The sequence below is a fragment of the Salvelinus namaycush genome, chromosome 35, assembly GCF_016432855.1.
Source record: "Salvelinus namaycush isolate Seneca chromosome 35, SaNama_1.0, whole genome shotgun sequence".
Classification (NCBI taxonomy): Eukaryota; Metazoa; Chordata; class Actinopteri; order Salmoniformes; family Salmonidae; genus Salvelinus; species Salvelinus namaycush.
In genome coordinates this window covers 9,320,425-9,392,513 of record NC_052341.1, presented here as the reverse complement: position 1 = coordinate 9,392,513, position 72,089 = coordinate 9,320,425, and the positions used below count along the sequence as shown (strand labels likewise).

General features: G+C 41.3%; 1 protein-coding gene across 1 annotated transcript; it reads left to right on the top strand.

Moving 5' to 3' along the window:
• The first annotated feature begins 24,331 nt into the window (after window positions 1-24,331).
• On the top strand, window positions 24,332-69,893 carry LOC120030032 (collagen alpha-1(XXI) chain-like). The gene is made up of 30 exons (XM_038975349.1): window positions 24,332-24,491; window positions 28,277-28,407; window positions 28,626-29,186; window positions 30,333-30,498; window positions 36,108-36,336; window positions 38,818-38,991; window positions 39,820-39,897; window positions 40,617-40,625; window positions 42,285-42,374; window positions 43,632-43,694; window positions 52,238-52,291; window positions 52,386-52,439; window positions 52,636-52,689; window positions 53,297-53,350; window positions 53,778-53,831; window positions 53,924-53,977; window positions 54,819-54,872; window positions 57,663-57,707; window positions 58,524-58,577; window positions 58,786-58,839; window positions 61,115-61,168; window positions 61,469-61,540; window positions 62,423-62,458; window positions 64,701-64,745; window positions 65,270-65,302; window positions 65,412-65,558; window positions 65,734-65,788; window positions 65,873-66,067; window positions 66,890-66,967; window positions 67,714-69,893. Exons 2-30 carry the CDS (start codon window positions 28,308-28,310, stop codon window positions 67,902-67,904), a joined length of 2,907 nt encoding a protein of 968 aa, XP_038831277.1. The 5' UTR covers window positions 24,332-24,491; window positions 28,277-28,307; the 3' UTR covers window positions 67,905-69,893.
• The last annotated feature ends 2,196 nt before the right edge of the window (window positions 69,894-72,089 follow it).

Sequence of the window (72,089 nt, the reverse complement as noted above, 5' to 3'; positions counted from 1 at the left end):
TAACCGCTAGGCTACCTGCACACAATGTCTCGTAATGCTGTGTCTAGTTATTCTACCAAATGAGCACTGTGTGAGAGAGATTGTTTTGTCCTGGGCAGCTTACTACCTAACCTATCAGTAGCTTGTGTATGTATTACAGAACATGTCCCTTGATGCTCTGTCTGTGATCTAGGTTGGAGACGCGGGTGCACAGGGTCCCCACGGTGGCCGGGGGAAGCGTGGGCCAGGGGGCGAGCCTGGACGCACAGGCCCAGTCGGAACAAAGGGGGTCCGTGGCGATGGAGGACCAGTCGGATTTCAGGGGCCGCCAGGGCCACCGGTAAGTACAGAGACGGCCATGTCCACCACGATCTGAAATGGTCAAGTAACTTACTTTGTTTTGGGCGAGTGCCATATAAACGTTTGAAATCGAAGTAGGCCTATTTATTGACTGTCTGGGTCTGAAATGGAAAAAAGGACGAAGTCAGTATTATCTTTACTCAGCTGTGACTCACATAGTAAAACACATAAAGTCACACATGCAGTGGATGACTCATCAACGCCTAGTCGTTAGAGAGACTGGAACCTGCTTTCAATTGTGTTGTATAAAGAACAATACTACTGGCTCCCATCAGTGTGCATGTTACTGTAGCACTGACTGATCCATTAAAACAAGCCACCATATTTCCAACCTGCATCACAACAATATGCCAGCTACCAGAGGAGGCTGGTGGGAGGAGCTATAGGAGGATGGGCTCATTGTAATGGCTGGAATGGAATTAAACATGAGGTTTCCATATGTTTGATGTGTTTGATATTGTTCCATTTATTCCATTTCAGCCATTACAATGAGCCTGTCCTCCTATAGCTCCTCCCACCAGCCTCCTCTGCCAGCTACGTATCTTCTGTTTTCTTTGATAAAAGACATTTCACAGATACCCCACCCTAACCTCATCAAAGCTGTTCTGACAGACTTAGTCATTGTAGCGATTGGCATATTTAGAATATAATATTTGATTAGGATCTCCATTAGCTGTTGCCAAGGCAGCAGCTACTCTTCCTGGGGTCCACACAGAGATAAAACATTACATTAAACAAAACATTGTGCATTATACAAATTTATATTGCTCCATTACTGCATTACAATACTACATTACATTACTAAGAATAATGTGTTGGTGTGTGTAGAATGTGTGTGTGTGTGTGTGTGTGTGTGTGTGTGTGTGTGTGTGTGTGTGTGTGTGTGTGTGTGTGTGTGTGTGTGTGTGTGTGTGTGTGTGTGTGTGTGTGTGTGTGTGTCTCTTCACAGTCTGCGTTGTGTTTTGAGGTTGTTTTATCTGTTTTTAAAATAATGTTACTGTTAGCTTGAGTTACCTGAGGTGGGAGAGAGTTCCATGTAGTCATGGTTCTATGTAGTACTGTGTGTTTCCTTGCCTCTGTTCTGGACTTGGAGACTGTGAAGAGACCTCTGGTGGCATGTCTTGTGGGGTATGTATGAGTGTCTGAGCTGGGTGTTAACCGATTGAACAGACAGTTCGGTACTTTTAACACGTCAATACCTCTCACAAAGACCAGTAGTGATGCAGTCAATCTCTCCTCTACTTTGAGTCGGGGGAGATTGATGTACATGTTGTTAGACCATGTGTGGTATCAATGTGGTGTCGAGAATTCTTGTAAATGGTTTCTCATTAGTGTTGGTTTTTTTGTGACTCGCAGCAAGGGTTGCATTTTGTATGGCTGTAAATCTATAATGAGCCTAAACGAAATATTGTTGGCTGTGTTTTCTCACTGTTCATTACAGACACCCACCCATTTCCTCACAGAGCCCTGCATGCTGCTGGTTGTGCCAGCCTTGCCCAGTCTTTCCTGTTCTGTCATATTCCTTATCGGGTTGTCGTTGTCCCAAGTGATGGATGCAGTCATGATTTGTTTCCGCAGGGCCCAACCCTCTCCGCACAACACGTGATTGAGGTCTGCAAAAGAGTGGTGCTGGAACAGATGTCCACCTTTGCTAACTCGGTGAAGAGGACGTGTGCCGCCGTGTGCCCACTCTACGGAGACGTCCCCTTGGGTGCCCCCGGTCCCTCTGGACAAAAGGGACCCCCGGGACCTCCAGTGAGTGTCATATGTTAGGGGGTTACTATGCTGTCAGTGTGTGTGTGTGTGTGTGTGTGTGTGTGTGTGTGTGTGTGTGTGTGTGTGTGTGTGTGTGTGTGTGTGTGTGTGTGTGTGTGTGTGTGTGTGTGTGTGCGTGCGTGTGTGTGCGTGTGAAACCCAAAAAAGTCAATGCCTGGAATATTTCTTGTGCGATTTTTAATGATTAAAAATCCTCTAACATCTGAACATAGACACTGTCTGTAGGAATCCATGAATATTAATTAATAGGTCATTTTGCTCAGGAACACTGTTGAAGTGCACACTCCATACGTTATTATGTTTCTGTGTCTCCCCGGGCCAAGTAAAATGCTTACATATTGGAAGCACTTGGAGTGAGAGAGCTGAAATATTTGGCAGTATAGGTTGGAATGAAAACATTCAGACTTTCCATGTTCCCGTGAAGACAAATAAGAAGTCGCAGAAGAGGCACTTGCTCTGTGTTGATCGGTTCTTGGAGGGATTCACCAGCATCCCTGGAGTGGAAAGCCTTTTCCACAATTATTAAGCATTAAGACAGACTCTGTTCATGTTTCCTATACTAACATTTTCAAACCACAGAGTCTTTCAAGTTCATAAAGACACAACTGTCTAAAAATACTCCTGTCAAGCCCCATGTTTTGGCCTGCGATAACCTTATCATGTAAATATCTCATATTTTATCTCTGTCAAAGCTCACCTCACTTAAGAGTCTTTTGGTTGTTGTGTTTCTAGGGTGGTGATGGTATTGCCGGTGTGAATGGAGAGATCGGACAACCAGGATTCTATGGGGAGGTAGGAGACGCAGGCCAACAAGGACAGCCAGGTGAGAAATACTGTACAAATGAATGACTGCCAGAACGAAATTGATCTCAGCATTCCTTTGATGCAATATCTGAAAATGTATGTCTATATATAAGCCATTGCTGTTCACCATGACAGTATGTTTAGATTAGTCGTTTCTATGACATGCAACAATACATATTTTTTGAAAAGTACACATAACTGGTTCTCATTTTGCCTACAAATATGCAAAGAAATACCATGACAACCAAAAGTTGAATGGAGCAGACGTAACATAGATAAACAGTCATATATAGAGAGAGAGTTGGGCCAATACGATTTCTGTCTTAACCTCCCGAGAGCGCCACTTTCTCCTCCTTAGCCATTGCTAAGCAATAATTGACACTTCCTGTGCTGTTTATTTCTCATAGTTTTCTAAACCTATGAAGATGTCCAGTAAAAACAGAATGTTTGTTGACACGACAACACAGTTCAGTGTATGCCTAATGCTAATCAATAAAAATGTCTGTGGGTCATTTCATAGGGAACTATCAGAGGCATTATTGTATTGTTACATCACCAACATTTCAAGAATAAAGGTGCTAACATGGCAGCTGTTCTAAAACCTGACCCAACTCTGTCTATATATATGGCTCTGAACTTAACTAAGTATGTCATTGTGTATGTTCTCGTGGGGAATTATAATGTATTGCTTTAGGGCCTAGCATGACTTCACACTTATGGTACATTCCCCAAGCCAAACTAATGAATATTTACAAGGCATTTTTATACATCTATCCGGTGATGATCTCAGTAACACACATGGTCCTTAATCAACATGAACTGCTTGTTCCTGTGTACCAGCTTAGTCCCAGGGGCATGCACTGTCAGGGCTGGTACATATCATGTGTTTTCCTGTTGTCCTTCATGCTGTGAAAACATTGTGTCTGGTTCCTAGGGGATCAAGGAGATGAAGGAGATAAGGGAGCAGAGGGCCATGGCCTACCTGGCTACATCGGAGACCAGGGACCAAAGGGTAACGCAACATTTCATTCTGCATCCTTTTTATTGTCTGAATAATGGTTTACAGCATAGCAAAGGAAATCCAACAACAGCTTTGATGGGCCCAGTTCTATTGTAATCATTATATAACAACAGATGCCGGTTTCTTGGTAAGCAGATGTTGCAACATTTCATTTATTTACAATGAAAAGTAGATGGGAAGTCAATATAAAGTCTACTGCAAACTCTCAAAGCCGTGTAGTAGTTCGTAGGCACAGTCATTCTTTACCCACTGAAAATGAATTTCCACTTCTTTATCCACCAGGCCAACGTGGAAGACCTGGCAGAGCCTTCAATGGCACACCAGGACGAGAGGGTGAGAGAGGCCATGTAGGCCGGCCTGGACTGAGAGGTCACCCAGGACTACGAGGAGTCCCAGGCGTGTGTCAGACCACTGGGTGCGCTCTGCTAAACAACGACACAACCAACGGATCACCTCAGAATGCACCCCAGAGGTTGAGAAGACACCCATAGAGGCAAAGAGGAAACTTTTGACCAAGCTGCGTGGATGTATTATGAAAGGGAGAGAGGAGGAGAGGGGGAGAGGTGGATTAGGGAGATGTGGATTGGGAGAGAGAAGAGATTTTTTATTGATAAATGTATTCAAATCAAAGTCTAAATAAATGCTTCAATGTAAATATGCATCCAATCTCCACCCTGAATGACTGAGATACCCATTTGACTTTCTCTAAACAAATCTGTTGTAGAAACTTGTACTGTTGGCCTTAAAACAACACTCCATTCTCATGGTTCATTTGAAAAAGACACCAATAGCTACAGTATTATTTTTGTTAAAAATTCTGAAAGTTTATTTGACAAATTTTATTTAAACTGATCCTAGTTGTCTTCAAATATCACTGTTCTTTATAATAAAAGTCCAAAAAAGATTGCTAACTTGTTTTACTACAACATTTGCTCCACTGTTTATTTTTTATTACCATATATTATTGAGCTGTGTAGAATATAAAATCAAGCGTACAATTCATAATTAAACAAATTGTTCAGCAAAGTGTTTATCACAATTCTGTCGAGGCATGCTACATACCTAAATCCGAAACAATCAAAACCTCCCTGAATAGGCTTACATGATACTTGCATAATAATTACCTAAAACATTAACATTTATTCCACCTCAGTTGACGACAGCCTCTGGCATCAGTTACACCATTGCTTAGGGCCACTATATGGCCAATATGCTGTAACCCAAAAGTTGCCGTTATTGCTAGCAGTTCCTGTTAGCCAACAGTTACTCTTTTGGCTTGCAGCTATTACTAGCCAATGGTTACTATTATGGCTAGCAGCATGCTGTTAAAGCCAACTGTCTTTAATAACAGTTCGTGTCAGACAGTGAAACATCAGTTGCCATGAGCTGACATTAACTGTGAAATGATTATGTTATTTGATTATTATGACAATGTATGCCTTGTTTCTAGAGGGTTTAGGTGTTATCCAGAAGGCATAATGCTGTTTCGTTATGAAGTAACCAACAAAATGACCTATTGTAGTGGGAAAATCTGGAGCATAAATGTGAACCATAGAGAACAGTACACATTGTGTGCCTATTTTATTTATCTTCAGGCCTGGACAGCTATCGCTGCGTGCAGTATTCTATATCTGGTAGATTGAGACTTTTATCTTGTTTAATTAATGAGTTCCATGCATTTTATTTTCATTCTGTAATGAAAGATTTTTCACTGCCTGTATGTTTCACAAGATGTTTGCTTGTATACCTTAAGTGGAAACATATGGTTATGATTGTAGACAAACACGGAAACTAATCATAACTTTCACAACATCAACAGGTCTGTTTTCACATTTGAGAATTCATCAACAATTGTGTTTGATGTGCTTCTGTTGGGAAATCTGTCTTTCACTCATATGCAAAATACAATCAAAATACAGTAGCAAGAAAAAGTATATGAACCCTTTGGAATTATCTGGATTTCTGCATACATTTTATATAAAATTTTATCTGATCTTCATCTAAGTCACAACAATAGACAAACACAGTGTGCTTAAACTAATAACACACAAGTTATTGTATTTTTCTTGTCTATATTGAATACATCATTTAAACATTCACAGTGTAGGTTGGAAAAGATTGGAGATTTTGGTTAGAGCTGCCCTGTCACATAAAAAACACACACAAAATTTGAATTTGCTATTCACAAGAAGCATTGCCTGATGTGAACCATGCCTCGAACAAAAGAGATCTCAGAAGACCTAAGATTAAGAATTGTTGCCTTGCATAAAGCTGGAAAGGTTACAAAATTATCTGTAAAAGTCAGTCCACGGTAAGACAAATTGTCTATAAATTGAGAAATTTCAGCAATGTTGCTACTCTCCCTAGGAGTGGCCGTCCTGCAAAGACGACTGCAAGAGCAAAGTGCAGAATGTTCAATGAGGTTAAGAAGAATCCTAAGTGTCAGCTAAAGACTTACAGAAATCTCTGGAAGATGCTAACATCTCTGTTGACGAGTCTACAATACGTAAAACACTAAACAACAATGGTGTTCATGGGAGGACACTGTGGAACAAGCCACTGCTGTCCAAAAACGTCTGAAGGTTGCAAAAGAGCACCTGGATGTTCCACAGTGCTACTGGCAAAATATTCTGTGGACAGATGAAACTGAAATTGTGTTTTTTAGAAGGAACACCCAACACTATGTGTGGAGAAAGAAAGGCACAGCACACCAACATCAAAACCTCATCCCAACTATAAACTATGAATTCCCAAGTTTATCAAGACATTTTGCAGGAGAATGCAAGGCTATCTGTCTGCCAATTGAAGCTCAACAGAAGTTAGGTGATCAACAGGACAACAACCCAAAATACAAAAGTAAATCAACAACAGAATGGCTTGAACAGAAGAAAATACACCTTCTAGAGTGGCCCAGTCAGTCCTGACCTCAACCCCATTGAGATGCTGTGGCATGACCTCAAGAGAGCAGTTCACACCAGACATCCCAAGATTATTGTGGAACTGAAACAGTTTTGGAAAGAAGAATGTTCCAAATTCCTCCAGGCCGTTGTGCAGGTCTGATACGCAACTACAGAAAACGTTTGGTTGAGGTTATTGCTGCCAAAGGAGGGTCAACCTGTACTTTTTCCAACCTGCACTGTGAATGTTTACACAGTGTGTTAAAAAAGACATGAAAAATGGTTTGTGTGTTATTAGTTTAAGCAGACTGTGTGTGTCTATTGTTGTGACTTAGATGAAGATCAGATAACATTTTATGAACAATTTATGCAGAACTCCAGGTAATTCTAAAGGGTTCACATACTTTTTCATCCCACTGTATATAGAAAAATATATGGCAGCTAGAAATCGAAACTGGATGGTCTTCAGCGATAGATGGGAGGGGTTGAGGGTAGCTGAAGGCTGGAACTAAAAACAAACAAAAGATAACTAATGTAAAATATACTGTCCGTAAAATGTATATAGTATGTATAAGCTGGAAGCAGAAGCATAAGTGTTGTTGTCTATTAGTTTACTCCAATTAGGGGAGGGCTGGCAGGGTTAGGGGAAAATAATAAAGAAGGAATACATATTTTAAAATATATATATATTTAAAATAATATATATACTGTATTTACAAAATATATATATACAAATATTGGAAATTATATACAAATATATTGTTAGAAGCCACAATCTATCTGCAATATTAAAGCTGATCTACCCACTAAAAAACGAACAAAACAAAACAATCATTCTTCTTCTTCTCTTTCCTGAGTGTAAGTTAACATGAGCATGGGTTACCAGTGGTGGAAAAAGTATCCAATTGTCATACTTGAGTAAAAGTAAAGATACCTTAATAGAAAATAACTCAAAGTGAAAGCCACCCAGGAAAATACTACTTGAGTAAAAGTCTTAAAGTATTTGGTTTTACTTAAAGTATCAAAAGTAAATGTATTTGCTAAAATATACTTAAGTAAAACTATAAATCATTTCAAATTCCTTATATTAAGCAAAACAGTCGGCACCATTTTCAAGTTTATTTTATTTACTGATAGCCAGGGGCACACTCCAACACTCAGTCATCATTTACAGATAGCTAGGGGCACACTCCAACACTCAGTCATCATTTACAGATAGCCAGGGACACACTCCAACACTCAGACATCATTTACAGATAGCTAGGGGCACACTCCAACACTCAGTCATCATTTACAGATAGCCAGGGACACACTCCAACACTCAGACATTATTACAGATAGCCAGGGGAACACTCCAACACTCAGACATTATTACAGATAGCCAGGGGAACACTCCAACACTCAGACATTATTACAGATAGCCAGGGACACACTCCAACACTCAGTCATCATTTACAGATAGCTAGGGGCACACTCCAACACTCAGTCATCATTTACAGATAGCCAGGGACACACTCCAACACTCAGACATCATTTACAGATAGCTAGGGACACACTCCAACACTCAGACATCATTTACAGATAGCCAGGGGCACACTCCAACACTCAGACATCATTTACAGATAGCCAGGGGCACACTCCAACACTCAGACATCATTTACAGATAGCCAGGGACACACTCCAACACTCAGACATCATTTACAGATAGCCAGGGGCACACTCCAACACTCAGTCATTATTACAGATAGCCAGGGGCACACTCCAACACTCAGCCATCATTTACAGATAGCTAGGGGCACACTCCAACACTCAGACATCATTTACAGATAGCCAGGGGCACACTCCAACACTCAGTCATCATTTACAGATAGCCAGGGGCACACTCCAACACTCAGACATCATTTACAGATAGCCAGGGACACACTCCAACACTCAGACATCATTTACAGATAGCCAGGGGCACACTCCAACACTCAGTCATTATTACAGATAGCCAGGGGCACACTCCAACACTCAGCCATCATTTACAGATAGCTAGGGGCACACTCCAACACTCAGACATCATTTACAGATAGCCAGGGGCACACTCCAACACTCAGTCATCATTTACAGATAGCTAGGGGCACACTCCAACACTCAGACATCATTTACAGATAGCTAGGGGCAATCTCCAACACTCAGACATCATTTACAGATAGCTAGGGGCACACTCCAACACTCAGACATCATTTACAGATAGCTAGGGGCACACTCCAACACTCAGACATCATTTACAGATAGCCAGGGACACACTCCAACACTCAGACATCATTTACAGATAGCTAGGGGCACACTCCAACACTCAGTCATCATTTACAGATAGCTAGGGGCACACTCCAACACTCAGACATCATTTACAGATAGCTAGGGGCACACTCCAACACTCAGACATCATTTACAGATAGCTAGGGGCACACTCCAACACTCAGACATCATTTACAGATAGCTAGGGGCACACTCCAACACTCAGTCATCATTTACAGATAGCTAGGGGCACACTCCAACACTCAGACATTATTTACAGATAGCTAGGGGCACACTCCAACACAGACATTATTTACAGATAGCTAGGGGCACACTCCAACACTCAGACATCATTTACAGATAGCCAGGGACACACTCCAACACTCAGTCATCATTTACAGATAGCTAGGGGCACACTCCAACACTCAGACATCATTTACAGATAGCCAGGGACACACTCCAACACTCAGACATCATTTACAGATAGCTAGGGGCACACTCCAACACTCAGACATCATTTACAGATAGCTAGGGGCACACTCCAACACTCAGACATCATTTACAGATAGCTAGGGGCACACTCCAACACTCAGACATCATTTACAGATAGCCAGGGACACACTCCAACACTCAGTCATCATTTACAGATAGCTAGGGGCACACTCCAACACTCAGACATCATTTACAGATAGCCAGGGACACACTCCAACACTCAGTCATCATTTACAGATAGCTAGGGGCACACTCCAACACTCAGACATCATTTACAGATAGCTAGGGGCACACTCCAACACTCAGACATCATTTACAGATAGCTAGGGGCACACTCCAACACTCAGACATCATTTACAGATAGCCAGGGACACACTCCAACACTCAGTCATCATTTACAGATAGCTAGGGGCACACTCCAACACTCAGACATCATTTACAGATAGCTAGGGGCACACTCCAACACTCAGACATCATTTACAGATAGCTAGGGGCACACTCCAACACTCAGACATCATTTACAGATAGCCAGGGACACACTCCAACACTCAGTCATCATTTACAGATAGCTAGGGGCACACTCCAACACTCAGACATCATTTACAGATAGCTAGGGGCACACTCCAACACTCAGACATCATTTACAGATAGCTAGGGGCACACTCCAACACTCAGACATCATTTACAGATAGCTAGGGGCACACTCCAACACTCAGACATCATTTACAGATAGCCAGGGGCACACTCCAACACTCAGACATCATTTACAGATAGCTAGGGGCACACTCCAACACTCAGTCATCATTTACAGATAGCTAGGGGCACACTCCAACACTCAGTCATCATTTACAGATAGCTAGGGGCACACTCCAACACTCAGTCATCATTTACAGATAGCTAGGGGCACACTCCAACACTCAGACATCATTTACAGATAGCTAGGGGCACACTCCAACACTCAGTCATCATTTACAGATAGCTAGGGGCACACTCCAACACTCAGTCATCATTTACAGATAGCTAGGGGCACACTCCAACACTCAGACATCATTTACAGATAGCTAGGGGCACACTCCAACACTCAGACATCATTGACAGATAGCTAGGGGCACACTCCAACACTCAGACATCATTTACAGATAGCTAGGGGCACACTCCAACACTCAGACATCATTTACAGATAGCTAGGGGCACACTCCAACACTCAGACATCATTTACAGATAGCTAGGGGCACACTCCAACACTCAGACATCATTTACAGATAGCTAGGGGCACACTCCAACACTCAGACATCATTTACAAACGAAGCATGTGTGTTTAGTGAATCCGCCAGATCAGAGGCTGTAGGGATGACCAGGGATGTTCTATTGAGAAGTGTGTGAATTGGACCATTTTCCTGTCCTTGCTAAGCATTCAAAATGTATGGAGTAAAAAGCACATTCTTTAGGAATGTAGTGAAGTAAAAGTATAAGTTGTCAAAAATATAAATAGTAAATTACAGATACCCCAAAAAACTACTTAAGCAGTACATTCAAGCATTTTTACTTAAGAATTTTACTCCACTGTGGGTTGCTATTACTATGCACTATTCTCTGTTACAAATACCAGGCCCAGTGAATGGAGACAGAAACAGGTCCTCTGGGGGACCACATAAGGATCTCTTCTGTCTCCATGTACTTCTTTACAGTGTGTTTCCTGGCTCTTGTCTGTGGGTTTTTCCTTCCATATGAGAGACCCACCTAGGTGGCCATCCTATTCTCCCATCCTCTTGATGACACCTCGGCTGTGGATGCAGGCCTGCAGCCTCCCGGGCCTGCAGCCTCCCGGCCTGCATCTTTCTCTTCTGTAGTGTTCCTTCAGTTCAGAGGATGTTCTGTTCTGTCCTGGCCAATTCTCTCCATGGAAAGTCTTGTTATTATTCCACTCCGGAGTCTCTCCGTCAGCCTGATCACTCGCCTCAGCAACGCATCACACGAATCTTTGTGGCCAACCGCACAAGTGATCATGTTAATTGCCGTTTATTGCATGGAATTATAAACCACTACCGCTCCACCGATGCACAGTGCCAACAGAAAGAAGCTGGTTTGCTATGGTAAGGTTCAAAGTGAGGGTAGTGAAATAAAGTTTTAAAGGGAGGGAGTGTAACGTCTGGAGAGTGATGGGTGTGGAGTCAGACGCAGAGAGCAGAAGGTAGACGGGAAAAACGCTTTAATGTCCTTTCGGCTAGTAACCAGTTAACATCATGGGTGAAGCCCAAAACACAGGTGCAACAAACCCAAAACCATAGTTACTAAAAAACCCGGACAGCGAAAACCCAAAAGAACACAAACACCACATACGTCAAAATAACAACAAGCCCGCACAAACACCAGCGGGCTAAACGAACTTAAATAACACCCATCCCAAAACCCCAACAAGGAACAGGTGAAAACAATTAGACAAAAACAAACGAAAAGGAAAAAGGGATCGGTGGCAGCTAGTAGACCGGTGACGACGACCGCCGAGCGCCACCCGAACAGGAAGGGGAGCCACCTTCGGTGGTATTCGTGACAGGGAGATGCTTTATTTCGACCTCAGTTAACCACGAAGAACCGTTGGAATGGGCTCCGTGGATCTTACATTAACAAGCCAACAGAACAAAATTAACCTGTGTTATTGTACAAGGACTCCAAAATGTCTGAGGAAAATAATCTGATCTTCTTTTGGGATATTTTCCCCCCTTTTTCGTGATATCCAATTGAGATACAATCTTGTCTCATCGCAGCAACTCCTCAAAGGGCTTGGGAGAAGCAAAGGTCGAGTCATGCGTCCTCCGAAACATGACCCGCCAAACCACACTCCTTAACACCTGCCCGCTTAACCTGGAAGGCAGCAGCACCAATGTGTCGGGGGAAACACCGTTGAACTGACGACCAAAAGGCAGCCTGCAGGCACCCAGCCCGCAAGGAGTCGCTAGAATGCAATGAGCCATGTAAAGCACCCCCGGCCAAACCCTCACGACGCTGGGCCAATTGTGCACCACCCTATAGGACTCCCAGTCACGGCCGGTTGTGACACAGCCTGGGATTAAACCCAGGTCTGTAGTGACACCTCAAGCACTGCGATAAAGCGCTTTAAACCGCTGAGCCACTCGGGAGGCCAAAAATAATATGATCTCATTGATATCATTAATTATACTGAAAATGATCAAAATAAAGAGAGTCGAACACTCCATATATACACAAGCTACCAGGGTAGGCTATTTTGGGGCTTCCCAAGTTTCCTTGAAATGTATAGCTGTGTGTCATCTGCATAGCAGTGAAAGTTGACTTTGTGTTTCCGAATGACATCACCAAGAGGTAGCATATATAGTGAATAGTGGTCCCAGAACGGAACCTTGAGGAACACTGAAACTTACCATTGATTTGTCAGAGGAAATACCATCTACAGAGACAAATTTATATCTTTCCGATAGATAAGATCAAAAACAGGCAAGAACTTTTACAAAGGGGACCATTTACAGTGTTCAATCTCTCCAAAAGAATGTGGTGAGCGAAGGTGTTGAAAGAGGCACTAAGGTCTAGGAGCACGACGACAGATGCAGAGCCTTGGTCTGACACCATTAAAATGTAATTTATCACATTCAAATCAAATCAAATTCTATTTGTCACATGCACCAATTACAACAGGTGTAGACCTTACCTTGAAATGCTTACTTACAAGCCCTTAACAAACAATGCAGTTAAATAAATAGAGTTAAGAAAATATTTACTAAATAAACTAAAGTGAAAAAAATATGTTAGATTTAAAAAATATAATAACTCAAGAAAATTACACAACAATAATGAGGCTATATACAGGGAGTACCGGTACTGAGCCAATGTGCTGGGGTACAGGTTAGTTGAGGTAATTTGTAAAGTGACTATGCATAGACAATTAACAGCGAGATGCAGCAGTGTAAAAACAAAGGGGTGGGGGGTCAAATAAATAGTCCGGGTGGCCATTTGATTAATTGTTCAGCAGTCTTATGGCTTGGGGGTAGAAGCTGTTAAGGAGCCTTTTGGTACCATTTGCAGTGTGATAGCAGAGAGAATAGTCTATGACTTGGTTGACTGGAGTCTTTGACAATTCTTAGGGCCTTCCTCTGACACCGCCTAGAGTATAGGTCCTGGATGACAGGAAGCTTGGCATCAATGATGTACTGGGCTGTACGCGCTACCCTCTGTAGCGCCTTACGGTGAGATGCCAAGCAGTTGCCATACCAGGCGGTGATGCAACCCGTCAGGATGCTCTCGATGGTGCAGCTGTAGAACTTTTTGAGGATCTGGGGACCCATGCCAAACCTTTTCAGCCTCTTGAGGGGGAAAAGGTATGTCGTGCCCTCTTCACAACTGTCTTGGTGTGTTTGGACCATGACAGTTTGTTGGTGATGTGGACACCAAGGAACTTGAAACTCTCGACCCGCTCCACTTCAGCCCCTTCGATGTTAATGGAGGCCTGTTTGGGCCTCCTTTTCCTATAGTCCACGATCAGCTCCTTTGTCTTGCTCACATTGAGGGAGAGGTTGTTGTCCTATCACCACACTGCCAGGTCTCTGTCCTCCTCCCTATAGGCTGTCTCATCGTTGTCGGTGATCTTAGTACTATGATGGGGTCTAAAACCAGACTGGAGAATTTCATATACATTATTTGTCTTCAGGAAGGCAGTGAGTTACTGAGCAACAGCTTTTTTTATTGAGAGGAATGGGAGATTCGATATAGGCCGATAGTAAAAAAAAAAGATCCTTGTCAAGGTTTGTTTTTTTCAGGAGAGGCTTTATAATAGCCACTTTTAGTGAGTTTGGTACACAGGGAGCAATGTATTAAGTTCAACAGGAAGTGTCTCTTGCAGTAGTTTAGTTAGAATAAGTTCCAGTAGACAGCTGGAAGTTTTAGAGGCCATGACTATTTTTGTGAATGTGTCGAAAGATACAGGATAAAAAAACTTGAGTGTCTCTATTGATACAATTTCATGGAAGTTTGTTGCAGACTCAGAACAACTGAGTTTTGAAGAAATACATATATTCAAAGAAGAGTTTGTTTTCTAATGTTCATGATCTTTTCATGGAAGAAGTTCACAAACTCATCACTTCTGAAGTGAAGGCCATCCTCACTTGGGGAATGCTGCTTTTTACACGTCCTCCAGACGTGACACTTTGTATTCAGGTCAAAGATTTCAATCTTGGTTTCATCAGACCAGAGAATCTTGTTTTTCATCGTCTGAGAGGCCTTTAGTTGTCCTTCTGGAAGGTACTCCCATCTCCACAGAGGAACTCTGGAGCGCTGTCAGAGTGAACATCGGGGTCTTGGTCACCTCCCTGACCAATGCACTTATCCCCCGATTGCTCAGTTTGGCCGGGCGGCCAGCTCTAGGAAGACTCTTGGTGGTTCTAAATTTCTTCAATTTATGAATGATGGAGGCCACTGTGTTCTTGGCAACCTTCAAAGCTGCAAACATTTTTTAGGTACCCTTCCCCAGATCTGTGCCTCGACACAATCCTGTCTCAGAGCTCTACGGTCAATTCCTTTGACCCCATGGCTTGGTTTTTGCTCTGACATGCACTGTCAACTGTGGGATCTTATATAGACAGGTGTGTGCCTTTCCAAATCATGTCCAATCAATGGAATTTACCACAGGTGGACTCCAATCAGTTGAAGAAAAATCTCAAGGATGATCAATGGAAACAGGATGCACCTGAGCTCAATTTCGAGTCTCATAGCAAAGGGTCTGAATACTTACGTAAATAAGGTATTTCCAAAACCTGTTTTTGTTTTTTTGTTGTGGGGTATTTTGTGTAGATTGATGAGGATTTGTGTTTATTTAATCCATTTTAGAATAAGGCTGTAACAAAACAAAATGTGGATAAGGGAAGGGGTCTGAATACTTTCTGAATGCACTGTATATCTGAGAGATTTTATTTATTTTTGACATGCATTTAGCCCCTTAGTTTTGACACTAAACTTGGTCCATATACTGTACATCCATTTGTTTTTAAACTGGTACCAGGGGACATTCAGACTAGTCTTGTGGGGCTTGTGGGCGTCCTAGACGACGAAACGACGAACACCATCATGTTTGTGAGTTTCGTCTTTCCATAGAGGGGTAGTTTGTAGGCCGAACCATTCGGATGCTACAGACAATTTAGTGAGAAGACCGATTTTTGGGATGTCTCATGGTCTGACAAACACCACTTTAGCTTTGCCACCTTTTACCGCGGATGCGGAAGTGCGACATCGGCGCATGTGGTAGATTGAGATGCATCCAATGCAGATATCTTTAGCTTAAACTGATGGATCTTGATGGGGATGTTTTTATTATGCTAATTAGATTTCAGCGGGGCCATGGAAATCGACTCTAGGGGGTTAACTGATTTTTGTACTACGACATCCTTGGGTAGGTGGATGGAGTCTGGAAGGGCATCTAGGGATGTTTAGCTTGTCTGAGAATTGATGGTGCTGCTTTTGATAATCCTTGGTTGGGGTCTAAGCAAATTATTTGTTGAGATTGCAAACTTAATAAGATGGTGGTTCGATAGTCCAGGATTATAACGAAAAACATTTAGATCCACAATATCTATTCCAAGGGAAAAAACTAGAACCAGGGTAGACCCAGAGTCGATGATGGCTGCGAAAGCCTTTTGGAGTGGGTCTGTGGACTTTTCCATGTGAATATTGAAGTAAAAAAACGTGAATATAATCTGGCCTGACTACGAGGCCCGATAGGAATTGAGGAAACTCAGTGAGGAACGCTGTATACGACCCAAGAGGCCTGTAAACAGTAGATATAAAAAGTGATTGAGTAGGATGCATAGATTTCATGACTAGAACCTCAAAAGAAAAAAACACTCTTTTTTTATAATTGAAATATACTGTCATAAATGTTAGCAACACCTCCGCCTTTGCGGGATGAGCGGGGGATATGGTAACTAGTGTAACCAGATGTTGATAGATAAGATGAGAGCACCCCTCCAACTAGGATGGAGTACATCACTCCACAGCAGGCCAGGCTTGGTCCTGTTTGTGGGTGAGTCCCAGAAAGAGGGCCAATTATCTGCAAATTCAATCTTTTGGGAGGGGCAGAAAACAGTTTTCAACCAGCGATTGAGTTGTGCGAGTCTGCTGCAGAGCTCATCACTACCCCTAACTGGGAGGGGGCTAGAGACAATTTCTCAATGCTGACACATCTTTCTGGCTAAGTTACACTCTGAAGCGATGTTGAGCTTGGTGACCTCTGACTGTTTCATCCTAACATCTTTGGCGCTGATGTGGATAACAATATCCCTATACTCTTTACACTCACCAGTTTTATCCTCAGCCAACACCATCGTCAGATTAGCCTTTACATCGGTAGCCCTTCCCCGTCATAAACAATGTTTGACCGCTGGATGATTCTTTTTAATTCTAATATTGCGGGTAATGGAGTTGCCAATGACTAGGGTTTTCAATTTGTCAGAGCTAATGGTGGGAGGCTCAGACCCCATAATGGGTAGAGGAAAGACCTGAGAAGGCTCTGACTCAGATTCCTTGCTTAGTGGGGAAAACTGGTTGAAAGTTTCTATCGGTTGAATGAGCAACACCGGTTGAGCATGCTGACAGTTGGTACTACCTGTACTTACTGGACAAAACTAAGACTTGGGAAATGTATTAAATGCGAAGTTTGATTAAACGGCTTTTAATAGTAAAAAGCTAAAGTTTGGCAGGTAGCCAAGCAGCAACAAACAGCACAGCAGCACGGCGACAATGCTGTGTGACGGAAGTGACATATGGGTGGTCCCCGGTATCCAAAACAGCAGAGAATTTGAGCATCGCACTTCAACGCTCTTAGTTGTTGTTGAAATTGACCCAGTATGCTGTTTACTTTCTGCATGTAAGTCATATCGCTGAGTCTACCTTCAAGATGGAAAAGTGGTCGTCCAAAGAGAGAGAGGGTATACTACAGTTGGTGTACCAGCCAACTGTATACTACAGGGTATACTACAGTTGGTGTACCAGCCAACTGTATACTACAGGGTATACTACAGTTGGTGTACCAGCCAACTGTATACTACAGGGTATACTACAGTTGGTGTACCAGCCAACTGTATACTACAGGGTATACTACAGTTGGTGTACCAGCCAACTGTATACTACAGGGTATACTACAGTTGGTGTACCAGCCAACTGTATACTACAGGGTATACTACAGTTGGTGTACCAGCCAACTGTATACTACAGGGTATACTACAGTTGGTGTACCAGCCCTTCCATCCCAAGTATACTATAGGCTACAGTATGTAAAGATAGTAGGTCCTCACTAATGTTTAAGGTTTGTCATTTATTTGAAAAATACACATATGATATGATACAACTATATTCAAAGTAATTTGGCTACATTTACAAAATCAAGATTAAGATGAAGATCACTTTATTGGTCAATAGCACACAAGGTCCAAATGAAATTTGACTTCCGCTTTGAACCCACCCCTCCGAAAGATACACATGCATACACATACATATAACTTTTGGGGGGGGGGAAACCAAGCTAATTGCATAATCATACATGTATGTTTTTCATGCATTCCTGCTATTTCCCTTGTGTGACCTAGAAACCCTTAACCTCACAATGTTCCCTTCTCCCTGGTTCTTCCTCTAGGGCCTCCAAATCATCCAGAATGCTCCTAGCTGTAAATTTCACATTTCGATAGCTAGAATGACAGGACTCCCAGAGATGTTCTAGTTTTCCAGGTGTTCCCATTTAAATGTCATCCGTCAGTGTAAACCACAGATTATCCATTCGTCAAATGTGGAACTAAGTTGCCAGAAGATTGTCAGCAGGTGGGCGCTCTACCACAAGGGTGTGCCGAGACACAGGGTCTCTCAGGTCTGATTCAGGAAGCCTCTGCTGCTTGGCTTCAGAACAAGAACATGTCTAATGGACTTTTGAAAGAAACTCTCTGTGCGACATTGGAGTGTTCTGAGCAGCTGAAATATAGTAGTATGTTGGTTCAACTTTCAAGCAATTGAATGATGGGTTTATGTTTGATGGGTATAACATGAATACTTGTTACAATTGCTAATAATGGTGCTTGTGAGTTTCCAGGGTTTTCCTTTAGGATGACTGTGATGATGCCTTTGCTGTGTCAGTAGTTTCCTGTTCATTAGACAAAGTACCTAAACATTTTCATTGGGACCCTTAAAGCTGTGAGGTCATCAAAATGTAACATGTCTGGTCAAGTTTGGGAATGCACTTTCCGTCTTTACACTGCCATTTCAGTTGTTACAGAATACAGCCATGTTGTTACAGTGAGAACATAATACAAATTCAATAGTACGCTACAATGGCGTCATCATTTGTGATTGATGAACTTCTGACCCATCGGCTGGTGATCCTACCATATAAAACACCATATTTCTGAAAATGCTGGCCAAATCAAGGGTGCATGTAAGCGCCAGATATAAATTTGGCTCTAGATGCCCCCCTATCACAGCACAATCATGTCAAAAATGTAAGCAGTGTTTCATTACATCATTACATCAGGTCACAAGAATGCAGATGACACGACAGTGGTAGGCTTGATCACCGACAACAACGAGACAGCCTATAGGGAGGAGGTCAGAGACCTGACCGTGTGGTGCAAGGACAACAACCTCTCCCTCAATGTGTTCAAGACAAGGGAGATGATTGAGGACTACAGGAAAAGGAGGACCGAAACCGCCCCCATTCTCATCGACGGGGCTGTAGTGGAGCAGGTTGAGAGCTTCAAGTTCCTTAGCGTCCACATCACCAACAAACTAACATTGTCCAAGCACACCAAGACAGTCATGAAGAGGGAACGACAAAATCTATTCCCCCTCAGGAGACTGATAAGATTTGGCATGGGTCCTCAGATCCTCAAAAGGTTCTACAGCTGCACCATCGAGAGCATCCTGACGGGTTGCATCACTGCCTGGTCTGGCAACTGCTCGGCATCTGACCGCAAGGCACTACAGAGGGTAGTGCGAATGCCCCTAGTACATCACAGGGGCTAAGCTTCCTGCCATCCAGGACCTCTATACCAGACGGTGTCAGAGGAAGGCCCTAAAAATTGTCAAAGACTCCAGGCACCCTTGTCATAGACTGTTCTCTCTGCTAGCGGTACCGGAGCACCAAGTCTAGGTCCAAGAGGCTTCTAAACAGCGTCTACCCCCAAGCCATAAGACTTCTGAACATCTAATCAAATGGCTACCCAGACAATTTGCATTGTCGCCCACCACACCCTCTTTTACGCTGCTGCTACTCTCTGTTATTATCTATGCATAGTCACTTTAATAACTCTACCTATATGTACATATTACCTCAATTACCTTGGCTAACCGGTGCCCCCACTCATTGACTCTGTACTGGTACCCCCTCTATATAGCCTCGCTATTGTTATTTTACTGCTGGTCTTTAATTATTTGTTACTTAAATATATATATTTTTTTTTTTGGGGGGGGGGGGTATTTTTCTTAAAACTGCATTGTTGGTTAAGGGCTTATAAGTAAGCATTTCTCTGTAAGATATACACCTGTTGCATTCGGCACATGTGACAAATACCATTTAATTTGATTTGTATCAGTAGCGTGAACCCCTTTTTTCCTCGAAGAGATGACGATCGTGCTTGACTCAATGCATTCTCCTACAGCAGGGATCGTTGTCACGTTCTGACCATAGTTCTTGTGTGTTTTGCTTGTTTTAGTGTTGGTCAGGACGTGAGCTGGGTGGGCATTCTATGTTGTGTGTCTAGTTTGTCTGTTTCTATGTTTGGCCTAATATGGTTCTCAATCAGAGGCAGGTGTTTTGTGTTGTCTCTGATTGGGAATCATATATAGGTGGCTTGTTTTGTGTTGGGGTTTGTGGGTGGTTGTTTCCTGTCTTTGTGTTTTCTCTGCACCAGATAGGGCTGTATCGGTTTGCCACATTTGTTATTTTGTATTCGTTGTAAGTGTTCACTGTTTATCGTTTTATTAAACATGTTGAGCACTGGCTACGCTGCGTGTTGGTCCGATCCCTGTTACACCCTCTCTTCTCGTGAAGAGAGGGAAGGCTGCCGTTACAGAACCACCCACCAATCTCGGACCAAGCAGCGTAGCAACGGGCAGCAGCGGCAGCAGCAGCAGCGGTACCAGGAGGAATGGACTTGGGAAGAGGTGTTGGACGGAAAGGGTTGCTACACATGGGAGGAGATCCTGGCTGGTAAGGATTGCCTTCCATGGGAACAGGTGGAGGCAGCTAGGAGAGCGGAAGCAGCCGCGAAGGGGAACCGGTGTTATGAGGGAACACGGCTGGCCAGGAAGCCCGAGAAGAAACCCCAAAAATGTCTTGTGGGGGAGGGATAAAGGGGAGTGTGGCGAAGTCAGGTAGGAGACCTGCGCCAACTTCCCGGGCTTGGCGTGGAGAGCGAGAGTACGGGCAGACACCGTTGTGCGGAAAGGCGCACGGTGTCTCCTGTATGTGTGTATAGCCCGGTGCGGTACATCCCAGCTCCACGTATCGGCCGGGCTAGAGTGGGCATCGAGCCAGGTGCCATGAAGCCGGCTCAACATATCTGGTCTCCAGTACGTCTCCTCGGGCCGGTGTACATGGCACCAGCCTTACGCATGGTGTCCCCGGTTCGCCAGCATAGCCCAGTGCGGGCTATTCCACCTCACCGCACTGGCCTGGCTACGGGGAGCATTAAACCAGGTAAGGTTGGGCAGGCTCGGTGCTTAAGAGCTCCTGTACGCTTTCACGGTCCGGTATATCCGGCGCCACCTCCTCGCCCCAGCCCAGTAACACCAGTGCCTACACCACGCACCAGGCTTCCTGTGCGTCTCCAGAACTCTGTTCCTCCTCCACGCACTCTCCCTGCGGTGCGTGTCTCCAGCCCGGTACCACCAGTTCCGGCACCACGCACCAAGCTTACTGTGCGTATCCAGAGCCCTGTACGCACTGTTCCTTCTCCCCGCACTCGCCCTGAGGTGCGTGCCCTCAGCCCGGTACCACCAGTGCCGGTACCACGCACCAGGTGTATAGTGCGCCTCGAAAGTCCAGTGTGCCCTGTTCCTGCTCCCCGCACTAGCCTTGAGGTGCGTGTCTACAAACCGGTACCACCAGTTCCGGCAACACGCACCAGGCCTACTGTGCGCCTCAGCAGGTCTGAGCTGCCTGCCTACCCAGCGCCGTCTGAGCTGCCTGCCTGCCCAGCGCCATCTGAGCTGCCTGCCTGCCCAGCGCCGTCTGAGCTGCCTGCCTGCCCAGCGCCGTCTGAGCTGCCTGCCTGCCCAGCGCCGTCTGAGCTGCCTGCCTGCCCAGCGCCGTCTGATCTGCCTGCCTGCCCAGCGCCGTCTGAGCTGCCTGCCTGCCCAGCACCGTCTGAGTTGCCTGCCCAGCGCCGTCTGAGCTGCCCGCCAGTCATGAGCTGCCCGCCAGGCATGAGCTGCCCGCCAGGCATGAGCTGCCCGCCAGGCATGAGCTGCCACCCAGTCATCAGCTGCCCTCCAGTCATGAGCTGCCCTCCAGTCATGAGCTGCCACTCAGTCATGAGCTGCCACTCAGTCCGGAGCTGCCACTCAGTCCGGAGCTGCCACTCAGTCCGGAGCTGTCATTCAGTCCGGAGCTGTCATTCAGTCCGGAGCTGCCTCTCTGTCCTGAGCTACCTCTCTGTCCTGAGCTACCTCTCTGTCCTAAGCTACCTCTCGGTTCGGAGCTGTCTCCTCAGTCTGATGGGGCCCTTTGTGAGGGTTCCTAGGCCAAGGTCGGCGGCGAGGGTCGCCACTCAAAGGACGCTAAGAAGGGGGACAAAGACAATGGTGGAGTGGTGTCCTCGTCCAGCGCCGGAGCCGCCACCGCGGACAGATGCCCACCCAGACCCTCCCCTAGAGTTTTAGGGAGGGGGGTACTGTCACGTTCTGACCATAGTTCTTGTGTGTTTTGCTTGTTTTAGTGTTGGTCAGGACGTGAGCTGGGTGGGCATTCTATGTTGTGTGTCTAGTTTGTCTGTTTCTATGTTTGGCCTAATATGGTTCTCAATCAGAGGCAGGTGTTTTGTGTTGTCTCTGATTGGGAATCATATATAGGTGGCTTGTGTTGGGGTTTGTGGGTGGTTGTTTCCTGTCTTTGTGTTTTCTCTGCACCAGATAGGGCTGTATCGGTTTGCCACATTTGTTATTATTTTGTATTCGTTGTAAGTGTTCACTGTTTATCGTTTTATTAAACATGTTGAGCACTGGCTACGCTGCGTGTTGGTCCGATCCCTGTTACACCCTCTCTTCTCGTGAAGAGAGGGAAGGCTGCCGTTACAATCGTCAACTAGAGTTTTTCTTGAGCGGATGGTCACGGGGCCAGAACATAATTACACATAATTTGTAGACTGCAAATTGACCGCAAGAAGCCCAAAAATAATGTAATATTTGACTAAACGTAATAATTTCCAACCCAGCTTACATTTGTAAACGACCACATCTATCTCTCTATTATGCATGGGAATTCTTTGGAACAGACTTCTAAATTCAAAATCACTTGGAGCTGATTTTCTGGTGTTTCTACAGTATTTTATATCCAAAAATATATAAAACAATTGCTCAGAAAACTTGGGAGGCCAAATAAAATCACAGCGGGCCAAATTCGGCCCGTGGGCCGCCTATTGGGAAACCCTGTCCTACAGCATCTGGACAGCATTTCATGTGTATCTTAGTTATTATACTGAATTTTTGGTTCCCTTAGGTCAGGTTGTGAAATGATCTTGATGTGTACAATGTGTGTTTTTATTCTCATGAGAATTACATTGTGAAGGCCTAACATTGTGTATTCTGGGCTGCCCTGAGAGTATTTCAGCCTGTATGCTGAAACTGCCCCCGTTAATCATTGCAATACTGAGGTACAGAAAGCCAAAATGGAGTCATTAGTTGATGCAGGATGCTGCAGAGTTATGAAACTCAAAGAAATATGACAAACTGAAGTCTACAACAACATTCTCAACTGATATCAGATTTGGTTGGACATTTTTGACGAGTTTCAGCTGTAAGACTAGGCTACTAGGAACGGTACCATATCACAGTCATTTTATGCACCTTGTTCATTGCTCACTTGTACAACATGATCTCCTGCTGTCCACCTTGGTAAACCCTTTCCATGAGCACACAATAGGAAAATGACAATGGGCAGATGGAGATATGGAGAACAACGGAATATGAAAAACAACGGAACAGAACGCCAGTTACCAAACCCGAGGTTTGGTCCCAGCATGTGAAAGCCTGTAGCTTTATCTAGGACCCACCCTGGTTCCTGGAACCCTCAGGACTTCATGTGTATACCCTCAGCCCCCACACACAATCCTGTCCTTTTGACTACTATTTTTCTCCTGGCACTGACAGAAAGAGGCTGTCTCTCTCAGTATTTCTTATCTGTCTCTCTCTTTTAGCCTGGATAATTAAGAGTAGCTGTTGGTCAGTAATAGTCGGAGAAGACCCAGAGAAAAGAGAGAGAGGGAGAGAGGCAGAGAGAGAAAGAGGAGGAGAGAGAGGGGTAGAGAGAAGGGGGAGGGAGTGAGGTGAAGAAAGTGAAAGGGAAGAGGGGGAGAGCAAGAGAGAGGGGAAGAAAGTGAGAAGGGGAGGCAGGGGGAGAGAGGGGAAGAGAGAGGCAGAGAGAGAGAGAGAGAGAGAGAGAGAGAGAGAGAGAGAGAGAGAGAGAGAGAGAGAGAGAGAACTGGAAAGTGAATGGAAAGGGCAGGCTTTCAGTCACAGGAGGAACATTTGGTGCAGTGCTGAAACTTCTTCCCCAAACACAGCTTCTTCTTCTACCTAGACCGTGCCACGGTTATGGCCACAGGACACATATGAGAAGGTGACGGGGGACACTGACACTCGGACAACACTAACCTCTGGTAACTTTTTTTGGGGGGGGGGGGGGTTGGGGGGTTTGCTTTTGCCATTTTTGGAAAACTACATTTTGTACACTTGTTGATTTTGGGTCTGCAAGGGCCTTTGATGCCAATACTTTTATCTACGGTATGCTAAAGAATGATTCATGTTTAAATTAGGAAACAGATTGTTTCTTGTTTGAAATGTGTTTATTATTCAATTGTTTAATGCATTGTAAAGCAAGTTGTACCTGTTGGATCCTTTTGGGATTTAGACTGAGTATGAACTTTCAGTACAATTTCAGATCATTCTGGTTTTTGAGTGTGTTTTAGTGTGTTGTAGCTTTCACTGAAGCTTTGTGCTTTATCAATGTCTCAATAGATGTGATAATCTACTAGTGTTTAGATTGCTATGATCTGAGCGGCTGCAGCGGCAGACAGCAGGTAGCATACTGAAGACATTAGGAGCAGTTATCAGTCCCTTGTTTGTGCCTCTGTCATATGCAAAGAATGAATGGAATTATTTAACTGAACTCTGGTTGGCGCTTGACTCAGTCTCCTCTCATAAACAGAACAAAAAGTTGAGGGAACAAAATCCATAGAAATACCAAGATCAGGGGGTTTGCATAAATTGCTTTCATGAGTTTCTGTGAGTGTGACAGATTTATATAAAACAAAAGTTAGGCAATCCCAAAAGTAAACCCCTAGCCTGTAGCTCCTTCTAAAATAGGAACATATTGGATGATAATATACCCCTCCCAGGCTCCAAGTGGTTTAGTCTACTGTGATGATATGGGTTCATGGTTTTGATTATTTGATTTGATTTCAAGGGAGAGCTAATATAATGTTTTGGCTTTTCCCTTGGTGCCTGAGGAACTTGGCAGTAATTAACGTTCCCCTTACCTTGGCAAAGTTGTAGTCAATGATGTATATAAACCCTGGATTGCTGATGCTATGTATTGGCCAAAGAGAGGCTTTGAAACGACCAGTCTGCCATATTGGCACTCCCCAGAAGAAGCAGTCCTCCACAGGAATGAATGGAATTCTACAGTATTTCAATTCAATGTTTTAAGGACAAAATTACATGTATTTAAAGGTCCAATGCAGCCATTTGTATCTCAATATCAAATCATTTCTGGGTAACAATTAATAACTTACTGTGATTGTTTTCTATTAATATGGTCATGAACAAAAAAAATGCTTCTTAGCAAAGAGCAATTTCTCAAGCAAGAATTTTGCTAGGACTGTCTGGGAGTGGTCTGAGAGGGGAGGGATAACTGAAAAACTATCTATTGGCAGAGAGCGTTGGAATTCCCATCAAAACAGGCAGACATTTCAGGCGGTATATTCAAACAGCTCTTACACTAAAAGGGCATTATCATAATTTACTGAATTTCAAATTATTATTCCAACCTCAATGTGGAAATATATAAATTTTTTACTGCAGTATTTTTGTTTTTGTAGTGGGGAAAGCAACAAGCTATACTTTAAGGAATATTTCTAAATATATATTTTTTTCTGGTTAGCTAACATAATAAAATGTATGTAATACATTTTATAATAAAGGTGGCAAAAACAAATGAAGGTGTAAAAATAAATGTATTTATATAGCTTCCAAAATATTTTTTACAATGGTGGCGGAGTGGCTTCCAAACAGCTAGTCAGTCAGCTAGTGTACATACTGTTTAAATCATTGGTTGTAGTACATGCTGAACAGCAGCTGTTGATTTTGGGATGGAATAACTTTTAATTGCATTATTTAAAGCAGTTCAGTCCAAAATGCAATGGTTGACATATTAAACACAGTAATTTAAGACAGCAGGTGCTAATGTTTAAATCGCTATTCTAGTAGGTGCACATTAACTTCCCCAAGTAGCTTTGGATTTGTGAAAACAACATGTCAAATGTATCCCTAACAACAACTCCATGAATCAGAAGAACATAGCAACCAAAAAGGTTAGGGTAAGAAGCAGATGAAGGAACCAGAACATCCGTAAGTGATCATCTATATAAGTTTGTGTTTTCGGCTCGAACCACGAACAGGTTAACTCTGTTGGTAGTACCTTTTCTGGAAAAGTGGGAGGAATCAGCTGTTCAACATGAGCTTCCTGACTCCCAGGTCCAGCTGGATGCAACCCACCAGGCATGACATAAATATTTTACAAACTATTGCTGCAAACTAGATGAATAATTCCATCTCGATAATAATAAATAAGGTGTCTGGAATAGAATTTGGAAGTCATGTTACGGGTTTTATGTCAGAATTGTTTTGATCTTTATGATGGATATAGTTTTGTGTTTTTCTAGTCGGGGTGGGGGGTGGGGGTATGCAGTAATAAACTGCATACCAGCGACTCGTCATCTTGACCAAGATGGAGAGCTATAAAGTGTCTGCACTGCTCCAATAACGTCAGAGGTCAATGACTGGGTCATACAAAATAAAAATAAACATATGGTTAAGGGCACTGCAATGACCTGCAAAACAAGTGCATGGGTTATTTTCCAGAATTTTGTGGCATGCATTCTCAGGTGGTGCCTACTCCATCAAGCTTTAATGTAGCCCATTCCGGAATGTGTTGCTTTAACTGTGTTGTCCAATCACAACCAGGTCTCTTTGTGTCTTGGACAATGGTTGCCATCCATTCGTCATGACTACATGTGTTTGGTCACTGTCCAGAGCTGGAATTTCACTGTCTGACGCCATAAATGAATTCCATGTGGCTTTAGCAGAAATGTAGAAATATCCAGTTTGGGGTAATACCGAATGGGTCTTTACTATCTGGGATCATTGGGAAGTCCCAACTCTGACGTCACCTCATTGAAGTTGAAATTTAAAACGGTAAGGGTTAGGGTTAGGGTTAGGGTAAGGGTAGGGGTTAAGGTTAAGGTTTATGGTAGGAATGTCCCAAGGATACCGGATAGCACTGACCATACCAAATTGCTCATGTCACGCTGCTGCTCCATCGACCTCCCCCAGTGCTCTGGACGGATTTGGGGGGAAAGACCGGAACAAAATGGCCGGCTCTACCATGGCAGTTTGGAGCCTCAACGAGCTGCGCCGCAAATCCCAGGTCAGGGAGTGGAAAAATACAGTCATGTTATGGCTGTGACAACAAACCGACTGCACAGTTACATATGGTGGATCAGGGTTAGATCTCGGTCATTGCAGAATTGATCTATCCAAGTCTGGTCATTGTCTTAGGAAAACCCACTGCTTAAGGTTGATCGAATGGATTGACTGAGCTGACTAAAGGTCCTTCCTTCCTTCCACAAATGCTTTCTATGGAACATATCTGTTCCTCATTTAAAGCTGCTTCTTTTTATAATGTCTGCAGTTTCTAACTTTCACCGGCTGGAAACTGCAATAAAATATACAGTTTCCTAAAGAAGCCAGAGGGAAACAAAGAAGTATGATCAAAACAATTCTGAGTACTCACACACACGGAGAGAGAGTGAGTGTGTGAGAGAGAGAGAGTGTGTGAGAGAGAGAGAGTGTGTGAGAGAGAGAGAGTGTGTGAGAGAGAGCGAGTGTGAGAGAGAGAGAGACCTCAGAATGCTCTTCCATGTTTCATTGCCACTAACACATACTTCATTTGCTTTATCTTGTTTACAACAAATGCAATATACTGACCCTCCATCTTTTGTCACAGATATGTCTACTTTCAATATTAAGATATGCATTGCATGCAATTCAAGTAACAGCAGTGACAAGTAAGAAAAACGGTCTGCAGTTATTTGATTGGTTAACTGATATGAGCAATTGTAACGACAATCTCAGCAATGCATGTGTTGTTTCCCTTTCCCTATAGGGGCACAATTGGAGTTTGGTACTTCAGCATCATGGGTTGCAAAACAAGATCCATGCATTGTGTCTTGCGGTGTGTGTGCTTCATGCTCCTTCACTTGTCTTGTACAGCACAAGATGAGGACATGAGATTCAGTAAGAGTGCTTCTGTCTTCATCGTTATGTGTGACACATTTCCATTGCATGGTGTCCATTATCTCTCAGGTTTACTATAAAAACAGAATGGATGTTCAGGAAAGCTCTCTATGAACCGTATTGGTAAAGGCCCTTCCTTTAGAAGAAGTGAATACTCTGCATTAATGTTTTTTCTCAAGGCTGTGTAACACCACTCATGTGTCTCATGTCTCTTACAGGTTGTAAGACTGTTGCAAGCGATCTGGTCTTTATCCTAGACGGCTCGTGGAGTGTAGCTGATGTGAACTTTGAAATAGTCAAGCGATGGCTAGTCAACATCACCACAAGCTTTAACATCGGACAGAAGTTCACCCAGATCGGAGTGGTCCAATACAGTGATGATCCAATCATAAATATTCCACTAGGGAAGCACCTTCATATCAAGGATCTCATTAGAGCCATGGAATCCATTGACTACATGGGAGGAAACACAAGGACTGGGACAGCCATACAGTTTGCTAGCGACAAACTGTTTAACCTGTCTGAGCGAGGCCCAAAGGGCGTTGCTAGAATCGCTGTGGTCCTAACAGACGGGAAGTCACAAGATGAGGTGAAAGCTGCAGCAGAGGCAGCCAGGAGAAGAGGAATAATCATCTTTGCCATTGGTGTGGGATCTGAGACAGAAGAGGCAGAGTTGAATGCTATTGGAAACAAGCCTTCCTCCAACTACGTGTTTTACGTTGATGACTATAAAGCTATTTCCAAGATCCGTGAGACCATAAGGCAGAAATTGTGTGAAGGTAGGCATTTTTGTGATGACAAAATGGGGACCGTCATAAGCCCTATCCCTCAGCTTAATAACAAACCAAGTGGGGCTATCATTTTTGTTGTTGTTCGTTAAAATTTAACATGTTTGCACATTGCCAAACATTGAAGCTCTTCAAAACCAAGAAATGTCTTGAAATCGAATGTTTTCTCAAGATCTAATGACTGGGAATGTAAATGTTTTCTAAAGCTGATGACTGTGGATGACTAGCCAAACTGTGCCAAGAGAGTAATGTCAATTTGATGGTAATGCTTCAGGTGACCCAATATCTGGGCAAAGGAGATGATGATATGATGTGATCTGCTCTCTGCCCAAGGCCTAAATAAAAATCAACAAGCAACAATAACAAAACAGCTATCTATTGTTTTTGACCGGAAGAGGCACCTTCTGGTAAGAAACAATACATAATGATCTTTTTTGGATGCTTGTAGATTTTTATTTAGATCTTTTTCGAAGGAACATACATGGCGTAACGGCAGTAAATTACAATTGTTGCTGGCTGCGCAGGCATATTTGGTTAGTAATTCTGACATTTTGACGCTTGCAGAGCTGGTGAATGGTAGCTTGAATGGTAGCGTTTTGTGCAGAGAGGCGATCTCGTCATATTCCTCATCTCCTTTGCCCAGATACTGGTTCATGCTTCAGAGTTAAGTAAAGGTTAGTGAAGCTATTTAAAACAAAAGGGTTTCATCAAGAACAAGAGCAAAAACAACTCCCAGAACCAAGCATAAAACAACAGTTTGGAAAATTGGACCTATTTGAGTGGTTGTATCCACTTAAAAACAATAAGGATGCCTGATCCCATGTAAATGAACAGCCTACTGTAATAATTAAGATGCGTGATTAAGGTGTGGGTGTAATGGTCAAATTCGGTCTGGTTTTCCCAATTGGAGGGATGTTCTTTAGACAGCCTGGATATTTGCAAAATGTCCAGTGATCCATTCCAATGTCTTTTACAACAGATTATTTGACACTTCGGTTTCCAGGTCAAATTAACATGCAACCAGACCAGAAAAGAGGATGGTGGTACTTATATGAAAGTGTGTTTGTGATGTTCAACCAGTCACACAAAAATACGTACTCTGCTGTGTTCTAAATTCTCTCATTCTCTTTATTTCAGAGACTGTTTGTCCAAGCAGTATCTCAGTCGATAACGGTGATGTGAAGGGCTTCGATATTCTACAGTATCTTAATTTGGCCAAAAAGGTCAAAAAAACTCAAGGCTCTTTCTATGGCTCCAAAGCCTTCCAGGTGACATCTCGCGTTGACCTGAGTGAAAGCACGACGTAAGCTTAAAACACCATGCCATGTCCAGTGGCGTAGTGCAGTTTCACTGGGCCCCCTGTTTTTCATGTGGGCAGAGAGAAAAATGTGCAGATTTATAGCTAATCTCATGCTATTTTACACATTTTGGCTACGAGGTATATCTTTTTTTTGCTATTTTATAGCTCAGGGATTCTTGAAAGACAGGACAATCTCAACTTTCTTTCCACAAATATTTGTCTTAATAAAAAATAAAAAAAATAAAACATATTTTGATAGACCAAAGTATCAGCTACAGTATAACAGCATGTAAAGGAACAACCTCCAATTTCTATATGTTTTCATGCCAACCCCATCAGACACCATAAAAGGCATTTTATTTTTACAATTATTATCTAACAAGTGTTTAAAGGCCTATATAAAAAACATATTTGATATAATATTGAATTTGACCTTTATTGCTACAGCCCATAGAAACACAAGTAACTACACATTAATAAATGGCAAAAAAGACAGTCAAAAAATAAATAATAACGAACAAGATTTGAATGAGAAAACTTAGACCCATGTTTGGTCACGTTATTTTTGGCACATTTTACCTATACATTTTTTGCAGCCTGGTACTGGATTACCTTCAGACAACTTCCCTGAAGCTTATTAGTTTGTAACTCACACTGTTTGGGTTTTACAGACAGATTTGTTGCGATTGTCTTGTCTGGATCCCCGCGTGTATAAAAAGGCCACTTTCAAAAGCCCCATTGTATGGTTTAAGTGAAAACTTTACATATCCGGAAAGAGGGGATTGAGCTGCAGCCAATACAATAAATTGTACTGTATGTCTCTAACTTATACACACAGGGAGCTACTCAATATCCAAAATGACATCACCTTGTGACACATGGGAGGGGGTTTTAAAGTCAGAGATGAAACTCAATAAGATAATTTTCTAGTTAATAACCATCATTGCCAGTTTTTAGGATTTTAAACACTTTTTTGGAGAGTTTGAAATTGGGGTCCTTTGCTCCGGACAAAGGCATTTCGAAAGTGTTTAGAGAATTCCTAAAACAAATCTCGTCCCTTCTAAGATTCTCATAAATGTACATTTTAAGCTCAAATAAAAATAACACAACAAAATCATATTTTTTAACTATAAAAATACAGTTTCCCTGTCGGACAACGATTGTCCTGACTTTCAAGAGTCTCTGAGCTAATTTCCTGACATTCTACACATTGCTGAGAGAAAATGTTGTAGTTATAAAGCTAATTTCCTGTAATTCTGAACATTTCTTTCATGGTATGATGATTTTTTGGGGGGGTTGGGGGACCCCAAATCTCATGCCCCCCCGTACCTCAGTATGTGCAACGCCAGTGGCCGTGCCAATATTTTTATTTTATTTTTTATTAACCATCCCTCTTCAGAGGCCAAATATCTTAATACATTTTTTTACAGCCTTTCTGCTACATATACACTACCGTTCAAAAGTTTGGGGTCACTTAGAAATGTCCTTGTTTTTGAAAGAAAAGCAACATTTTTTGTCCATTAAAATAACATCAAATTGATCAGAAATACAGTGTTGACATTGTTAATGTTGTAATTGACTATTGTAGCTGGAAACAGCAGATTTTTAATGGAATATCTATATAGGCGTACAGAGGCCCATTATCAGCAACCATTACTCTTGTGTTCCAATGGCACGTTGTGTTAGCTAATCCAAGTTCATCATTTTAAAAGGCTAATTGATCATTAGAAAACCCTTTTGCAATTATGTTAGCACAGCTGAAAACTGTTGTACTGATTAAAGAAGCAATAAAAGTGGCCTTCTTTGGACTAGTTGAGTATCTGGAGCATCAGCATTTGTGGGTTCGATTACAGGCTCAAAATGGCCAGAAACAAAGAACTTTCTTCTGAAACTCGTCAGCCAATTCTTGTTCTGAGAAATGAAGGCAATTCCATGTGAGAAATTGCCAAGAAACTGAAAATCCCGTACAATGCTGTGTACTACTCCCTTCACAGAACAGCGCAAACTGGCTCTAACCAGAATAGAAAGAGGAGTGGGAGGCCCCGGTTCACAACTGAGCAAGAGGACAAGTACATTAGAGTGTCTAGTTTGAGAAACAGACACCTCACAAGTCCTCAACTGGCAGCTTCATTAAATAGTACCTGCAAAACACCAGTTGAGGACTTGTGAGGCGTCTGTTTCTCAAACTAGACACTCTAATGTACTTGTCCTCTTGCTCAGTTGTGCACTGGGGCCTCCCACTCCTCTTTCTATTCTGGTTAGAGCCAGCTTGCTCTGTTCTAATATTGGTGATAAGGTGTAAAGAGGGTGTGGGGTGCGACAATGCAAATAGTCTGGGTAGCCATTTGATTAGATTTTCAGGAGTCTTATGGCTTGGGGGTAGAAGCTGTTTAGAAGCCTCTTGGACCTGGACTTGGCACTACAGTACCACTTGCCGTGCGATAGCAGAGAGAACAGTCTATGACTAGGGTGGCTGGAGTCTTTGACAATTTCTAGGGCCTTCCTCTGACACCGCCTGGTATAGAGGTCCTGGATGGCAGAAAGCTTGACCCCAGTGATGTACTGGGCCATTCGCACTGTAGTGCCTTGCGGTCAGAGGCCAAAAAGTTGCCATACCAGGCAGTGATGCAACCAGTCAGGATGCTCTCGATGATGCAGCTGTAGAACCTTTTGAGGATCCGAGGACCCATGCCAAATATTTTCAGTCTCCTGAGGGGAATAGGTTTTGTCGTGCCCTCTTCACGACAGTCTTGGTGTGCTTAGACCATGTTAGATTATTGGTGATGTGGACACCAAGGAACTTGAATCTCTCAACCTGCACCACTGCAGGTCGTCGATGAGAATGGGGGCATGCTCGGTCCTCTTTTTCCTGTAGTCGCAATCATCTCCTTTGACTTGATCACGCTGACACCAGATGACCAGGTCTCTAACCTCCTCCCTATAGGCTGTCTTGTCGTTGTTGGTGGTTAGGCCAACCACTTTTGTGTCATGGTTTCTGGGATAATGGTGTTGATGTGAGCCATAACCAGCCTTTCAAAGGACTTCATGGCTATAAACATAGTCGTAGTCGTTTAGGCAGGTTACCTTAGTATTCTTGGGTACAGGGACTATGGTGGTCTGCTTAAAACATGTTGGTATTACAGACTCGGACACAGAGAGGTTGAAAATGTCAGTGAAGACACTTGCCAGTTGGTAAGCGCATGCTTGCAGTGCATGTCCTGGTAATCTGTCTGGCCCTACGGCCTTGTGAATGTTGACCTGCTTAAAGGTCTTACTCACATCGGCTGCAGAGAGCATGATAACACAGTCTTCCGGAATAGCTGCTGCTCTCAAGTGTTATTTGCCTTGAAGCGAGCATAGAAGTAGTTTAGCTCGTCCGGTATGCTTGTGTCACTGGGTAGCTCTCGGCTGTGCTTCCCTTTGTAGTCTGTAATGGTTTGTAAGCCCTGCCACATCCTACGAGCATCAGAGCCGGTGTAGTATGATTCGATCTTAGCCCTGTATTGACGCTTTGCCTGTTTGATGGTTCGTCGGAGGGCATAGCGAGATTTCTTATAAGCTTTCGGGTTAGAATCCCGCTCCTTGAATGCGGCAGCTCTAGCCTTTAGCTCAGTGTGGATGCTGCCTCTAATCCATGGCTTCTGGTTGGGGTATGTAAGTACAGTCACTGTGGGGACGACGTCATCAATGCACTTATTGACTGATCAGTGACTGATGACTGATCAATGACTGACTGATGACTGAGCCAATGAACATATTCCAGTCTGTGCTAGCAAAACAGTACTGTAGCTTAGCATCAGCTTCCTCTGACAACTTCTTTAATTTGCTTTAATTTTTGCTTGTTATCAGGAATCAGGAGGATAAAAGTATGGTCAGATTTGCCAAATGGAGGGCAAGGGAGAGCTTTGTATGCGTCTCTGTGTGTGGAGTATAGGTGGACCAGAGTTCTTTTCCCTCTGGTTGCACATTTAACATGCTGATAGAAATTTGGTAAAACGGATTTAAGGTTCCCTGCATTAAAGTCCCCGGCAACTAGGAGCGCCACCTCTGGGTGAGCGTTTCCTTGTTTGCTTATGGTGGAATATAGCTCATTTAATGCTGTCTTAGTGCCAGCCTCTGACTGTGGTGGTATGTAAACAGCTACAAAGAATACAAATGAAAACTATCTCGGTAGGTAGTGTGGTCTACAGCTTATCATGAGCTACTCTACCTCAGGCGAGCAATAGCTCCAGACTTCCTTAGATATCGTGCACCAGCTGTTTTTTACAAAAATACATAGACCACCGCCCCTTGTCTTACCAGACGCCGCTGTTCTATCCTGCCGGTACATCGAATAACCAGCCAGCTGTATGTTGATGTTGTAGTCGTTCAGCCACGACTTCGTGAAGCATAAGATGTTACAGTTTTTAATGTCCTGTTGGTAGTTTAATCTTCCTCGTAACTCGTCGAGTTTATTGTCCAAAGATTGCGCTTTGCTACCAGAATGGAGGGAAGTGGGGGTTTATTCGATCTCCTATGAATTCTCAGAAGGCAGCCTGACCTTCACCCCCTCTTTTTCCGCCTCCTCTTCACGCAGGTCACGGGATCGGGGCCTGTTCTCGAGGAAGCAGTGTATCCTTCGCATCGGGCTCGTCATAGTTGTGAAAGGAAAAAGAGAATTCTGCTAGTCCGTCGTGAGTAATCGCAGTCCCGATGTCTAGAAGTTATTTTCGCTCATAAGAGACGGTAACGGCAATATTATGTACAAAAAATGTAAAAAAAGAAGTTACAAATAACACAAATAAACGAACAAAAAAACACAATCGGCTGGGGGCACGTAAAACATCTGCCATCCTCTCCGGCGCCATCTTACTTACTTACTTACTTATTGCTTCTTCAATCAGTACAACATTTTTCAGCTGTGCTATCATAATTGCAAAAGGGTTTTCTAATGATCAATTAGCCTTTTAAAATGATAAACTTGGATTAGATAACACAACGTGCCATTGGAACACAGGAGTGATGGTTGCTGATAATGGGCCTCTGTACGCCTATGTAGATATTCCATTAGCCGTTTCCAGCTACAATAGTAATTTACAACATTAACAATGTCTACACTGTATTTCTGATCAATTTGATGTTATTTTAATAGACAGAAAATTTTATTTTCTTTCAAAAACAAGGAAATGTCTCAGTGACCCCAAACTTTGAATGGTAGTGTACATACATTTTATAAATACATTTTCATATACATTTTGCATACACATTTTACATGCACATTTTACATACATGGTACTTTTATATAAAGCATTCACATAAGAATAATACATTACCAAACATAATCTCTTTAATCCCAACCCTCAGCCACTCTCAGCCCATCCCACCTATCACCATAGACCACCCTCGTTTAGTTTCCATGTGCCATATATTTTTCAATTGTGCTGTGATGTTTTACATCATTATTTTACATTTCTAATCGTGTAGTATCCACAGATTGTGAGCTAAAAATGATAACCTTTCCTACGAGTGTCACTATTGCCATGTCTACTTTATCACTCTGGTTTCATAGTGATGTGATTGACTGGTTGTTTCATGGTGATGTGATTGACTGGTTGTTTCATTTTGGCCCACAGGAACTTGTTTCCAGACGGCCTGCCTCCGTCCTACGTCTTTGTGGCCACACTGAGGTACAAGGGGTCTCTGCTCAGGGAAGAGTGGGACTTATGGAGGGTACAGACCAATAACGGGAAACCACAAATGGCTGTCACACTTAACGGATTTGAACGCAATGTCAAGTTCACTACAACCAGTGAAGCACCAGGTGATACTCAGACAGTGGTCTTCCAACAAGAACCTTCCAAGGTACCTCAACACCATGAGTCTTCCAAATCACCAAAACAGACACATGACATGATAGTACTTTACAGATGTCGCATCTTCATTTGACCTCTGTTTATTGGTACTCTTTTTATTATCTACCCTGATTGCCTAGTAATTTTTACCCCTACCTACATGTAACGGATGTGAAATGGCTAGCTAGTTAGCGGGTACGCGCTAGTAGCGTTTCAATCAGTTACGTCACTTGCTCTGAAACCTAGATGTAGGGTTGCACCTTGCTCTGCAAGGGCCGTGGCCTTTGTGGAGCGATGGGCAACGATGCTTCGTGGGCGACCGTTGTTGATGTGTGCAGAGGGTCCCTGGTTCGCGCCCGTGTCGGGGCGAGGGGACGGTTTAAAGTTATACTGTTACATTGATGCTGTTGACCCGGATCACTGGTTGCTGCGGAAAAGGAGGAGGTTGAAAGGGGGGTGAGTGTAACGGATGTGAAATGGCTAGCTAGTTAGCGGGTACGCGCTAGTAGCGTTTCAATCAGTTACGTCACTTGCTCTGAAACCTAGATGTAGTATTGCACCTTGCTCTGCAAGGGCCGTGGCCTTTGTGGAGCGATGGGTAACGATGCTTCGTGGGCGACCGTTGTTGATGTGTGCAGAGGGTCCCTGGTTCGCGCCCGTGTCGGGGCGAGGGGACGACGTAAAGTTATACTGTTACATACAGTACCAGTCAAACGTTTGGATACACCTACTCATTCAAGGGTTTTTCTTTATTTTTACTATTTTCTTGTAATAGTGAATACATCAAAAGTATGAAATAACACATATGAAATCATGTAGTAACCAGAAAAAGTGTTAAACAAATTAAAATATATTTTATATTTGAGATTCTTCAAAGATGACAGCTTTGCATCAAGGCAAAGAAAAACCCTTGAATGAGTAGGTGTGTCCAAACTTTTGACTGGTACCGTACATGAGAATATTACCTCAACTACCTCATACTCAAATATATTTTATATTTGAGATTCTTCAAAGATGACAGCTTTGCATCAAGGCAAAGAAAAACCCTTGAATGAGTAGGTGTGTCCAAACTTTTGACTGGTACCGTACATGAGAATATTACCTCAACTACCTCATACCCAACTACCTCACACATTGACTCGGTACTGTTACTCCTTGTGTACAGCCTCGTTATTGGTATTTGTTGTGTTACTATTTTCTATTTTTATTAGCTATTTTTCTTACTCTTCATCCCTGCATTTGTTGGTAAAGGGCTCGTAAGTAAGCATTTCATTGTAAAGTCTACACCGGTTATATTCAGCACATTTGACATTCAATTTGATTTGATTTGACTTGTATTGTATTGTCACAGCAAAATAATACTGCAGCAACAGGATTTGAACGTTTAATCCATAATGCTGCTTGATCGGTGGTTAGGCTATTAGCGGGTCAAAATGAGGCTACATGTAAAGTGGAATACTGTTACTATAACCATCTGTTAATGCAGGTTTTCAATTAATTTTTGTAAATCACGAAGCTCATGTGCATTTCCTGTGAAACAGTGAAATTCTCAGCAACAAAATAATGATTAAGATGATACATCTGTACCGAGCATTAATGAAAATCTAAATCGTGACCTGTTTATGGCATTTAGAAAACCTCAAATTTGGAAAAGAGAAAGAAAATAGTCCGGCTAAGTCATTAATTCATTTCTCACCAGAACTGGCAATCATCATGAAAATCTCTGAGGCAGATGTACAGTCTCTACAGTCCATGAAACACAGAGAGTCCTCATAAAACAGTGATAGGGTTTCTTACTACACACACTAATGATATTACAACAAGCTACATTATATTCCAAAAAAGCATTTTCGAGAAAATAACTATCTTTCTAAGGACTGGGATGTGGGGGGGTTGAAGACTGTGACATTTGAGGAGAATGGAATGTAGTGAATTGAAAGAATGATTCAATATGGTTAGATAATCAAACTTCTTGGAGATCAATATCAGACTATTTGAAATCATCCAACGTTTTCCTACTGGCCATGTGCTAGCCGAGGCCTACTTTACAATGGCTTCTTGACATGCCTGAGTTAAATGTCTTGGTCTGCCTTTAGACAGGCAGACCAATTCTGATATTGTTTTCACTAGTTGGTCTTTTGACCAATCAGATCAGCTCTAAAATATATCTGATGTAAAAATATCTGATGTTATTGGTCAAAATACCAATTAGTTAAAAAATATCTGTATTGAGGTGCCTGTCTAAACGCAGCCTTTGATTTCTTACGTTTTGACCATATGGATTAGTGATTTTAACAAAAAAGAAAAGTAACTGATCTTCTAAGGCTGTCTTTATTCTTTGTTTCTCCATTGTTCTTTCTATCAATATTTTGTGATTGCCCAACAATTTAATATCCATTGCACTCTCTAGTAGGCAAGTTGCTAAATTCTCCTAGACCGTGTTGACCTTTGTATATATAATCATTCCTCATCCTCTTTTCTTGTCAAATAGAAATTATTTGATGAGAACTGGCACCAGCTTCGCCTACTGGTAACTGAGCAGGATGTTACCCTGTATGTTGATGACCTGGAAATTGAAACCATGCTATTGGAACCTCCTGTTGGTATCTTCATTAATGGGAAGACCCAGATCGGAAAGTATGTCAGCAAAGAGACAACTGTACCAGTAAGTATCCGGAGACAACATTTTCAGAACGAATAACGTGCATTTGTGCTTCTTTGAGCAAGACAACTGTCGTTTACAGACGTAGGATCTTAATTTGAGCCAGTTTGCTACAAAAAGAAAATAATCCTTTTGCAACAGGAAATGTGAATTATTATGTGGATTACAATTAATGGGCATTTTTGTAGGGGTTGATGAATCTTTTGTGAGGGAAATTACACATTTTAGAAGCCTTTTAAAACCTAAAATACACGACAAGTTTAGCAAAGTTCTCCTTCAACATTGTGATCAAATTAACATCCTACATCTGTACATTGGATCGCATTTAAGCAGCTATTGGTCTAACTGTTTAAAAGTAGGATGTGAAGAGTCAAGATTCTGCATTTTCCTCTAAAACATACTGACCTCAGTGGATTAGAAAATCTTGCCACGAAGAACCTCTCTGCCCTCTACGTCTTATTTAGTCTTTGCTTTATTTGGCCATGTTGATACTTGGTGTGCTGTGCCAAACTTCCTCAACATGCAATCAATCATAATGATGTGTGTTAAAATGAACAACTTTTGGCCAAACTAATTTAAGACGTGTAACCCAGAATGTTGCTGGATTTGTTTTCAACCCATAAAACTTGAAAATTACCTGCAAGTAAATCCTTACAAGTTATCGTAAATATAATGAAGGTGTCACTTAAGTCTAGAGAAATAACTTCCTGGTACGGTGATGAGAGGGACTTTTCATGAATCGTTATAAAACTGTTATCTGATAAAGTAGCCACTTGTTAGTGTTGAAATGCTTTTTCCCCGACCTTATGATAATTCCTTTATCTTTAACAGTTTGAGATTATGAAACTCAGGATCTACTGCGACCCCGAGCAGAACAACCGTGAGACTGCCTGTGAAATACCTGGAGTTGTGAGTACAACCACCTTTTTGGATCTGTCCTTGTAATAAATGTGCCACATTAAAACCAAACTATTTTTTTTAAGGGATCACATATATTCCTGTTTATAATCACAATGCACCACTATACTGTATACCACCATACCACCACCATGACTTAGTATCGGGGAAAATCCATACGACGTTCATTTTGAAATCTGTTGAAATTTGTCAAAAAACGTTACTTTTTCTTTCTTCTTTCTCCTCTTTCAGTTGTGCATTGAATCATATGATACTAGGAATATGATTCACGATATATGACCCGTGTTTTATAGATTATTTCACGTATCACTTGTTTAACCTCATCCTGCTTTCTACTGTGCTGTGGTGGAGCGCCTTTACCTCTGCTTGCCACATGCACATTGCTCTCACTGTTATTTTACCGTCTGACAGCAAATCTGTTTGTGAAGCAGTGGCCAAATGCTGCATTGGCTTGGCTATTGCTTTCACTACTAACCCACGATGCCAGACCATTGTTTTGCATATGTGGTTTCTGGATATCAGTTTGGGAGAAACAAAAAGAGAGGGTGAGAGAGGCACTGAAAACACACAACCGCATGCCAGCATCTCTCTCTCTTGCATTGTCTCATTTACCTTCAACCAGTGTTATTGTCTTAACGAATTGGTCTATTAGTGTGAGATTACAGGTTCCAGGCGCTTCCATGACATAATCTCGCTCCTTTTATTTCCAGGACGGCGAGGTATGTATTTTGGCTGATGGCTTTGCTCGCTTACAAAGTAACCCCTCGTTTAATTTCGTCGCGAGAGGTAAGACTGTACTTTATGGTCTTTTGCAGTGTCACTTTTGTATTTTTCATTTAACCTTTATTCAACTAGGCAAGTCAGTTAAGAACAAATTCTTATTTACAATGAAAGCCTAGGAACAGTGGGTAAACTGCCTTGTTCAGGGGCAGAACAACAGATTTTTACCTTGTGAGCTCGGGGATTCGATCTAGCAACCTTTCGGTTACTGGCCCAACGCTCTTTCCACTAGGCTACCTGCCATCACTAATCTGCTAGGGGTTGTGCAATTAAAGGAAAATTCCACCCAACATTCTATCTTTTGATATTGGTTTTATTAGTCCATTGTTGATATAATCCCAATTTGTTTTGGATGCCAGCAATTATATGATGCAATACACACCATCATATAATGCAAAATACTGACTGTATTACTGTATTTTGAAAGTTATATACAGTATCTTGACAATGTGGTTGCTGACATGCAACAGATTTTGTGACAATATCAACAAGGGACTCATGAAACAAACTAAAAGATTGTTTTTGTGTGGAGTTTTCTTTTCTTTTCCCCTTATACCCAGGTAACTACACAGCACTAACTATACTTACAACATTGTAATAGGGAAGAGAAAGGGGATACCTAGTCAATTGCACAACTGAATGCATTCAATCGGAATGTGTCTTTCGCATTTAACCAAACCCTTCTGAATCAGCGAAGTGCGGGGGGCTTCTGTAATCGACGTCCACATCATAGGCGCCCGGGGAGCAGTTGTTGTTGGGGGTTAACTGCCTTGCTCAAGGGCAAAACGTCCGATTTTTACCACCTTGCCGGCTTGACAATTTGCACCAGTGACCTTTCAGTTACTGGCCCAACACTCTTAACCGCTAGGCTACCGGAAATAAAAAAGTAATCACATGGTAATGACGTTATGTTGAACATACCTATAGTTACATTTTATTAATTTCAGGGTAAGTCCAAAGTAATATGTTTCCCTTGCGTCAAGCAAGCAAACATATTTGTACTAATATGCAGTCAAGGTTTTTTGTCTCTTGCTATAAACATGTAATATAGCCCTTTGTCTCTAGAACTATGTTTGCAAAGTCATTTTGCTGGAAATGTCTGCTGTGTGAATGCTACTAGGCTGCCAAATGCTAAATGATACAGCTGCTAAGAGACCTGAACTGAATGCACTCCCTTGGCTTCAGTTGTCTGAGTGTCTGTTAGCAGGAAATCAGACATATCATTGATTAATTGCTCGTATGTCTTCCATATGACAAGAGTATGGCTTAGTGATCACTATGTTAAAACCTTTTACTGCAGTAGGCAGAGTGTTTCTTGGTAGTCTACTTTGAAAGAAAAGTACACACATGGCTATGGGCTTAAAAAAAGAAGACACCTGTACCATGTCAGATATAGAGTTTAAATGTATTCAATTTTGAGTTTGCATCCCAATATTACACTTTATATACGTAACAGAAGAAATAAGTGAAAAAAAAAGTTTGACATTGAAACATGAAAAATATGAATAACTTTCCACCCATGAGGCCACTAGAGGGCGATTTGGTCATTTGGCCACGTGCCATTAATGAATGGTGTGCGTGTTTCTTGTTTATTCCAGTGTGCCAATGGCCCTGGTGACATAGACGTGGACCCCACTCCAGAACCATGTACCTGTCCTCCCGGACCTCCTGGTCTTCAAGGAATGAAGGTCAGTCAGAAGGGTTACATCACAGCGCTTGCCAGTTTCTAAATCAGGTGTCAACTCCTTCCATCAGGACACGGTGCTGTGCAAATCAAATACACTTTTGAAAGCGTTTCACTTTTGAACAGTTTTCTGACATAAATTGTTTTGTCTCCCCACAACTTGCATGACCAATTCATCCAAGACGTGAACGTACAGCCAAATAGAAAGATGTGGTTCAAACGGATGTGGCTTTGTGCCTACAGTACGTCACTGTGACAGCAATGCATGTGATTGGGTTGTGGTTGGAAGATGTTATCAATAAGACTTGCCCCACAGTCCAACGTTTTTATTGATGGAAATAATTAACCATTGAAAAGGGGACTAGTTACAGATTGTTTGGCAAGAGAATGACAAGTTGACTCAAAGTAGAAACAGACTGGCTCCTAGGCAAAATAAAGTTTCCTTAAATGGGCCACAAAATAAAGTGCTGTGTGACATTTAATTGTTCACAGAGCATATGCCAAAGTATTTATAAGATGTTAAAACTTAAACTAAAACGTTTCACCTTTAAGCAATATTACCACAGCAACAGGACCTTTTATTCTGTAAAAGTGCACAAGGTTGCAGACATGTTTGTGTTTATAAGGCCATAGTTACGCATGGGTACAAATCCAGTTTTTCAACAGGAAAAGATTGCTCTTAAAGGTTTTAATAATACATCCAAAAGGCTACAAGCATGGCTGGTTCGCAGATGGATCTTTTGGGCTGAATCAGAGGAAACTGGTGGGAGGACCTACAGGAGCTATAGGAGGATGGGCTCATTGTAATGGCTGGAATGGAATCAATGGAATGGAGTTAAACATGTTGTTTCCATAATTGTTATGTGTTTCTTACTATTCAATGTACTCCCTTCCAGCCATTACAATGAGCCCGTCCTCCTATATATGCTCCCACCAGCCTCCTATGGGGCTGATATATTACCTGGAATTGTAAAAAAGGGCATCTTGAATCAAGTAAAGCTCAACATGTCCTGCTGAGACATTAACTCAGAATTATCTTTCGTACTGATAAAGTCTGTAAAGCATTGAAAGGTCTTTTCCAGGAAAGGTAAAAAGCATTTCTGTTTGATGCTCCTCACAAAGAACATGTTTTAAAACCAAATCGGTGCAGCATGCAATAGACAAACAGTTTCAGAGTAGTTCAGCGGTTTCATGAGTGGTGCATTTGTATTGTTTAAAGATCAAAATGGTCCAGTCAATAACATACTGTGTTCTCTGTCAGGGGGAAGCAGGAACAATGGGGAACCCAGGTCAAGCTGGTCCTGCTGGTGCTGATGGTAAGCCTGTGAGTACTACATAGTTTAATATACAAACATCCACTCACTCAACACCCAGCAGAATCCAACACTTTTGGAGAAAATAAATGCATCGAAAATGTATTAATTGCTATTCGGGACATTGCTGAATGGATATTCAAATCAGTTGGATGCCAGTTGGATGTTTTGGATGTCAAGAGAATTCCCTTTAATGTTGTAACGGATAAAGAGCACACTTAGAGAGAAAGGGTGAAAGGGGATACTTAGTCAGTTGCACATATGAATGCATTCAACCAAAACATGTCTTCTACATTTAACCCAACCCCTCTGAATCAGGTGCAGGGGGCTGCCTTAATTGACGCCCATGTCATCGGCACCCAGGGTAGAGTACATAGTGGTGCTAATAGTACCCTTTCTCCAACAGGATTTACCTCCCAGGGATTTCAGGGCATTTTTCACATGCTTAAAAGGAAAGGGAAAATAGGTTAATGTCTGAGTGTTAAGTACAGTACCTGGTACTTAACTCTAAAGGCTTTTTCTCCCTACTTTATGACTCCTGCCAGTGTGATAACTGGGCACACGAGGCGGGCCAGATGGAGATCATATTTCATTATTTGCAGAAAAGCTTTGTGTTAAATATGCTTAATAAGTCCAGGGCCTGTATCCACAAAGTGTCTCAGAGTAGGAGTGCTGATCATAAACATTAAGATTATATGGACATATCCTAGGTCAGCACTCCTACTTTGAGATGCTTTGTGGATACAGGCCCAGGTCTACTATTTCTAGACTAGATTGTACTCAAACATAAGTAATCACTGCTGCCACAGTTTCTAACATACATACATCTGCAGAGAGTAGACTTAGAAAACAAGGTGCTATCTAGAACCAAAAAGGGTTATTCGGCTGTCCCTATAGGATAACCCTTTGAATAACACTTTTTGGTACACGTAGAACCCTTTTGGGTTCCATGTAGGACCCTTTCCACAGAGGGTTCTACATGAAACCCTAAAAGTTATTCCCGGAACCAAAATGGTTATCCTATGTGGACAGCCGAAGAACCCTTTTGGAACCCTTTTTTTCTAAGTGTAGACTTTGATATAATGATCTGGTTGCCACTGAAGATGCTAAAGCATATTGGATCTTCACCTAATTACATGTTAAGTGGCTTATAGTCAGAACATAACGAGTATGAAACAGACCATGAAGATAGTCATGGAGCAATAACCTAGTGTCTAGCTTAATGATAAAGTTCCTACATATCTTCGTTCCACGTTGGTGTTTGATTTCTTTGAGTTAGAGCAGAATTGTCTTACCAGAATTGATTGAATAGACCCTTAGTGGATTGAATCATGACCTTTAGGGTACTGTTCATTTCTAAGGGCTAGACTTCATGCCATGAAGCAAATGTTTCTGGAAATCTGACAAATGTTTTAAGAGGACACATGGTCGTTGTTTCCATGAAACAGTACAGTACATGTTACCTCACAGGGGACTGTCACTGTAACAGGATAAATCTTACAGAAGCAGTAGATTTTTTAGTAGGCGTTTTTGCATTAGCGGTTTGGCATTTGTTGTTTTTTGTGGTATGACTCAGATTTCACTGAAACTGTTAAGCAGGAGGTAAGAGTGTCTGTATGAATACTTGCATAAGAACCTTGAAATTCAGTAACTGAAAACATGTGGCACGTTTGCTGATATTGCTTGTTTGCTTGTACCAGCTTTACTATCACTTTGAAGTTGTAGGGGCGATTTCCCGGACACAGATTAAACCTCGTCTGGAATAAAAATCAAGCTCAATGAAGAATCTACATTAAAAGTTATTTTTAGTTCAGGACTAGTCTGATTCTGTGTCCGGAAAACCACCCCGTAATGACTCAGTAATGTTTGCCCAAAGTGGCATATAAATTCAATTTTGAATATCATCATTATTCTTGTAAATAGTCATGTAACAAAGTCTATTGTGTCATTTTCTGCCTAAACTATATCAGGGACAAAATAACCATTGTTTCACTAATTTTTATGAACTCAATATATTCATTGTTATCTATCAATGAACTCTTTATCAACTCGCAGTTCGGATGACATTTTGAAGTCATATATTTTCCTAGCTTTTTCCATTAGAGGCTTTGAAATGCTGTATGGTTGGAAGGACAGTACACTGGTCTGTGTGGGGTGTTCAACTTGCACTCGATACTAATCTCTACTGATGACTGAGGTCACGAGAAGTGTAGACCAGTTTACAATACAAAGATGAATTCTTTGTGAACATGTTGTGGCCTTTAAATACTGGCATTGCTTTATTGGAGCAAATCTTCCTCCAAAGTGCAATAAAGGGATGAGAGAGTGTCTTTCATAAATATCTTGTGAAGTCTTTCCTTTGTAACCAGAGGAAAGATATTAGTTTCGTTCAAACCCTACACTACATAACAACAAAAGCCGTACATATCATCCTCCTACATTTCATCCTCCCACTGAAGTTGGGGCAGATGTTACATTTGGGTTTATCCCAAAATATGGGGGCTGTTTTATTGCAAATGCTAACGTCCGTAGCAACTGAGCATATTTTAGTTCCCAGTAAACATCCTCTAGTGGTTTGAGTCATTAAATAGAATTGGAATAATTATCTTAATTGAACAGTCCTCAAATTTTCCCCAATGAATTTGTCGACACACTTACAGCTGAATAAACAAATGGTGCCCACTTGTAGTGTAATCAAGTATGGGTGTGGAAATATGAAAGAACTTACAGAACTGGAACCATATCCTGTACAGTAATCAAGTTTACCATCATACTAAGAGCAAAGATCTATGATCTATGCATAAACTTATCTACACTCAGAAAGCATACTTTTCTCCTGACAATTTTTTCTTATGTTGAATATAGACATGCAGATGTCAAAACAAAAAAAAAGAACATACCTTTCCTGTGCCAGTTTATGATATTAAAATCAAGTAAAATGCAGCATGGAACTATATTGTAGCTAACAGGTAGTGTGAATTGTAAATTGCTACCTATGTAGTACTTCATATCTAGGGCAGAGGCTCAAGTTTTCCATAACAGCTGCAAAGCAGCAGTATGAGCGCTAATTCATTAATGAGTTTCATATGCTCTCTTGACGTAAAATTATGAAGTGTATAGTGCTTGGCGGTGGTGCTCACCACTCTCACGAGGATAAAAGTACGCCTCCTAAAAGCAATGGAAAAAGGGGTTCACCCTCTTTCATGTAGGAATAAGATTTGGAGAAAATAAATTGCCTGATGTTTGATTAAACTGATTAGCATTTTTCAACAGATTCCAATTGAAAGCTGGCTGGAGGTCATGTCCTCATATAGATTTTGGTTGGCCTGCTGTGAGAACAAAGGCATAGTTTACCCATAACCTTATAACCTTGACTTTTACAGGACACCAACTACCTTGACTTAAGTATACCAGAAACATGTTTGAACTTATAAAGGCTTTTTAGAGCTTTAATAATCCCTACATAGAGGTCTTACAAATCCTTTATAAGCAAAGTCATACTACAAAAAGAGTGATATAAAAGGTCCTTACATCTGTTTTGTCAAATCTATCAAAACCCTTTTGGCACCATTCATATGGCATTTGATTATGAATGACTTCTGAAGCATCTATATAGGCCTTATAAAGGGCTAATGAAGGCTTATAAAGTGTGTATGTATGAAGGTTTTAAAAGTTGTTTTAACATTTTGACGGGGCAATCTGCAGTAGCTACATTCCTTTTTGGACATAGAAATGAATGATATGTACACATTGATTCTTGAAGAATATAACTTAGAAATGCCTCATGAGCTTAGTTCAACTGTTGTACCCCATCAGAACCCAAAATATTACCTTGTTTTACACCAAAGTTTGTAAACAAACACTGTATAGCCTGTATAGGTGAAAACTATAATTTGGTAACATTTACTTTGACTATTGTTAGGTTCTAATTATCAGACTAAGAACACGACGGACGCTATGAAAGCTTACACCAAATTTATTCGCCCATTGGGTCAATACAGCTGCATCAGACAAAAAACATATTCACACAAGCACTGCTATTTAACTCTTTCTCCTCTGCTGAGTCTCCTCCTACACATCTGAACAGCCAATGCATCCCTGTTGCTAGACAGAACCTTAGTGATATCTGTTCTTCCTCACTTCATCTGACCTGACCTCTGCCCCAAAGTGCTCAATGCTACCAAAATCACTGCTGTCATGGTGACTGGTACCAGACTGTGTCTGTCCTCCTCCCATAGGATCCCTGAAGGCTAACGATAACACATCCTGACAGAATGTAAACATTATACATTCCATTCTCTCCCTCAGTGACATGAATAAGTATATTTCATGATTTCATAAGTCAAGAAATCCGAACCCAACACTATATAGCCATAAAGCATTCATTACACATATATAAGCTTTTCAGGAACATGTTATAAAAGGTCTCAACCACATTAAAGGTTAATGAAATACAGTGCCTTCGGAAAGTATTCAGACCCCTTGACTTTTTACACATTTTGTTACGTTACAGCCTTATTCTAAAATGGATTAAATATTTTTTCCCCCTCATCAATCGACACACAATACCCCTCATCAATCGACACACAATAATGATAAAGCAGAATCCGTTTTTCCACATTAAAAATTAATGAACACTCAAATATCACATTTACGTAAGTATTCAGGCCCTTTACTCAGTACTTTGCGCAGCGATTACAAGCAATCAAATGCATTTATAAAGCCCTTTTTACATCAGCCGATGTCACAAAGGGCTGTACAGAAACTCAGCCTAAAACCCCAAACAGCAAGCAATGCAGATGTAGAAGTACGGTGGCTAGGAAAAACTCCCTAGAAAGGCCGGAACCTAGGACGAAACCTAGAGAGGGACCAGGCTCTGAGGGGTGTTCAGTCCTCTTCTGGCTGTGCCGGGTGGAGATTATAAAAGAAAATTTCCAAGATGTTAAAACGTTCATAGATGACCAGCAGGGTCAGATAATAATAATCACAGTGGTAGTAGAGGGTGCAACAGGTCAGCACATCAAGAGTAAATGTCAGTTGGCTTTTCATAGCCGATCATTCAGAGTTGGTTGACAGAAGGTGCGGTAGAGAGAGAGTCCAAGACAGCATGTCCGGGACAAGGTAGCCCGTCCAGTGAACAGGTCAGGGTTCCATAGCCACAGGCAGAACAGTTGAAACTGGAGCATCAGCCTGATCAGGTGGACTGGGGACAGCAAGGAGTCATCAGGCCAGGTAGTCCTGAGGTATGGTCCTAGGGCTCAGGTCCTCCGAGAGAAAGAGAGAGAGAATTAGAGGGGGCATACTTAGATTCACACAGGAAGACAGGAGAAATACTCCAGATATAACAGACTGAACCTAGCCCCCCGACACATAAACTATTGCAGCATAAATATTGGAGGCTGAGACAGGAGGGGTCAGGAGACACTGTGACCCTGTACGACGATACACCCGGACAGGGCCAAACAGGCAGGATATAGAAATATCTCAAGGATGATCAATGGGAACAGGATGCACCTGAACTCAATTTCGAGTCTCATAGCAAAGGGTCTGAATACGTACATAAATAAAGTAAACTCAGCAAAAAAAGAAACGTCCTCTCACTGTCAACTGTGTTTATTTTCAGCAAACTTAACATGTGTATATATTTGTATGAACTTAACAAGATTCAACAACTGAGTCATAAACTGAACAAGTTCCACAGACATGTGACTAACAGAAATTGAATATTTGTGTCCCTGAACAAAGGAGGGGTCAAAATCAAAAGTAACAGTCAGCATCTGGTGTGGCCACAAACTGTATTAAGTACTGCAGTTCATCTCCTCCTCATGGACTGCACCAGATTTTCCAGTTCTTGCTGTGAGATGTTACCCCACTCTTCCACCAAGGCACCTGCAGGTTCCCGGACATTTCTGAGGGGAATGGCCCTAGCCCTCACCCTCCGATCCAACAGGTCCCAGACGTGCTCAATGGGATTGAGATCCGGGCTCTTCGCTGGCCATGGCAGATCACTGACATTCCTGTCTTGCACGAAATCACGCACAGAATGAGCAGTATGGCTGGTGGCATTGTCATGCTGGAGGGTCATGTCAGGATGAGCCTGCAGGAAGGGTACCACATGAGGGAGGAGGATGTCTTCCCTGTAATGCACAGCATTGAGATTGCCTGCAATGACAACAAGCTCAGTCTGATGATGCTGTGTGTAACTCTCATTCGTGAAGGCCCCAGACCATGACGGACGCTCCACCTCCAAATTGATCCCACTCCAGAGTACAGGACTCGGTGTAACGCTCATTCTTTCACGATAAACGCGAATCCGACCATCACCCCTGGTGAAACAAAACCGCGACTCGTCAGTAAAGAGCACTTTTTGCCAGTCCTGTCTGGTCCAGCGACGGTGGGTTTGTGCCCATAGGCGACGTTGTTGCCGGTGATGTCTGGTGAGGACCTGCCTTACAACAGGCCTACAAGTCCTCAGTCCAGCCTCTCTCAGCCTATTGCGGACAGTCTGAGCACTGATGGAGGGTTTGTGTGTTCCTGGTGAAACTCGGGCAGTTGTTGTTGCCATCCTGTATCTGGTCCCGCAGGTGTGATGTTCGGATTTACCGATCCTGTGCAGGTGTTGTTACACGTGGTCTGCCACTGCGAGGACAGTCAGCTGTCCGTCCTGTCTCCCTGTAGCACTGTCTTAGGCGTCTCACAGTACGGACATTGCAATTTATTGCCCTGGCCACATCTGCAGTCTTCATGCCTCCTTGCAGCATGCCTAAGGCACGTTTACGCAGATGAGCAGGAACCCTGGGCATCTTTCTTTTGGTGTTTTTCAGAGTCAGTAGAAAGGCCTCTTTAGTGCCCTAAGTTTTCATAACTTTGGACTTAATTGCCCACCGTTTTTAAGCTGGTAGTGTCTTTACGACACAGGTGCATGTTCATTAATTGCTTATGGTTCATTGAACAAGCATGGGAAACAGTGTTTAAACCCTTTACAATGAAGATCTGTGAAGTTATTTGGATTTTTACAAATTATCTTTGAAAGACAGGGTCCTGAAAAAGGGACGTTTCTTTTTTTGTTTTTTTGCTTTACATTTTTTATAAATGTACAAAAATAAATTTAAACCTGTATTTGCTTTGTCATAATATGGTATTGTGTGGATTGATGACGGGGGAAAAACAATTTAAGGCTGTAATGTGACAAAATGTGGAAAAAGTGACTGCAGTGATGCCTCTTGCACTGAGATACAGTGTCTTAGACCGCTGCGCCTCTCGGGAGCCCAAATCTTATGAGTTGGGTCATTAGCAATGCAATTGACCAGACAACACCATTAAAAAATATATATTTTATTACAATCTTCTTTCTTCAAGCCAGTATCACAACGATCATCAATCAATAGATACCCAGATGGTGGCTTGCACACTACATAGACAGTAATCATGCATAGGACTACAACCACATTACTGTCCATAAGAGCAAATAAATGACGTTGTCAATTATTTAATCACAACAAATCTACCTGGCGAAGCCACCATCACCACGAGCACGGGGTGTGGCACTTGGAGCAAGAACTACAAAAAAACTAACGATAGACGACAACCCTGAACGCAGGGAAAACTATTTTTAGGACGAACGCCACTATGAGCTAACTTCAACCACACCTATGCAACTCAAACCTTTGTTGTTTGGGACCAATAACTTGCGTCTTTTACTCACCGTGCTCGACCTCAAACACAGGTGCACCACAGGTTATAAAGGAGGTAGAGGGTGTGGACCACAATGAAAGAGAGACAGTAGTTTAAGGGATGCTCCAATCACAGGAGGATGGTGGTTAATTAAGTACAGAAAGTCACAGCACACACATGCCATCAATTAAGGTCAATAATTTGTGAGAGCATGCATAGGTCAATGAAAATGTAACTATGAAGGCTAAAGTCCACCATATGACACATCTATAAAGATTCCTAAATATGAGCTTTTGTATTGCATTTACAGTTTTTTACATTTAGCAGACTCTCTTATCCAGAGCGACTTACAGTAGTGAGTACATACATTTTCATACTGGTCTACTATGGGAGTCGAACCCACAACCCTGGCGTTGGAAGTGCTGTGCTCTACCAAGTGATCCACACCGGACTAGGAAGACATGAAGGCGCTATATATATGCTCTATAGATATGCTATGGATATATTCCATTAACCTTGAATTAATAATGCATTTGGGACCTGTTATAACACGTTCATGAAATGCTTATAGAAGTATAAAGAATGCTTTATGGCTGTGTAGTCAAAGTAAATTGTTACCCTTAATTTTGATATAATGGATGGTCAGTCCTTGCATCCATAGCTCTGTCTACGAATTTGAGCGTGGTTACGTTTCTCCAGCCCTCAACGTTTTAGCGAAACACAGGCTGGGAGTACGCTTTGTTAATGTTTAACTGCTGATTGCCGCATTAAGTGAGAATCATTTAATTGAACACACAGCTGATTCATGTGTTTTATCTATGAGCAACATTAATAAAAAGGGTAAATATCTCATGAATTCGCATCTCTTTTTAAATTGAAGGGTGTTCCTGGTAACCGAGGGATTCCTGGACCACAGGGTCCAACTGGGACAGAGGTATCAGCTGAATTTTAAAACAAATTATGTTTTGATCAGAGTAGTGTTTTTGATGTTAAATCAATGGAGCTGCTCTTTCTGTTCTCTCTTTCAGGGGCGACGCGGGGTTGATGGCAACAAGGGAGAACAAGGACGGCCTGGTGATTCGGTAGGAAGGTCAAAAAGGGCATTAGTATGACTTTTTATCGATTCGGCATTGTTTATTTTATGACACTGTAGAAGACCCGCTTTCAAGCATTATAACCAATGCTTGTATTCCAACCAACTAATCAAACCTACTTCTAATAATCTACAATCACTTTTATCAGACACACATTTTATGTATAAATCTCTTGTCTTTTCAGGGTGAAAGAGGGGTTCCGGGATTACCTGGGCCATTGGGTCAAGCAGGTGAAAAGGTACACCATAACACTGGTTTCACTGAATAAGGTTATCAAATGTATACATCTCTACATAATATCAACTCTTTGCATGCACATTATCAGCCAGGTTTTTCAATTAATTTGTATATAATCAGTAATCCATCTCCCTAAATGTCTTACATCCTGGGCAGATGACATATGTTGTATTGATTCATTATTTTGGTCAAATTATGAACAGAAAAGGAAGCTATTGGTAATCCATAGTGATAAATACACTCTCGGGACTATCCTAATAGAACCGTCTTAAATGCAAATAAACAGCTGGTGAACTGAATGTCATGAATCCCACATCTAATAAAACAATACACCTTGTATTCTATGAGAGCAGGCCAAAGGAAATTAAAAAGAACATGAAACATTTGTAGATTGTAAGGAACATAGACATTGACTCTGTACATTATTTATTGTTACTGTTATTATTATTCCTTTTTTATTATTTCTCTATTTCTCTGCAGTTGGGAAGGGCCCGTAAGCATTTCACTGTTCATCTTAATCAAATGTGTTCAGAGAAAGGTAGGCAAGGGGCGTTGCATGGTAATAAATTGTTCTTAAACTTATCTTTAATTTCTTATTTTTTTCCCAGGGCTCTATGGGTCTTTCAGGGGGATCAGGACTTGCCGGCAAAGATGGCCAAGTGGTAAGAATATCCCAATACTGTTATTAACCACACGGCTATGTACATTCGTTGCCAAGTAAACAGCGTAGGTTAGGTAGTAGTTAACTGGCCACTTGCTTATGCTTTCAAGTTGACAAACATATTGACAAATGTATACAGTATATTGACCTCTGGCCAATATACTGTAGTATTATATTGTTGTAATATTGTACATTTTATATCGTACATTTGTAATGATGGATAAGGGTGAATTTATATAGTACCCAAGGTATTGTGTGATGTATTGTTTTATTGATGACCTAGACCGTTTTGTTGTGATGTGTTGTTTGGTTCCGGTATGGAGCCTAGGAAGAGTAGCTGCTGCCTTGGCAGCAGCCAAAGGGGATCCTAATAAAAGACTAAATATGAAATATCAATCTTGGTAATGTTGATGATTTGACAATTTCAGGGAGAAAAAGGAGCCAGGGGATTCTCTGGGCCAGCAGGACATCCAGGAGTACCAGTATGTACAATTTAGATACTCTGGTCTCAAACCAGGAACTGACATGGCTTTAAGTTTGAAAAAATCTCTCTTTCTCCCATTCTTCAACTCAGGGTTTACCTGGAAGCGATGGAAAGAACGGAGTCTCAGGACAAATCGGTCAAAAGGTTGGTTTTCAATGTGACTAAATAAAGGAAAGTTAACTCACTGATGGATGGGATTGACGTATGACAAAATTGACCATAAGGTTGACTTGTCGTAGTTGGTCTGAACTGAACCACCAAAGGGTTACGCTGCTGTTGTCTGGCAGTTCCCCAACAGTGGAAATATATTATTGCTGTTAGCACACATTGTGATCTATAAGGGGGTTAGCACCATTGTTTCCTTGTGTTCTTACTCAGCTCAGGCTTTTCTGACACATGGTTTTCATTATCTTAACGGCAGTTCATCACCATCTAGGTGGTTGTGTCTGCGTTATAACTTCTGGATTTATATGATTTTTTCTTCCACATGTAGAACCTTCCAAAATGTTCACAGTTGGTTTCTTCCCTTCTACACTGTGGAAAATAGAACAAGTAGTGTCTCATTGGATGTTTTTAGATTGCCAGTTGGTTGCAAATAATGGCTTGACAAGCTGGGTTACTGTACATGTAGAGCTGATACTGTACAGACACCTTATTTAACACCTAATTTTACAGACACTCTTATCCAGAGTGACTTACAGCTAAGTGCCTTGCTCAAGGGTACATCGGCAGATTTTTCACCCAGTTGGCTAGGGGATCCAAACCGGCGACCTTTCGGTTACTGGCCCAACACTGTTAACCGCTGGGCTACCTGCCGCCTCTGCTGTTAACTTTATGTAACAAAGATAGATTCAACAGTATCCAATGAGCAAATTCATGGTGGGGTGCTGCTATCTCTTTTGAACTGTACCTGTAGCCGGTACACTGAATCATCAAGCATGATGTCTGTGTTAATGATATTCTGATGCATTATTTTCATCAATAGGGAGAGGTTGGAGCAGCTGGCATCCCTGGTCTAGACGGAAGGGAGGGCCATCCTGTAAGTCATGAACATTTCTATTCTTTCTATAACCATGGATTATAATCTACATTCTATGCACTCTAGACGGTCTACTTTCTTGTATGCTTGGGTTTCTATGAAATATGAACAATGCCAGAATGCCCTCCGCCCCCTCAAATAAAATGAGTTCCTTGACTTTAGCAGGGGATATCCAAAACAGACTCGGTCATCTGGAGCTACTTGAATCACAGCCGACATCATGGATCATGACAGTATTTCTGACAGCTAGTAAATTTGGAGTGGTTTCCCTCTAGTTCATCCCAGGATATAAACCCTATTATGGCAATACTTTGGTGACTTCATGTAGTCATTTTGTAGTCATTTGGGGACAGAATAATACATCTGAAAAAGAGTTTTACACAAGTGCATCCCCATTAGTCTTGGGAGCTCTGCAGATTTGGCCACACAAGCCGAGTGGTGGAACTACAATGTTCTAGATGAGTCAGTTGCTCCACAGGGCTGTAAGCCATTTGGTTTGCCAGAACATCCAATGATCCAATGTCTTTATGGACTAAATAACACAATAGTTGTATCTGCCTGTAACCCCCTCAAAGCTAGTGTATAAAAATTCTTGTATTTTGAGACTTTTTTCTATATTTTTTCTATTTAGGTACTTATTTTACCTGATGTGTTGATAATGGCATGGGGAAAAGGATTGGGTTATCAGCCTTACTCTTGAGACAAGAATCATGGGATTTTGAATAACCAATGAGAGTCAAGAGTGTTGTATCCGAAAGACATCACCTTGAGTCATTGGTGTTTTTAGATTAGATGGATGAGCACACCCTATTGGCCCTCCAAAACCACTTTCAGGCCCTATCCAAAGCCAACAGATAGATGCCAACAGATTAGAGAAGACTGTTTGGACGAGCTATAGGAGGACAGGCTCATTGTCATGGCTGGAATGGCATATATGGAATGGAGTAAAACATGTGGTTTCCATATGTTTGATGTGTTTGATACTGTTCCATTAATTCCATTCCAGCCATTACATAAATAGATTAGATTTTCATGGTGTCTTAACTGAAGTGGCTAATTGTCGATAGCCTCGTCTGGGGAACAGCTTTTAATATATTTGCAGCATCGGAGGATTTTTGATGAGTTATTTTCCATGTTTCCATGTTCCTTTACAATCCCCTCAAGATAAAGTCTCTGCCGTTTTCCAAACATCTGTACCCGTTTATCATGAAAAACTGACTAAAGAGGCATTTCAAGGTAGTTTTGTTGGATATGCTCAACAATTATAAACCGTTTATTTACTCAACTAAACATTCACAAACTAACAGATTTACTATTTACGACCATTTATGTCCCCAGGAGGGTTTTAAACGCCAGGCACTTTTCACATTTGTCCATTAACCACAAATATTGTCTCTCAACTACCAAACATATATCAGTTTATGCTGTGAGGTGTAATGGAATATGCAGAGTTTGGCTTAGGATGTGACAATCCCTGGTTGGGATTTGACATTGTTGGTTATTCTACATTTGCCGCCAACCACTACTTAAGGACCTGCTATGTCACCCATATCCATATCCTTAACCTTCAACGTCATTCTTTGTTTGAAGTGTAACAGAGATGTGTCTGTCGAAAGTCTTTGAAGAGGAGGAAATGTTTTCAATAGATAATATGCGTACAGCCATGAATGTAGATCATACTTGAAAAAGGATATACAGTCATCTCTGGGACTACTTAAATATGATGTGTCACCTGACCTTTGGCCTGTACGCAATAGTCTCCTTTTGGTCTCATCGTTCACAGGGTTACACCACAGTGAATTTTCAGAGATATTTGGTATCACTAAATGCAGTAGTCCTTATTTCGTACTTCCATAAACATGGCATATTTGTTCACTACATACATGCTTCTTCTTTTAAACTCCTGATTTCTGACACTGAGTGGTCAGACAAAATGGGCAAGCTTTCATGGAAATGGAATGCATCCATTCCACTTCATGGAACATATCCTCAAGCATTTGAAACACCTATTGCTGTTTTCAATGAGTAATATTTTTGGGACTGTGTTGCTATTCATTTAAACCAAGATATACACTGTGGCTTTAAGAGCTTTGAGGTCTGAGGCTTTGTCGGAATGAGACTCTGGAGGTGTCCCAGATACATTTTCCATGTTGAAATGACTGATTAGTGGGAAAACTATTGTGTGCAGAGAACACTTATAGGTCCACATAAAGTTGTGTATATTCTTCTATACAAACTTTAGGAAGTATATTTATTGGACAACAAACCTATTTGTACTATTAGGTCTATCCTTGTTAGGGGTCAACTAGTCAACTAGGTCAACTGTTATGAAGAGATCGCCAAGGGTTAACACACACATATTGTATGTTATATAGATTGGTACAACAATCTCTCTGATGAATTATAAATGCAATGAGGTTTCAAGCCACATTCGGCCTGTCCATTCATTGTGATACCCAATGCTATCTAGTACCACTGTTCTCTTCATTAGGGCGGTATTTGTGTTTGTTTTTACAACATCCTGTGAAAGCTATTAAACCCACTGTCTGATAGAGCCAGCGAAGCTCAGGGGAAAGACATTTGATATGTGAATAATCCAGACTCTCAGAAGAAAGAAAACAAAACCATCCGTGAACCATATACAGTATGTTAGCTGCGTTAGATGGGGAGGACACTGACCTGTCTGTCTTTCATCAATATATTGAAAACAATTGTAATGCATAACACACGGTGTATTGTGATCGTGTTTTGTCATATAGAGTAAGCTACATACTCTGTCTTTGTTTCCAGGGTATGCCTGGCGTGCCTGGAAATGAGGGCCAGAGTGGAACTAAGGTGAGCTCCTGTTATTCTCATAAAGGTCTGCCCTTATATTAGGATGTACCCATACTGTCTATTACATTTTCATTAAATATTGATTCAAAGTCACAATCTCCTTCCCGGCAAGTTTTTTATAGCAAACTTATGTGCTGGCAAGAAAGGCTATAATGTTATTGTACTTTATTTGGCATTCCCTTATTTTATGTCTAAAACTATTTATGAACACTATACTGTTTTCAACTATGGTTTACATGCACTGTTATAATGTATAGACTAAAATAAATAGGAATATAATAAAGTAAGCCTAGTCGTTAAAGTGTTGGGCCAGTAACCGTAAAATTGTTGGTTTGAATCCCTGAGTCGACTAGGTGAAAGATCTGCCGATGTGCCCTTGAGCAAGGCACTGAACCCTAATTGTTCTTGTAAGTCGCTCTGGATAAGATTTTAGCATCTGTTAAATGACAAAAATATAAGTGCGGGTGATGGATTTTGGAAAATCCACAAATGATTTTGGGATTACTAAAATTTGAAGACTTCAGTCTTGCCCACAAATAAGTACATTTTCAAAAGTCCTCTGAGGACCCAGTACCCTATCCCCATAACATTAGACTTTTATAAACTATGGTTCAAGTTTTGATATTGAAATACATAATGTTTAATAAAGATGTCATAAGTGACAGAGAGAAAGAGCACACATGCAATCAATTAGGGAAGTTGTTATACTTGTATTTCTTCGCAAAAAATATTTCCAAATTGAACAACTGCTGCGTTAAATTACAGCATAGAAAAATGACTACCAATGTTATTAATTATATGATTCTATAATTACAGGGTGAAGATGGTTTGCCAGGACCGAAGGGAGCCAAAGGTTCGACTGGAACATCTGTAAGTTGGCTGCCACCAATAGATCCAGTTTCAATTTGTCCAAATGTATTCAGGGTCACACTTACAGTAGTATATTTTACATATGTATGGAGCAAAGTTCTAAGGAATTTTCACACATACTCAATGATCCATAATAAATACAAATACAGATGTGTAGAGATACCGGGAACATCGAAACTGATGTTGTTTTCTTGTTTTTCTTATTTAGGGGGACAATGGATTGCCTGGTGAACGTGGATCATCAGGACAACCTGGACCTAAGGTACCAGTGGTTTCTGTTCTCTTCCAGAAATGTAACATCTTGTCAATGGGATTATGTCAATCACGGATTATGTCGATTTTCCTTTGCCCAATGTCCATGTGAGTACTATTTGCAGAAGTAGTAAAATGCACTTTTCATGGGGGGCTGAGAACATCGCATAACTTGTGTAAATATAGTCAATAGTAGTAGTAAAGATTGCTCAAACATATACCTTAATACACCATATTAGCATTGAAATGATGTGAACCAATACAGGTACAAATGTAGGATCTTAATTTGATCACTGTTTTGTTGCTTAGAATGTTCCTGCACAGCAGGAAATGCTAACTTTTAGTGTATTTTAATTTTAAAAAGGCTTCTAAAGTTTGTCATTTCCACCTTTAAATTTCAGACTTAATCTAACAAAAAATCCATCACCTCATACAAAAATGTCCATGAATTATAATTGGTTTAATAGGTATTTTCCTGCTGTAGCAAACTGGCACAAATTAAGATCCTACATCTGTACTCTGTTGGACCAATTTGAGTGTTCTGGCCAGAAGATCTCAACTACTCCTGTCTCCTGCAACACCACCACTAAAAGCAGTGCTGCAACACCACCACTAGAGGCAGTGCTGCAACACCACCACTAGAGGCAGTGCTGCAACACCACCACTAGAGGCAGTGCTGCAACACCACCACTAGAGGCAGTGATGACCACACAGAGGAACTTTAAAACCCTTAATGACATTGAGCAGTGTTATGAAATTCAAAATATTGCCGGCTACATTACCTCATCTGTCCTTAAAAGGGTTTATAGTTGTGCTGTGCATATCAGCCCTTGTCTATTGGTGTGTGAAATCCGTTCCTCTAGTCGTGTTAGAGTGCCACTGTATAGGCCTACCGAGACATGCAACAAAACTCTGCATTATTGTAGATGCATATAGTGCTTGGGTTGGCATTTTCTGCAGTGATATAATTTCTAGCGAGTATGTTGTTTAGAGCAGTGCCATGGTTATACTAGAGACGCCAAATGAAATGGTGATACAAGCTGACTACTATTGCCTTCGCCAGTGGAATTTTGGGATGGAAATCAAAAGCGGTCTGGTACTCTGGTCTCGACTCTCTGTCTCCCAATCACTTTTCATTAGCTGATATCTGTTTAACAAGAGCCAATGTTTATTGGTTAATGGCACAGGAGTGAAATAGTAGTTTCTGGACATGAGCAGGGTTTTCATATTAATGTCCTAGTTTCAAACAGCATTTATTAGGGAGAGGATATTTGTTTAGAAAAAGAAAAAACACAAACTAGGGCTGGGTTTAAATCTGATCAGCGCTAGATAATGTAATAGTGTAACAGTACTCTTCTTGCATTGTGTACAATCAATCATCGACACAAACTCCAACTTGTAGCACCAGTCATGGAGCTTTATTCTGATAGAAACAGCACAAAATTTCACATCATGCAATGCACGGCTCACCATCCAACTCTGCACTCACGCACGCTGGTTTGGTGCTTGTTCACTGAGCAATGTAGTTACCAAAATAATACAACAATTACAATATACAATATAATATTTTGAACAATGTACCTGATAGAAACAGCACAAAATGTCACGTCATGCAATGCACGGCTCACCATCCAACTCTGCACTCACGCACTGTACAAAATATACAAACCCCCTACCAGACACAGTAAGTTGCTAGCTAGAATTAGCGGAAATTCTCTACAACAAAATGCACGACAAATATTCACCAAAAAACGCTGCATCTTACGTGTGATGTTCGAATAACATTTACAAACAAATTGATATAAATTGTACATTTAAATCATCACTTGGGAGTATAAAAATCACTTTTGACGTACAGTGCTTTGCAACCAACAACTTACCGCTGGTTTGGTGCTTGTTCACTGGGACGATTCTAACTGAAACATCCCCCCTCGTAAGCAAGCTACGCAAACCAGCCAATAAGATGCCATGTTGAGTAGGTGAAGGCAAGACAAAACTAAAACCAAAAACCTATTGGCTTAACAATAAAGTGGCAAGGGGAATCACCAATATAACCCTGTTACAATAGCACGCTTGACATTTAAATGTAATTTCTGATTGAGCCGACATATGCAGCACTTACCTTGAATGTGGTCTCTGCCAATGTGGAAACAATGCCTTTCAACAATGCCTTTTTTTCACAGCAGTATTTCATGATTTCAAAGCAGAATTGTATTTACAAATCAGCATCTTCTATGTATTTTATGAAGTACCTCCTTCAACTAATAATTTTTTCTCAAATAAAGGGCAGCAAAGGTGAAAGTGGACTTCCAGGTCAACCAGGGGTTCCAGGACAGGAGGTCAACATTTTAAGTTTTATATCGGTTGATATTGTGTCTATTATGAATGTAAAGGTGATTACGTAATTTAGATTTGTTTTAAGAAGGCTGTGTGAGTCATTGATGAACCCTTACAGTGCGACGTAAGTTACAGAACATCTAAGAGACAAAGTGTCCTTACTGTGGGTTCTTACTATGTACAGATATGTGGTTGTCTCACCCAGCTATCTTAAGACTGTAAGTCGCTGTAATAAGAGTGTCTGCTAAATGACTCAAATGTACATGTACAGTATAATGCTGATTGAATGAATGCTATTCCAGGGCAAGTCAGGTGACCATGGTGGAGCAGGTCAGCCAGGACACCCAGGAATGCCAGGCCTGACAGGACCTAAGGTAGTTATTAGGGAGAGGACAGTCTCCTACAAAATCACTCTTAACTGCTGTGAAATTACTGTGTCTATACTGTTCAATAGGGATTTACCTACTTAGCAATTATTGGAATTATTGGAATTAGCAATTATACTAATTTTCACTAAATGTTCTGCTCAAATAGGTTCTTTTGAAATTGGTATATATTTTTTTTTTTCTGAGGCGTAGTGTACGAATGAGCTGGGATGAAGCATTAAGAATGTTTTCTGCAAATGTTTTCAGTGTTGCCATCCCGATCACATTTTGTTTATTTAATGAGCGAGGAAAAACACTGACGTTGCATTTTGATGAAGAATTAGGAGCCAGAAAGCTACTTTATAGTGAGCTGTGTTTCCAGATTTACCTCCATTAACTTCAATAAAGAATAATAATTTATACCACAGCTTCCAAGCAAGCCTTTCATAGGATGACATAAATAAATTACCCCAAGGACTGCAATTTACAGGTGAGGGTTACTCAAATGCAATAAAATACATCATTGATCAATAACAGTATTTTTTACAGGAACTGTTTCACAGACATTATTTGAACTTCCACCCTAGAGACAATTATATCTAGCTTACCGTATCATAAACAGTACTTTTTAGTTTGCCTTTCGTTTAATTTCTACCACTTCAGGACAACTTGCAATCTTACAACAAAATATATTTTCAAAAAACAGGGAAACACTAGAAGAGGCTTGTAGAATGTTTAACATACTGTCATCTGGCATATCCATAGCATGTTCCATGGACTTGATGCAGCTGAAGTTTGAACATTTGTAACTGTAACTCTGTATTCTCCTATTGTAACAATATTCTAACAATATCATAACACGTGATTGTTGTGTAATTTCTATCTCACCAGGGACAAAGGGGAGATCCAGGTGAACGAGGAGGGGAGGTATTCGCAACATTTAATAACTCCTGATGACAATTCAAATCCATTAGCTGCCCTTGATTCTTTGTATTCCATTCTCAGATGGAATTCCAGACATTTAAAGCATAGTTTAGTTATATTTTGCCATGCTGTTCAGTCCAAGAGAGCAAATAATGGTAAACAGCAACAAAATGAAATGTAATATACTGTAACTGATGAACATATTGAAACCTTCATTTGACTTATGGACCGGAGGTTGCTTTGGGAAACATAGGTACCAGTCAAAAGTTTGGACAAACCTACCCATTCAAGGGTTTTTCTTTATTTTTACTATTTTCAACATTGTAGAAAAATAGTAAAGACATCAAAACTATGAAATAACACATGTGAAATCATATAGTAACCAAAAAAGTGTTAAACAAATCAAAATATATTTTAGATTCTTCAAAGGAGCCACCCTTTGCCTTGATAACAGCTTTGCACACTCTTGGCATTCTCTCAACCAGCTTCACCTGGAATGTTTTTCCAACAGTCTTAAAGGACTTCCTACATATGCTGAGTACTTGTTGGATGCTTTTCCTTCACTCTGCGGTCCAACTCACCCTAAACCATCTCAATTGGGTTGAAGTCGGGTGATTGCGGAGGTCAGGTCATCTGATGCAGCACTCCATCACTCTCCTTCTTGGTCAAATAGCCTTTACACAGCTTGGAGGTGTGTTGGGTCATTGTCCTGTTGACAAACAAATGATAGTTCCACTAAGCGCTAACCAGATGGGATGATGTATCGCTGCAGAATGCTGTGGTAGCCATGCTGGTTAAGTTTGCCTTGAATTCTAAATAAATCACAGACAGTGTCACAAGCAAAGCACCCCCACACCATCACACCTCCTCCTCCATGCTTCACGGTGGGAATCACACATGCGGAGATCATCTGTTCACCTACTCACCGTCTCACAAAGACACAGCGGTTGGAACCAAAAATCTCAAATTTGGACTCATCAGACCAAAGGACAGATTCCACCGGTCTAACGTCCATTGCTCATGTTTCTTGGCCCAAGCATGTCTCTTCTTCTTATTGGTGTCCCTTAATTGTGGTTTCTTTGCAGCAATTCGACTATGGAGGCCTGATTCACGCAGGCTCCTCTGAACAGTTGATGTTGAGATGTGGCTGTTACTTGAACTCTGTGAAGCATTTATTTGGGCTGCCATTTCTGAAGCTGGTAACTCTAATGAACTTATCCTCTGCAGCAGAGGTAACTCTGGGTCTTCCTTTCCTGTGGCGGTCCTCATGAGAGCCAGTTTCATCATAGCGCTTGATAGTTTTGCGACTGCACTTGAAGAAACTTTCAAAGTTATTTAAATTTTCTGTATTGACTGACCTTCATGTCTTAAAGTAATGATGGATTGTCTTTTCTCTTTGCTTATTTGAGCTGTTCTTGCCATAATATGGACTTGGTCTTTTACCTAAAGGGATACCTTTGTATACCACCCCTACCATGTCACAACATAACTTATTGGCTCAAACGCATTAAGAAGGAAAGAAATTCCACAAATTAACTTTTAACAAGGCACACCTGTTAATTGAAATGCATTATAGGTGACTACCTCATGAAGCTGGTTGAGAGAATGCCAAAAGTGTGCAAATCTGTCATCGAGGCAAAGGGTGGCTACTTTGAGGAATCTCAAATATAAAATATATTTTGATTTGTTTAACACTTTTTTGGTTACTACATGATTCCACATGTGTTATTTTAGAGTTTTGATATCTTCAGTATTATTCTACAATGTAGAAAATAGTAAAAAATAAAGAAAAAACATTGAATGAGTAGGTGTGTCCAAACCTTTGACTGGTACTGTATATACAGGTTGCTACATTTTCCATGTACAAAAGACTGCTTCAAGCATAATCGGATGCTTGGCTCACTACCTCCTTCCAAATGTGGTTGCTTTCATTTAGCCAGAGTGGAATCATGTTGAACAACCGCTTAATTGAAAAGTAATGGAAAACAGGGACAGCTATGATCTTTTGGGGGGAAACTAGGAAGCGTATTGAATCACATGACAATGTCACCACAGGACTGCGGTTAATTAAGAAGTCACTTGTACTGAGTCTCTGGATGGAAATATCATTCAACTGACTGTCATGGACATAGCAACAACCTTCTTGTAAAATCTCACTAATTTGATTACTGAAGACCTTACATTTAATCACAAACAGAATGACTAAAAACAAAAACCATAATTGCTAGTTTAATTTTCTCTACAGGGATTGAGAGGTGAAAAGGGAGATATGGGAATTCCAGGGAATCATGTAAGTTCCCCTTCCTATGATTACATCAAAAACATTTTTTACATCAATGAATGAATTCTGTAATGGCTATACAAGAGCATTTTGTCCAATTGGACAGTTGATTGTCCAGTAGCCTCGGAAGCCCAGTTACATAATAGTTACTGCTTGCAAGTGCTACAGTAGACTTTTTCTATTGGGAAACTTTTCTCACCACATTATAGTGGTTCTTCAATAGCCTAAATCATTTGTAAATGGGAATATTTTGCTCTTGTCACAATGTATTTATTTCATATTATAGACTAGCACTGATCTAATACATTCATGTACAGAAATTGGATTGTGAATTTGGAAGTGTCAGAACAACTCTCAAATTGACTTCTGACGATCACCTTTCCATTGACAATATCAATTTAAACAGCATGTTTTCCAATTAAACCACATCTAGAGGATATGGAAGTTAGTTGTATTTCCATCTCATTCAATTCCAATTACATTATAATTAATGAACATTACTAATAATCAGCCATTATGACTTTGATTGACAGGGCTCTAATGGCTCATCGGGACAAAAAGGAGAGGTAAGTTTGTCATTGACTACTGTAAGTAGCTGTAGCCCTGAATAGCCAAGCATACATCCCCCTCTAGAGCAGTGTGTGTGTACTTATACTATGCTCTTGTGGAAGCCAGAAAGGGACAACAGGAGACCCCGGTCAGAGGGGACTGGGAGGTCACCAAGGCCAGCCAGGACTATCTGGGCAGACAGGCCCGCCTGGGCCTCGAGGACAGAGCGGGGACGTTGGCCCTCTTGGGCCACCTGGACTAGAGGGGAGACCTGTATGTACCTCACCAGTACAATCACCAGTACACTGACCATCCTTGGTCATCAACAACTACCCAACATGTCACTTTTCAACAACAATCGTTCACTGTTCCATCAATGTCTATACCATTTGTATTAATTGACTCATACATTTTGCATGATGCCATCAATCATGTCACATTTCCACAGGGAAGGGAGATGTCCAAGCAAATAATTCAGGAAATATGCAGAGAGGTACTTAGATGTGAGTATTGATTATGTTTGATCATTGCTGTACTCTGTATAGTACACCTATATCTGAGCCCTCTCCATTGTGTTTTCATCCCAGTGGAGATGCCTTCACTTCTTCTCAGTAACCAGCAGCTGAGTAACTGTGACCACTGTCAGACCAGGGATGGGACTCCGGGTGCACCAGGCCCGGTTGGGCCCCAAGGATCTACAGGCTTTCCTGGGAACCCTGGTTCCAGTGGACAGCCAGGCCATCCAGGTCGACCTGGGCATCCTGGGATGCTTGGCTTGAAAGGTAATAAATAGGCTTTAGGACTCAATTAATCTGTGCAGTATGTACAGGTAAACAGTAGAGTAGAATATAAACATAGGCCTAGCTTTTTCCTTTAGTCAAATAAGATTTTAAAATGTGTTTGTACTGTCTGGAACACATTGCATTCTATGTGTTCTATCTGGAACACATTGCATTATATTTGTACTGCCTGGAACACATTACATTCTATTTGTACTGTCTGGAACACATTACATTCTATGTGTTCTATCTGGAACACATTGCATTATATTTGTACTGTCTGGAACACATTGCATTATATTTGTACTGTCTGGAACACATTGCATTCTATGTGTTCTATCTGGAACACATTGCATTCTATGTGTTCTATCTGGAACACATTGCATTCTATTTGTACTGTCTGGAACACATTGCATTCTATTTGTTCTATCTGGAACACATTGCATTCTATTTTTTTCTATCTGGAACACATTGCATTCTATTTTTTTCTATCTGGAACACATTGCATTCTATTTTTTCCATCTGGAACACATTGCATTCTATTTGTTCTATCTGGAACACATTGCATTCTATTTACACTGTCTGGAACACATTGCATTCTATTTGTTCTATCTGGAACACATTGCATTCTATTTGTTCTATCTGGAACACATTGCATTCTATTTGTTCTATCTGGAACACATTGCATTCTATTTGTTCTATCTGGAACACATTACATTCTATTTATTCTATCTGGAACATATTGCAGTCTATTTGTTCTATCTGGAACACATTGCATTCTATTTGTACTGTCTGGAACACATTGCATTCTATTTGTGTTTCCAGGAGATCCTGGATTAAAGGGTGAGAAGGGCAGTCAAGGAAGAACAGAGATTGGAGATCCGGGAACACCAGGGCCTCCAGGTAATAATAAGAATATAATACATGTTTACTATGTATGGTACGCTACTGTTCATTCAATTGGATATATGCAATTTACACTGAGTATACAAAACATTATGAACACCTACTCTTTCCATGAGATAGACTAAGATCCCTTATTGATGTCACCTGTTAAATCCACTTCAATCAGTGTAGATGAAGGGAAGGAGACAGGTTAAAGAAGTATTTTTAATCCTTGAGACAATTGAGAAATGGATTGTGTATGTGTGCCATTCACAGGGTGAATGGGCAAGACAAAAGATGTAAGTGCCTTTGAACGGGGTATGGTAGTAGGTGCCAGGTGCACCGGTTTGTGTCAAAAAACTTAGGCTGTTCTGAGGGCAAAAGGAAGGGTGCAACTTAATATTAGGAAGGTGTTCTGTATGTTTTGTACACTCAGTGTAGTTATATCTATTCAGTTATTTAGTTAAGATAGAAATGGAATCAGGAGAATGTTCTTAAGATTGATGCATCTGAGTCACTGCATAGTGTCCAATCATGTCCTCAGTCCAAGCTGTTGGAGAGTACTTTCTGGGATTCATTTCAGATCTATTGCGACCCTTTTCCCTCTTCTGCAGATAAACACATTGTAAGCCTTCTGGGACCTTAGCTACCCTTTTTCAATCAAAAGTGATCAAATAACAGGATTAGGAATTGTTGGCAAACCAGTAGGACATGTTTTGGAACCACAAGAGAAACATCTCATTTGTAATTGTCTACTTTCCCAGGTCAAATGGGTCCCCAGGGGTACAGTAAACCAGGTCATCCAGGGAAGCCAGGACCCCCTGGCTTAAACGGGGAGGAGGGTAAGAGAGGTAACCCTGGGGTCCCGGGCCAGCCGGGGGTGTGTCATCTATCCATGTGTTACGGTGTCATGATGAGGAGCAGGGATCCTTTCAGTAAGGGACCAAACTATTGACCCAACATGGCAGCAGGCAGGCAATCAAACAGTCTGGAGTTGATGCATACATCTCAAAAGAAAAACAGCAAATCTTTCCAATCTCAGGAAGATCACATTTTACAGTGTTTCCCATTAGTCACGGAAACAGGAAGTACCTCTTAACATGTATATAGCAAAGATACTCATGTGCATCCTTTCATGACTTTTATCAAGCCCAGTTTATACCTGGTTCTAACCTGGTCCTTTGTCCTGATCTTGTCCACATTTTGACTGTCCCCACATTTTTAGACAGGTGTAGACAGTTATAAGACTGTGATCTGATTGTGATCGAATCTTCCTGACCAGCTTCTTAGGTAGTAAGGCACACGTTGGGTTTGGAAATATCTGTGTAGACGAATCTGGACAGATGGCACCATTGACTTATGTAATCAATATGTGTCTTAAAATAAATAAATAAATATTATTCTGAAGGAATAGCTGTGAAATAATTTGCATACAGGGAGGGGCCAGGAAATCTGGTCACAATGCATGCACAGTGGACGGATAAGAGACTACATTTCTGAAAATTTGTGAAGAATCAGAATGTGGACAAGATCAGGACACAGGACCCATATTAGCAGCAGGTATAAACCGGCTTTAGAGGGGAAAAAAACGTATTCATTCTGTTCTTCTCACATTCTGCTTGTTATGTCATGGGCTCCATTTTGCTTTAAAGGGATAGTACAACATTTTGGCCTTTTTGTACTTACCCAGAGTCAGATGAACTCATGGATACCATTTGTATGTCTCTGCAGGCAGTTTGAAGGTAGGTTCTAGAGCAATTGCTAACTAGCGTTAGCATAATGACTGGAAGTCTACAGGAACAGCTACAGGAACAGCTAGCATGAAAAAATGCTTCACTATCCCTTTAAAGAATGATAGTAATTGCTCCTACATTTGGATGGCTTTGGTTGGCATTGGTTGGATTCTGAGCCAAATAGCAATACAAAAAATCCAATGTAAAGAATTCTGCATTGCTCACACAGGAATAAAGGGTTGGTACTCCACTTGGACAATGCTGATGGTACATTGTCTTGCCATATACTGCCCCCTGGTGTTGATTTTTTTTGCACCATACTTTTTGATCGGTCACCCCAAAATTATGCATTTTTTGCACCAGACTTTCTGATTGGTCACCCCAAAATGTTTTTGTTTTTTGCACCATACTTTTTGATTGGTCACCCCAAAATTATGCATTTTTTGCACCAGACTTTCTGATTGGTCACCCCAAAATGTAGTGTTTTTGCACCATTTCTTTTTCATGGTCACCCCTCAATTTGTTTAGCAAATTTGTTTGTATTTTTTTATGAAATGTTTAAAGACCCTGTAATGTATTATAATTTGTAATTTGACAAATAAAGTTGTTGTAAACAACATCTAAAGAATTATTACAAAGTGTCAGGCTAAATCTGTGAGCTTGCTATCTCTATAATGGAGGCTGCTATGTTCATGAAACATTTTGATGAATAAACATATAAAAGCCATAATCTAAAACCTGTGTGCATTACAGCGATGCTATTTCAGTTTATATTCTTTTTTTTTTAGTTTATGTATTGTATGAAAAATACATTAAAAAGTATTTTTTTTTTTACTTGAGTAGAGGATAGGCCTACCTACTATAACAAATGTAAACCTTGGAAATCCTAGCTACTTTCTGTCAAAAGAGTGAGGGCTAAATGAAACATGTTGACATCTTGACTTAATCTGAAGTTTGCTCTGTTGCAAATGATTTACTGTTCGCGCATATAGGACATTTATGTGCCTGAGTACCTTACCTTACCGTACCTTGTCTTACCTTAGCCTATCAAGTTGAAGTATTTTTGGTTATTTATAAAACTGAACTAATTTACTGTGTATTGATGGGCTTTACCTATGAGAGCTTGGTCGTTTTTTTGCTGTGTCTAATTTTGTATGTGTAATGGTGACTTTTGTATTGACTTTTGGTATCATTAATTAAAACTTTTCTATGACGTGAAGTTTTTTTGTGTTTGTGTGTGTCATGTAAATTAAAAAGGATATTCCACCACTTTTTACCTCATATTATTAATTTCCCTCTGTTTCAAAATCACAGTTAAAAAGAAATAACTTTTGATGAAATCATAATGGGAGCTTTTCTTCTTATCTTTTTACATACTGAATGTAGAAATGTGCCATTTTCATATACTGTATGTAGACACTTGTATGGTTCTGGAGATAATATCAGGTAAAAAAGTGTTGGAATTTCCTTTAAAGTACAGAATTCTCACTGGGGGTAATTGGGGATGATAAATGATGGTCCTAACACTCTCACACTCTTACATCTTTGTACGATCTTGATCAACTGTCACATCACAGTTGCCGGATGACTCAGCCTGAATTTGTGTGTGTGTGCGCGCGTGTGTGTGTATCTGTGTGTCTGTTTATGGCTGTCTGTCTGCATTAACAGGCAATGTACACATCCTACACTAGATGGTGCAATGGGATTACAAGTCTGCAACTAAACTGTGAAATAACTTCATCAATTGGGATGCTTAGTCAATTGAATGAAAAATAAATACTTTATAGATTGCTAATAATAATAATAATAATTTACAATTTCTAGCTATTTTCATAAGAAACTCAGCTTCAAAGGCATAGAACAAACAAGCAATAGATCTTAATGAGTAGCCTAGCTATAATTAGCTAGGTCAACCAATACGTCTTCATGAGTAGCCTAGCTATAGTTAGCTAGGACAACCAATACATCTTCATGAGTAGCCTAGTTATAGTGAAGTCAACCAATACATTATCATGAGTAGCCTAGCTATAGTTAGCTAGGTCAACCAATACATCACCACAAGTAGCCTAACTATGGCGAAGCCAACCAATAGAGGCCAAGTCTTTGATGGAGAAAATGTGGAGGACAGTTTATGCTGCTACTGTATATGTCTTGGGGATAATATTGACAGCACTGCTAACCTGCACCTGAACCAACCAATGACTGATAGCTTGGACACTATGATAGTACATCAGTTATATTAAAGCTGAGGTAGGCCTACTGCATGATTACAGGTTGTTCTTACATGTAACTATTGCTATCAATCCCTTCAAAAGTTAACATTTTAGTAGTGTATACATAGGTCTGAACATAATTGTAAAAGTAATTGTGTTGCCTTTGATGTAAATGAATGTTAGGATATTTATATCATGATATACCCAATCAATATACTATTGCAAACCTGGCACAAGAGCTTAGCAGCCATATCAATAGCACATACGCTCCTGTATACATAGGCTTACACATGCCTGGGGCTTGTGTGGTTCAGTTGATAGAGCGTAGTTTTTGCAATGCCAGGGCTGTATGTTTGATTCCCACAGGGCACCAGTACGTATGAAAATGTATGCACTAATTATAAGTTTCTCTTGATAAAATTCGAAAATCCCCTTTGAACCCCATTATTTAACAATGTCCAATGATGATGACCATACAGCCCCATGTGTTGGTGAGGATAACTCGCGCACATGTCACACCTCACCAGCCTACAGTCTTCTCATTATGAAAAAAATGATTTGCAACTTTGTGGAGCTAAAAGGAAATAATAATGAAAAAAAATAATAATACCCAACATGTGACAATTTCAGTTCATAGATGGAAAAAAGTCAATTGAAATAAATTCATTAGGCCCTACTTGTCACGATCGTTGTTGTAAGAATCGGACCAAAATGAGGCGTGGTTTGGGTTCATCATCTTTATTACGTGAACTGGCAAAAAACAATAAAGAACAAAACGAACGTGAAGCTATGCAGTGCTCACGGCAACTATACACAAACAAGATCCCACAACAACAGGTGGGAAAAGGCTGCCTAAATATGATCTCCAATCAGAGACAACGATAGACAGCTGCCTCTGATTGGGAACCATACCAAGCCAACCTAGAAATTATGAAACTAGAATGCCCACCCTAGTCACACCCCGACCTAACCCAAAATAGAGAATAAAGGATCTCTAAGGTCAGGGCGTGACAGTACCCCCCCCCCCCCCCCAAAGGTGCGTACTCTGGCCGGCAAAACCTGACTCTATAGGGGAGGGTCCGGGTGGGCATCTAGCCTCGGTAGCGGCTCCGGTGCGGGACGTGGACACCGCTCCGCTCGCGGATCCGCCCGCTTCGGTGGCGACTCTGGTGCGGGGATCGTCGCCTGAAGCTC

Bases quoted from the DNA above. Each gene is read 5' to 3' on its own strand.
- LOC120030032 (XM_038975349.1), top strand. From the start codon at position 28,308: ATGGGTTGCAAAACAAGATCCATGCATTGTGTCTTGCGGTGTGTGTGC. The intron at 29,187-30,332 runs GTAGGCATTTTT...TCTTTATTTCAG, and splicing joins AAGGCAGAAATTGTGTGAAG to AGACTGTTTGTCCAAGCAGT. The intron at 61,541-62,422 runs GTAGTTATTAGG...CTATCTCACCAG, and splicing joins CAGGCCTGACAGGACCTAAG to GGACAAAGGGGAGATCCAGG.